Here is a 59508-nt window from a genome sequence, read left to right as displayed (position 1 = left end):
TAAAAATACTTAATTAAGTCATACTTCATAATCTGGATTTTTGCTAGCCATTGAATAGTTTGACACTCTGTGTGGCACGTTGCATGAACAATGAACCTTATTATCGCACGGTCAACAAAATTGCTTTCAGACAATTAATATTTTAAGAACTGCTTGATCATCATACTAGAGGGAAGAAATTGAAGTCGACAAGACAATTGCTGAGAATTACATACTGTACATAATTAAATTTAAAAATTGACGTAGAGTACATTATCCTTGGCTCGATCATAACCCAATCAACATGGTTAGATTATTTAGGATTAGGCCTTCACCTAACGCTAATAATTACATATTTCTATTATTGATATATATGTCATAGCATATTTTTTCAATTGCTTATCTAATTTATTTGTGTCCTATTAACTTTTTACTGTTTTAAAATATTTTATTTCAAAATTTGAAAGTATAGATTAATATTAATTCTCTAGCTACACCACTAGGTACGTACAATAATATATATTCAGTTATTTATTTCTCATAACAACGGCTGATACAACGTTTATACATGCTTATACAATACGTTAAAATACTATTATAGTATCACAATATTGTAATTTTATTTTTAATGGAGGTTTAAAAGTAAAAATTATCATGTTATTAAAGTGTATTGGCTTTGGGGAAAAGAGTTTAAAGCTCGCCTTTTGAGCAAATAAAGTAAAAAAGATTTACTTGCAAACGAAAGAAAAACTTAACCATATCATGTTTGCTACAGAAGGCGGTGAAGTTAAATTGTCAAATTGTCTGCCTAGTCAGTAGTTTCGGTTCTCAAACAAAACAACTTAGCAGTGAAAATGTTCGTTAGGATTGTAGTGATTCATGCAATTATAACTATTGTTGAAATTTACTTAAAACTTAATTCTTAATTAGATTGAAAATGATGTTTCTTCATGATGTTTAATATCATCAGTAACGAATTACCATTACGCCATAAATATTTTCTGTGTGAAGTGAGAGATAGAATAGAACCACTCCTTAAAGGCTGACCGGCATAGTTTATTACAGCCCATTATCAATAATAACAGTAGTTACTGATTTAAATATTAATTATATAACAAATAAAAAATGGAGTTCCTTTTATGTTTGGAGTTTTTGGTTGCATTTCTTATAAGACTTTGGCTTAGTTTATCAGACTACAAACAGGTTATATCTGATAGAGTGGAAATTTCCACACCTCTCAATTCGTGGAAAAGAGGTAAGTAATATGATTGTTTATGTGCATCTTTCAAAATTTCAAAGTCTGCATTAGACCTACATGTGGTTTTGATTACAGAAACATATCTTCATAATTAATTCTTAGACAAATTCCATTTCCAAACTATGGAAACAGATAGGGAGGGGCAAAGTTGAATAAGTTTATCCATTTTCGAAACAGCTGCAAAAAACTGATTTTATATCAATGAATAGAATGATGAACAGATAAGAACTTTCTTGAGCCCACCAATAGCATGTGTGAAAATTAGTTAGCCTACTGTAACTGACAACACGAGTCGCCTATAGATGAATTGTTACAAACTAGGCCCTGGGACTGGTGCTCATTGTGGAAGAGGAAAAGGCCGGATAATGTTTGCTTAAACCACATTATCTAAAACAACTTTTAATGATTTCTTAAAATAGTATAGGCCTACGTTCAATTCCAGACATTTTTAAGGTGGTCGAATAACATGTTTTAATATTAGGTTACATCCCAATTAGAGTAGGGTACGATAAGTGGACCTGGTTTTTTATATCAGTATTGGCAAACAATATTACTCATTTATTATTTATAAGATTATCTCTAAGAGCATTATATTAATTATTTTAATTTAAAATATGATTGTTATTATGACTATAAATATGTTGATATGATTTATAAACGGGTATTCGATCAATGAATATTAAATATTGATGATTGTACTAATCAATATAAAAACCGGGTCCGCTTATCGTACTCTACACTCCAATTAGTCCACCAGTTTAGGAGATTGAGAGAAATCAGGATTTCTGTGTGGAGGAGGATAACAAACTATTAAGGGTTAAGCATAAAAAGAGGGGATAATAGGGTATCAGGTCAATCAATGTAAGGCAGAATCATCAGTCTTTTCTTGACAGTATGCATATGCACATGTAGCTGCAGTATAATAAGCGGCCACTAACACAATCAAATCATCGATGTCTGTGCTATCTATATTTATAAAATTTTATAAACAAAACAATAACATTTACATATCTTTTACTATTTTCAAGGATAAACTTGTTTACTCCTTGTGAAACAAAGACATGTACATTCTACTTTAAATACTACGATTTTACTCTAAATTAATTTTGGAGCAATAATGTCAAACTGAATTACATATTAGGCTTTTAAAAACGTATTAGTTAAGCTATACTTTTAGGTACTTTGGGATTATACGACCACCACCCGTGTGAAGAAACACAAAAATATAAATTTTATAGAAACAAACATGATAGAACGAAAAAACACCTCTTTAATTACAAAATTACAAGCATTTCCAGGCATTGTGATCAGTATTGTTGTCGCTGTTATCTTATCTTTCTCGAGAATCCCGATTACGGCAGGCCGCGGCGGCATCATGATTATTTAAGCTTTTGCACGGTACATAATTGCCTTTCCATTACAATTTAATTTATATTTCTGATCAGCCCTTCTAGAATTTGATATTTTACTGATAGGTACTATCTCGAGGGATGTTTTTCTTTTATCGACATCAGCGTGGGGCAGCACCAAGCCGAAGCCTGCACTGATGGCCGGAGGCACTCGCATTTTGGGTGGTGGAGTGTGATCAAGAACGAAAAACAAGCTTGTATTAATGACAGAGTTAGTCATTCCCATCTTCTGGCCAAATTGGAAGCTTACGGTGTTGTCGGGTACCTTCTTGAATGGATTGGCAGTTATCTGTCTAATCGAAGACTTGTGGTAAAATCTTTTGGATCCCTTTCTTCTGAGTTCGTCGTTACATCAGGAGTACCTCAAGGCTCGCATTTGGGACCCCTTTTATTTAACATCTTCATCAATGACATTGTTGACATCATTAAGGTGGACTCTCTTCTTTTCGCCGACGACATTTAAACTATACAGTTCCGTAGAAAGTGAAGTCGATTGCTTGAATCTTCAGTGTGGCCTGGATGCAGTCAAGAGTTGTGTCGTCAAAAATGATATGACGCTTAATATAAATAAAAGCTCTTGTATCACATTTCATCGAACCAAGTCTCCCATATATTTCAATTTACGCTTGACGGTGCCCTATTATCAAGAAGCAACATTGTCGAGATCTTGGCATAGTTCTGAGTGAAGACTAAACCCCCCACGAACATATTAACAACATTTGTGCCAGAGCTGCTAAGGCTCTTGGTTTCATAACTCGCTCTTCCAGAGACTTTCATGATCCTACTGTACTCGGGACGCTATACTGCACACTAGTTCGACCTCTGCTTGAGTATAGTTGTGTCATGTGGTCTCCTCATCAAGTAACTTTGGTGCGCCAGATTCAATCTATACAAGACAAATTCATTCGTCTATTTGGTTGTAGGCTGGGATTCGCCTACAGAGACGTACCGCTGCGGCTTATCGAGGAAGGAATTGGGACTTTGTTCCCTGGAAACCACAGAAGGAGTATCCAGGGGGTTATGTTTCTGCACAAACTTATCACTGGCGGCATTGTTTGTCCAGAGATCTTGAGAGGAGTTTTCTTTCGCTGTCCAATGGGTACGAGATCTTCAGAACTATTCGGCAGACGTCACGTTGGTTCGAACTATGAAGCCAATAGTACCCTCATACGTATCCAACGTCTTGGAAACATAGTATCTCCTCACGTGGACTTCTTCGCTGATAGTGTCACTGTGGTCAGGAAGAAAAACTGTAAATGCCTTGGTATTATAGAAATTGCAAGCGTCATTTATGGTTATTGATTTTTGTTGAATTATATATTATTAGCGACATTTGTTATAGATATTATTATTGTTATTATTATTTATTATATATCTATGTTTTTTTTTTTTTTTTTTTTTAGGGGTTGTGAAAAAAATGCATTTCCGCATGCCAGGCTTAGGTGTTTTGCCTGGGTATGCCGGACTCGAACATTGACTGGTGACTGTAGGCCAATGCTAATACCGACTAAAAAACTTCCCCTATACTCCAGTCTCTGAATCCCTGTGGAAACCGCCGTTAGGCATTACATCGCAGGGAGAGAATCTAGCATTTCTGCTCTTTCATCAGGTGGTTGAAGTCATTTCTTCTCGTCTAGTTATTGCGGAGTTTGTACCTCTGCCTTTCAATAGACCTTAGTTCTTTCAGCACCTCCATGGCGAATGTGCTGGTGGCGTCCCATGTAGCTTTCGATGACAGCATAGCTTCTACTAGTGTTTCTGGATGCAGTGTCCGGTTAAGAATAGTTTCCAGGTTGTCACGCTGCAAACTGAATCTAGGGCACATAAAGAATACGTGTTTCTGCATCTTCGGAGGACTCCAGGACAGGACGGACGCTACAGCGAATTATCGTGCTTAAAGCGATCGAGATATGCTCGGAAGCAAACCGTGTCCTGATAGTATTTGTGTCATATAGTAATTGACCTCTCCGTGACTTCTATTTCAGCCAGGCATCCAGTTGTCGTATTAGGCGGTACGTCCACCTACCTTTCTCCGCGGCATCCCACTGCGCTTGCCAACGGCGTATACTTATACTGCCGTTCTTCTGTCCTAAGTTCATCAAGGACTCGACGCAGATGATTTTCGTCGTTGATAGAGGGCTCGCCTTCTTCGGCTAGCACTCGGACAGGCAGCATTCCGGCAATAACGCACGCCGCTTCTTCTGATACTGTGCGGAAGGCACTGGACACTCTCAAGGCGCTTAGTCGATAGATGGATGCGACTTTTCTTCTTGTCTCTTGGACTTCAAGGGCATCCGCCCAGATGGAGATTCCATAAGTCAGCACCGAGGTGACAACTGACGAAAGTAAGCTCCTTCTGCACTGCTTTGGGCCTCCAACGTTAGGCATGAGCCGTGATAGGCTTGCTCTTACTACTGATGCTTTGGCACTCGCGTGGTCTACTTGCCGCTTAAGTTTAGTCGGGCATCAAGCATCACTCCCAGATATCGAATAAATGGTTGTGATGTGATTTCTTGTACGCCGGACATTCAGCTTGACAGTTTCCATTACTTTTCTGCCGGTAATAAGCACTGCTTCGGTTCTTATGCTTGGCTAGCTCCAAGTACATCATATCCATCCATAGGTTAATACGTCTAAATATGATGTCGAAGATTAGTTTTAATCTGTTCAAGATGCTTCGCGACAATCACTACGGGTGCATCACCTGCAAATGCTGCAAGTTTTTGCTTCAGTTGGTAGTGGTATTCTTAGGAGGCCAATCATACATAATATTCCACAACAAAGGACCAAGAACTGAGCCCTGTGGAACACCTCCAGTAACTTCATATTCTGTTGGGCCATTCTTTGAGTCATATTTCAGGATTCTATCCGTGAAGTAGCTAGCCACTATCCTGCAATAGGTATTCTGGCACGTCCTTCTCTTGTAGGGCTTGCATGATCCGATCCCAGTTTGCGGAGTTGAATGCATTCCTGATGTCTAAAGCGGCCACTAGACAGTATTTCTTCGTAACCACGCTTCCACCTAGTTCCTGCGATTGCATCCTTGGCCGTGTTTACAACCAGGTTGATCGCATCCAGGGTTGATCGTCCTTTTCGAAAACCGTATTGATTGTCTGCCAGGAGTGGATCGACTATCGCCTCAATCCTCTGGTGGATGATTCGTTCAAGTATCTTACCCGTTAGTGTGTGTGTGTGTGTGTGTGTGTGTGTGTATATGTAGATGCGCTGCTGTGATTCTTTGGAAATGTATTTATTATTCTTTTCTATAACTTCAGATTTTTATATAAATTGTTATCTTTTCATAGATATTAATTCTGTTATCTTTTTTTTTTCTTTCTAAATATTTATTTTTTCATTTGTTGTTGACTGGTAACTTACGGATGTTTGTTTTGATATAAATTAATTATGTGCTTGTTTGTAAGTAATACGTAGCTCCTAGTCATTCATTAGTTTATGCATGTTAGCCACCACTTGTAAATTTTTCATTGTATATTTTCTGATGTATTGGGTTTTTCTTCCATTGAAATAAATAAATAAAACCTTTGAGTGTTTTTTTTTTTTTTCAATAAAGAGTTTAGTTTTGTTTGGTAATGTTTGTTTTTGTTGATTTTTTGTATTTGGAGAAATGTACGGGTAAAACATGGGAAGTACAAAGCGACGCACCAGCTGAACAGGCGGCGAGATTCTGCAATCACGTTATCTTCTAGACCGCTCGACTTTGGACCTCTGTCTGAGGATGGGGAGGGGTTTTGCGATAAGACAATTCCCTGTTTTATATTGACGAAATATTGTTTCTACGCTAATCTAGTAATCAGTAGAAGCAAAATGTCAAATAACGATTCATGTCTGGGTGTGGTCGGTATAATCCCAAAGTACCTACTTTTATATGTGAAAGAAATGAATATGTTTCAGATTATATAAAATAACTAAACTTAATTTAAACTATGTTTGAGCAGTGTAGTGCGTACAATTACTTTAGCCAATCTGAAATAGTATTTCTGCAGGTACTGATGCTGTCTAAACTACATTCATTAAATTAAAAGTCAAGTTTGTTTGATTTAAAACTAAAATAGTACGAAAATTTACAGTATATATTCATAATACCAAATTTGAATGTTAAAAAGGTCTTATCAAGTGCATTTTTTGATACGTTGTGTTTGTTCTGACTTTTCTTGGAGCGAAACACTATTTGATTTTCACCTTTCATTCTGGTTTTTCATCTTCTCTCTACAAACAACGCTTCAGATTTAAAGGAGCCAGGTCATTGTCTTGTAACTATTTAAAACATTCATTGTTCACTGTCACTGCCTACTCACTACATAAATGAACTAAAAAACAGCTGGTGATGACATCACTAGTCTACTTGCTACGTAAATCAAATAAAAACAGTTGGCAATGATTAAATATGAATATCTATAGGTCTGATATGTATTCTAAGATATGTATAGTCGATAATCATGATTCGATTGTGTTGGTGGCCGCTTATACTGCAGCAGATTTGAGCAGGAAGATTAGTGTAACAACTGCATTTGAACATAATTTAAGTGGTTTTCAATATTTTTGTTGTTGTTTTTATAATTTTGGTCACAGTTTCTATCTCCATGGTGAAGATTATTTGTAGTTTTTCCTTTGTTATTTTGGTACTGGTTGTCATGCCACTTCTTTGAGCTTTTTGACAAATCATTTGAACTAGAGATTGATGACACAGTTGGGAAAAAATCATTACTCCCACCAGAAGCCATTAAAGCATTATTTCTAGAATTAATGAGAAAGAAATATGAAAACTATCTAAGAATTTACACTGATGGCTCACGAAGCAAGGATGGCGCAGGCTCTACCGTGTATATACAGGACTTAAAAATAGAATGCAAATATAAACTTCCAAACCAGGCATCCAGCTATTCAGCAGAACTGTATGCCATAAAGAAAGCTGTTGAAATAGCAAACGAACAAAATTATGATAACATTGTAGTATGTTCTGACTCAAAAGCTGCTATACTAGCCATAAAGGCAGCAAGTTCAGCAGATTATGAAGAAAATCTGGCATCAGCCATTACAATCTGCATGATGAGAGGTAATATGTACTTCACTTTTCAATGGGTACCAAGTCATGTGGGGATAGGTCCCAATGAACATGTAGATAGGCTGGCAAAAGAGGCAACCCAAGCAGGTGAAGAACCAACAGATTTTAAAGTGTCATTGGAAGATTTTGTTGGCGCAATTAAACAATCACTACTTGCCCCTGATAGCCCCTCCCCATGGTATAATAATTACAAACTGAGTAGAAATAAAATAGTAACGATAAATAGACTAAGAATTGGACATGCTTGGGTTAATGAAACCCTATTTAAGATAAATTGTTATTTCACTCCGTTATGCCTCAAATGCAATGCAGGTTCCATAGAAAGTCTTCAACATTTAATCTTTGATTGTGTGCAATATAACGACTTCAGACATGAATTGCTCACTAAACTGAAAGCGAAGAAAATAGATCCACCTTATATATTGAAAGATCTTTTAACGAGTTTTGATATGGAAATAATACTGGAAATTGTAAGTTTTCTTAAATCTATAAATAAGGTAATATATAAAAAAAAAAAAAAAACTGGTCATACATACAAGAATGTTTATCGAGGTTCCATGCTCAAAGTAAGCAGAACCTGCTGAAATTCAGCAAACAAGAAGAAAGAAAGAAAGAAAGACATTCATTTGTAAACAGAAATAGTAAAATGTTTATGTCTTTTTTAATGCCAGTGAGTGTTGTTATTCTGTATATTCAATGTAAAAGTTTGTGCCGTGAGTGCATTTTAATGTGTACTATCAGTTATTGTGTCACAATGGACAGAAAAGACGTATTGTTTTCATTTATTTCTTAATGTGAATTTAAATTGTGTGTGTACTACTATAGTACTGGCCATGTTCGTCATTGCCCTACTACATAGAATAGAGGTTAGTGATCAGCTTTTTGGGATTTTATACTTTACTGATCGATACTAGATAGTATCGAGATCAAGAGACTTCGTTTGTCACTATCAACACGGGGGGCCGTAACCCGCACTGATGGCCAGAGCAATTACTGTTAGGCCTAGCCCATTGAATTACTAGTGCTTTTTAAAAATTCAGTTTTTTCATAGTTTGTTGTTTTGTTTAAAATTTTATTTGTAAACATTTTTCTTTTAAAAAAACCAAGAAATATTGTCAAGTGATTAAATTAAACATTTACCGAGAGGCCAATAGTCTCATTTTGTAATTAAATCAACTCTTTAGCTACTAGGTAAATTTTATTTGACATTGACATGGGGTAGGGTAATATAAGCGGACCCGGTTTTTTATATCGAAATTGGCAAACGATATTACTTAATCATAACCATTGATATAATTAATCGATACTGATTAATTATTTTTAACAATGAACTTAAGTAATCTATATCAACCACTGTAAACACTTTCAAATAATATACGGAAGGTAATATTTATATTTTACATAAGTAACATTTGATTATTAAAAATGGCAGTCAATTTTAGAAAACTGCAAGACATTGCTTTGAAAGATGATAAGACATGTTTTACATGGCTTCAACATGTTGGACTCGTACCGAAAAACCCGTTATGTGAAATTTGTGGGAAAGAAACAACTGTAACTGTGAGAGGAGCAAATATGGTCGCCTTCAGTTTTCCTAATTTTGGTTGTAATAATTTGTTTCATCAGCGTAAATATTAAGTTCATATTTTAATTTAAAACATACGATTGTTATTTAGGACTATAGATACTTTTATATAGATTAATAGTCTAGGATTTGAAATGCGAATATTAGGTATCGGTAATTACATTCTTTGATATAAAAAAACCGGAACCGCTTATCGTACCCTACCCTTGACATGGTTTTTAAATATAGTAAAAACTAATTAACTTTCTAAAAAGATAGGAAAACTCATACTCTCATTTAAACATATTATATAAAAAGCTGTGGTAAAAGCGGCCACCACAACAATCGAATCAGCAAACCAAATATCAACTAGAAATTCCTAAACTATTGAATTTAACATGTATACATGTGGCCACACCAGATCTAGGGTTACAGTTTGGTTATACTGTACTTTAAATGAAAAGATGTCTTGAGAAAACTCTAATGCGAGTGTGTATGATTTAGTAACAGAAGGAGTGATGCTGTACAATGAGGGGACGGATCCGTACATCGGAGACATGTTTCATGAAACTCCACTGGGACTGGTTATCTTTCACTGGATGATTGTAAATATTCCTCGATGGCTGCATTTGGTGTTCATATGTTGTGACTTGATTACCGGCTATTTACTGTATAAGGCAGCTAAGAAGTGCATGGCTGACTTGGTAAGTAACTGCAACGTTTTAGCTCTTGTGCAATCAAGAGGCTAATTAAAGAGACCCGATCATTTAGTCTAGATTTGTCTTTTCTTTACTTAAAAATTTTACGCCACAGTCCTATTTATCCTTGTTTCTTTTCAGATTGCTGCAATCTATTGACATAAAACTGAACTATATTGAGACAATCAGGAACTTCTCTTTATTCCATCAGATTGTTTTTTTTTTTCTTTTTTACTATTGTCCATGTGGTATGTCTCTTTAGAATGCCTTATATTTTATTTGCTCAGGAGCATACTGTGTCAGTAGTATATTTCATTACTATCAAGAAGATTTCAATCAAAAGGTGTTAAATAAAACATTTTTAGGCCTACCTCAGTCCTTTTTTTCCGAAATAATTACTTTTGTTTTATTTTCAAAATAACAATCAATTTTTGGTGACTTCAAACAAATGCAAATTTAAATAGGCTCTTAGTGTGACCAGCTTGAGTGTGGTTGACTGGTGATACCATACAGAATACTTGCTGGCAGTGTAATCTTTAGTTACAAATACATGTGCAATTTATGTATTGTGCTATGTATTTATTTATTGTCATGTAGCAAGGGGCTATAGAACAACTTTATGGTATCGTATACATAGTTTTTTTTTTAATATGGAAATATAAATTTATCGTATTTATGAAACATGTAGTATATATTCTTTTAAAGAAGTTGATTAGAAATTAGTATAATGTTATCTTATAGCTGAACGTTATTCTTTTGTTTTGTATACAACACTTTTTGATTTTCATTTCTACCAATATGAAATTTGAAATAATGTATTAACATGCCAGTTGGCACTAAGTATACATTATCTTGTATGCTTTATTATAATTGACCAATAACATTTCTTAAAGTCATAGATACCTGTTTCTTATAGTGTGATATAAGGTAAAAAAACCCAGGCACTTCAAACTAGATTCTATATTTCTTGGTGAAATTAATTGTAAGTTTCTTTCCAAGTTTTAAAATGCCCTTAGTTTTAAAAAAAAAATAAATACAGTCGACTCTCGATAATTCGAAATTGGCGGGACATGCAAACAAATTCGAATTAGTGAGAGTTTTGAATTACCGAGAGTTTCGATTTATTGAGAGGAAAAGAAAACTATTCGAATTACCAAGAGTTTTTTTATTAAACACACAATGTCACACGGCAAACTAACAAAACTTAAAGAACATTAATTTCTAATGATTCAATCGGAACACACACTGTCGCTAACGCTAGCGCTTTCCCCACAAACCTTTTAAAAAAATATACCATTACGTTTTTTTGAAATTAGTCAACCAGCCTTCGCTTGCTGCAAAGCTGGGGATGCCAAGCTCTTTAGCATATGCCTTGCCTTTTCTTTTAAAAGCGAACCTCCAACAGGAACATTTTTACCTCTACACTGTCTAAGCCATGTGACTAAACACTCTTCTAATCTAGGATATTCACCTTTTGTCGTTCTTTTTCTTCCTGCTACGGAACTCACTTCAACTATTTTTTGTTTATTTTTTAGAATGGTAGACAAGGTACTCGCAGGGATTTGAAATGTTTTTGCAACTTCCGACTTCGCTTTACCACTTTCTACCGCCGTGATCACTTCTTTCTTTTCCGAAAGAGAAAGATATTTATATTTTTGCTTAGTAGCCATCACGACAAACACTTCTTACACACAACAAACACACTTCCACACAACACGGCGCAAACATAACCAACACTGCAAAGAGTATGCTCTGGGACACAGGATGCAAAGTTTCTTGTTATGACAGGAATAAGTTGAAATGCGTGTTTCCCACCGGCCGACTCTCAATTCGAATTACAAAGAGTTCTGTCGAGTGAACTTTGAATTACTGCGTGTTCTGTATCGGCCTAACCTCAATTCGTTTACGTCATTTCGAATTATAGAGAGTTCCGCCGACAAGACTTCGAATTACTGCGTGTTCAAAATTAGTCTGTCCTCTGCGGTAAGTTCGAAATACCGAGTGTATCAAAATGCATTGACAAATTTCGAAATAGCAAGAGTTTTTCAAGGGACCGGCCTTTTCGTTCGAATTACCAAGAGTTTTGAATTATCGAATGTTTGAATTATCGAGAGTCGGCTGTATATGAAGTTGCCATAGTCTAAGAACGTGAAGTTGGTGGTATTCTTTAAAGTTATTGTCAAAGTTTATCTTATATTGTTGTTCCTGAGCTTGTGTTTGTATAAGTTACACTTAAATTAGAAAAATGTTATTTAGAAATAAACTTAAGTACAATGGAAAATCATTAACAAAACTTATATGTAAATATAATTTAATTTAAAAAATAATAAATATAATTATTTACTTACATATCTTTTCAGCTTCTCATGAGAGATGGCACTTTGAAAAAATTATTCCACTAAAAAAATAATATCAATTGAAAAATAAAATTAAACTAAATACTAACATAAAAAGTTTTGATAAATATTTTTACAACTGGAAAAGTTTTATTTGTTTTAAAAATCTACATGTTAATTTTTTGTGTTGTTTTAAATACATTTTGATTAAATAATAATAAATACCTTGTAATTAACCTTACAAAATTGCTACCTTTTTTTTCTTGTAATTTGTTTTATTCTGATTGTTTATGTACCGGAACAAATTCATAATACATAAAAACATTGCTGCAGTAGAACTTTTACTGCAAACGTCCGTATTTATATGGATAAACACATTTTTCTGCAGTTTATAATCTGTTTTATTATTATGCAGTTCTGCTGAATACAGTATACGGGCTTTGACACTAAAAGGCTTAATTATGTCAAACTGAAAAAAATCAATAATCTGTTGGTCCAGAATCTCTTAGTGCAAACAAACAACACTTTATATATCAAGATATAGAAGCCAATCATTTTTTTTACAGCAATTGATCAAACTTTTAAGACCAAAGAATTATTTTGTAAGAAATTTCACTTATGACGACTTTGTGATTGATTGTCTATTTAAATAGTTTCTGTGTTATATGTAAAAATAATGTGTATTAATCTACCATGGGATGTACAGCTGGTGCGCCAAAGCAAAGACCAGCACAAGTATGCTCCTGGTGTGGAGAAGCTGTTGTTAGTTGAGGAAGAGTTACGTATGGCTCCTATATACGTTGTGTCTGCATATCTCTTCAACCCCTACACAATACTGAGCTGTGCTGCCCAGACAACCACTGTCTTTGCGAACCTCTGTCTTGGAATCTTTTACTACACAATGTTGCACGGTATGTTTATAAACATTATTTTTTTGTACCTGCAGATAATACAAATTTACCATTTTGAGAATTATTAGCCTACTCATACCATTCTCTTCCTTCTACTGTGTAAAATATAGTTTTGGCTTTTACACCATACAATTAACAAACTTGCTACTAAAGGTTCGCTATTGTGTGGTTTTTTATTCAAATATTAGTCACTTCGAACTTGGTAACCAAAGTGTTAACATTGTAAAAATAGCTATAGTAATGTCCACATGTAACACATTTACTACCAAAGGTTCGCTATTGTGTGGTTTTTTATTCAAATATTAGTCACTTCGAACTTGGTAACCAAAGTGTTAACATTGTAAAAATAGCTATAGTAATGTCCACATGTAACACATTTACTACCAAAGGTTCGCTATTGTGTGGTTTTTTATTCAAATATTAGTCACTTCGAACTTGGTAACCAAAGTGTTAACATTGTAAAAATAGCTATAGTAATGTCCACATGTAACACATTTACTACCAAAGGTTACAGTATTATTGTGTGGTATTTGTTCCAACATTAGACAATGCGCCACTTTTTTGCCAAAGTATAACATTGCATACTATAGCTACAGTACTATTCACATGTAGCACTTTCGCTACCAAAGGTTACAGTAGTATTGTATAATTTTTGTTCAGACGTTTTAGACAATACGCCACTTGGTAGCCAAAGTATAACATTGTATACTATAGCTACAGGAATATTCACATGTAGCACTTCGCTACCAAAGGTTACAGTACATAGTTCTTTTCATTGGTACATTACACACGGCGCGCTCTAACCAAATAGCTAACTGTGAGAATAAAGAAACACTTCTTTATTGAGGTGAAATTAGGACCATATGGTCCTTTCTTACATTTAACCTCTTAAAAAATATGTCTTAATAATGCAAATTAAGGCTAATTAACTATAACTTACACAAACAATAACAAACATTATGGTGCATCTAAAAAGTTAGAAAACCGTTGTATATAGTTTTCCTCCAGGATAACTCAAAATTAACTTAATGACAGCACATGCCGATGAATAGTTAAAAATATTGGTAAAATACTGAAAAATAACGTAGCTATGGTGAAAAGCTATGATTCAATGTGAATGATTAGTTTATCTACATTTGCTTTCCTTTTGGCATTGTCTCTAAGACATTGTAGTGCACTCAATTGTGCACATGATGAGATAATGAGAACTCCTCTTCATCTAGATTGCACTTGTAGTCGAGACAAAGTGTCTCTGATGTCGAAACAACGCAGAGTGTGTTTTCAGTTTCTTGATTGCTGATTCCATGCAAAGGTATTTAAAGAAAGATAAAATAATATTATGTCATGTACACCATTGTTTAAAGTAGAAACTAGAGAATGTTTTTGTGATAAAATTAATTGTTTATGTACAACTATATTTGTTTACAAGGTTGTTGGAAAAAACAAATTTTTAAAGGGAAAGAGGACTATGCTTTGAAAATGAATTAATTTGGGACAGAAATAAGTTGAACTTAACGTCCGTTGAAATCATGGCATAAACAAATAAAGAACAAAAACAAATAAAGAAGAAAAATTATAGCTTGTATTCCATAATTTTTAATAGTTCTTCAGTCATATTGATGTTTTTATATTTGAAATATAACAAATATAAGAGTAAGCACCTGTTCATGAAGCAATTAGCTGTGGATTCCCAAATGGAGGCAGTCTTCACTAGGCGCATAACCATCTAACACCAGATTGAAGGAGGGTTAATAACATTAACGAACTATAGCACAAAAAAGATTTAGTTTTCATATTAACCGTAGAGGTGGCATTGTAAATTCTCTGTAGTGGCATGGTGTTTTAGGCCAACTGTTCGTGTATTTTTCTAATATATATTACTACCTCAATTAATGCACCAAACTTAAAATATTATACATCATTTTTTTATAAAAGAACACAGAGAAACATGTTCTACAGAAAAACAAATATTTTTCTTGTCATAAATTTTTAATGCGGCAAAAAGATTTAAAAAAGTAAAAAAATTAAATTTTATCCTCAGATTCCGTTTTGTACTTGACTTCAAGCGTATAAAAAAACAATTTATTCTAATATATACATTTTATCTAGAATTTATTGGTGATATCAGAAATATATATTTTATATGACTTTTAAAATCCATATTTACACTTTTTGTGTTTTTTACGGAAATTGGCCAAAGCACTTATTTTTTATGCACAGGGGTAAGACATAAAGCCGATATCTACATATTGACATATAAGGTATTCAATACCCTAAAACCATTTTTATGAATCATTTTGGTTATAAATCAACTAAAAAAATAAATATAAAATGTATTGATGTTACATACCTATATTTACAATATATACAAGTGTAGAATTCAGCTCCTCAAGCAGTTTGAATAGCAGTTCTCTCAAGTCACTTGATCTATCTCTTAAGATTTCACTCATTTTATCACAGATTATTTACAAAAATATGTGTAATATACTATTATTTAGCTCATAAGTAATAACTACCTGAAATAAACTCCAAACTATGGACTTGGAACAACAATAGAAAGTAAACATATGTTGTACGGGCGGGCCAGATGTCTGCTGCACAACTGTTTATATATATCCATAGAGGATATCTATAAATAGTATAAAACCTAATAAAATATGTTATCATTGTAAAGTATGATTCTTCATCTTTCCAAATATATGATTTTTATCACAATCAGATTATATTTACTCTTTCAAAAATAACATAATGTGACGCAACGTAATCGGGCCGGAATTCCGGTGCTGCCACTTATACGACGGCCGACCACGCCGTATATCTGGCGCCTGCCACTTCTAGGGTTAAAAATAGCTCCAAGTAAGGTAAAACAGCTACAGCGATATAGAACTTTTAAACTGGGAGACAAGATATTAAAAATGATATGTTTACTTTTTAATGTATAGTTTATGAACCCCACATTACAACTATGTACAGACAATTAATGTGATGTCTCTGTACAGGCAACCCAATTGTTTGTGGGCTATCCCTGGCCCTGTCAACACTACAGTCACTGTACCCAGTCACGCTGTTGGTGCCTGCTTGTATCTTGACAGCACAATCCCACCCATCAAACATGTCAGGACATGTCCTGCTGCTAGTTGCGTTGTTTCTAGCACCTCTGCTGGGATTGCTGTATCTCTGCCACTGCATCAACGACAGCTGGGCATTCCTCTATGCCACATATGGGTTTATGTTAGTATAGATTTTGTTATAAATTTTGTGAAACTTCCGTAAATATTCTAATTACAGCTTAGATACCCATCCCATTTTAGGGAGTTGAAATTCAGATTTTTGTCCAATAGTTCACCACACATCTAGATTTGATTTACAATTGCATGAATAATTTAATTAAAAAATATTATAATATACAATAATAAACCTTTCAACACTTTTTATGTATTTTTTATTGTACAATGTACATTTTAAATTCAATTAATTCATCTTAAGGTACTTGTAGGTTAAGGTAAATGCTGATCATTTAAATAACACCAACATGGAAAACAATCTTGAAATTTTACACACATGCAAAAAAAGTCATCTATTGTCAACTTTAGAACATTTAGAAATTTTACAAAAGTGCCAAAATTAATCCTAATATACTATTAACCCTAGAATGGTAACGCGTAGTCTCTCAGACGACGCAAGCTAGAAAAACCGGTCCAGGTGGCAGGTGCATCACGTGACCGACCCCCCACCACCAATACCTTCCCCCTGCCAGCCAAGGTCAATGCTGAATAGGGTTCCATTTTGTTTCATTCACTCAGTTCATTTCAGTGAGCCCATAGTCGTCTGGTAGACTACGCGTTACCGTTTACGTTACTTTTTTGTTCCTGAGTAAATATATGAAAAGTTGTTTTGTGCGTTTGCAGTGTTAGTTTTTGTGGTAATTTTTACTGTGGATGGTCAAGTAACCATGGCTGATCCATTGAACACTAGTTTTGAAATAAGAGAAATACTATTTGAACTTGAACGAAGTGATTGTGATGAACAAGAAAGTGATCATGATGAAACGTTTTCTGTCGGAGAGCAAGTGGATGAGGTTTCTGAACATGATACTCTTAGTGAGGTTGATAACACCGACGACGACCCAGACTATAATCCCTCCGATGAAGAAGGAGCAAACGAGCAAGGTAGGCCTAGGCTAATGCCGGAAGAATCCCTCAATTGTCAAACCCCTGATACTGACAGTGATACTAGTACCGGTAATGACATTCAGCTTCCAGGCCCTGAAAGGTCCTCTCATCCCAATATTGTGCGACTGCCTAGAACTAATTTGAGAGGTAGAAATCGCCATAAATGGTCAGCCCAACCTTCAGGCCCTTCAAGAACACGGACACCTGCTCGGAATGTGATTCATTTCACACAAAAACCTAAAAATGAGGCAAATCAAATAACAAGTCCGATTGAAGCATTTACCTTGTTTTTAAATGATAACATTCTAAAAAAAATATTAAAACATACAAACCAGGAAATCAGTTCACAACAGTCTTATTATAAAAACCAAAATTCTACTGTCAAAGAAATGGACTTAGTTGAATTGAAAGCACTTATTGGTTTGCTTGTTTTGTCAGCAGCACAAAAGGACAATCATCTGAGTTCTGAGGAGCTTTTCAATCCATATTTTAGTGGGTCACGATACATATCAGTTATGAGTAATAAAAGATTTGATTTCTTAATAAATTGCTTAAGGTTTGATGACAGACGTACAAGAGATGATCGTTGTGCTTCTGATCCCTTTGCCCCTATCAGAGAGATTTTTCAAGAATTTATTAATTTGTGCCAAAGATATTACACTCCAGGATCATTTCTTACGATTGACGAGCAACTGTTGGCATTTAGGGGCCGCTGCGGATTTAGAATGTACATGCCTAACAAGCCAGCGAAATATGGTATAAAGATATTTATGATGTGTGATGTAAAAACTAAATATCTTGTAAATGCCATTCCATATACTGGTAAAAATATGGATACAGAAAGACTGCCTTCTGCTATGTACTTTGTAAAAGAGCTTTCAAAACCTGTTCATAACACAAACAGAAACTTAACTTTTGATAACTGGTTTACTTCAGTTCCTCTATCAACCATGATGCTTGACACCTACAAATTAACAACAGTAGGCACAATGAGACGGGATAAACCTGAGATTCCAGCTGTCATGCTCATGAAAGAGAAACCCGGTTGCTCAAAATTCTGTTTCGATGGGCCAAAAGTAATGGTTACCTACCAGGCAAAAAAATCTAAACAAGTAATTCTTCTTTCCACAACACATGAACAGGCAAAAATTAATGAAAGTGGAAAGCCAGACATTGTTGAGTTTTATAACTCTACCAAAGGTGCAGTGGATACATTTGATGAAATGTCTTGTTCAATCTCGTGTTCACGAAAAACCCGAAGATGGCCCCTTTGTATCTTCTATGGGATGTTAAACAGCATTTTGATCAACTCATTTGTTATTTATGTCCACCAGACATTGTCAAAAAAAATTAAACCAATGACAAGAAGGGCATTTGCTAAAGAAATATGTGTTGAACTAACAACTCCGCACATTCAGGGAAGACAAAAACTGCCAAATTTATCAAGGAATCTCAAACGCAACATTGAAGATGTCGTTGGCCCATCAACATCTGAGGCTCAAAATGTTATTGAAGAAGCAGGAACAAGGAAGATTTGTGCAGTTTGCCCAGCGAAAAAAAGGAGAATGACTCGATTCCAGTGCACAAAATGTTATAAGCATATTTGCTTGGAACACCGAGGAATGCTGTGTGTAAAGTGTTCCAATAAAGACTGAAATCTACAAAAATCAGGAAACATGACCACTAAGATGTAAATAATGTCATTTGTAAATAAATTTAATTTTAATTTAATTTTTATAAATTTTTATTCACTTTTTCCCTAAAGTAGTCTGAGAGACTACGCGTTACCATTTATGTGTGGCAAATAGGCGTTACCATTCTAGGGTTAAATGATAAAGATTTTCTAACAGGTAATGTATCATCCAAAAGACTTTTTAAAGATGTAAATTGATCACATATAAATTAAATACACAAATTTAGCCACCAAGGTAAACATATGACAATTTTAAATATTTAATTTAAATGATTTATTTACTTCATTTACCTTAACCTACAAGTACGTGAAGATGAATTTATTGAATTCAAAATGTATATTGTACAATAAAAAATATATAAAAAGTGTTGAAAGGTTTATTATTGTATAAGATATCAAACACTTTTCAAGGCTACATTTCTAATAAAAAAATTATATTTTTTTAAGCAACATAACTTAAGTATTTAATAGACATGAGTAGGTTAAATAGAAACAGTGGTAGGAGTGTTGCTGTTAATTTTAGTATGACATTGTAGGATAGTAGTTGGATGTGATTCTCATTATATCTCTTATTGCACATTATTAATCAGGTTATTATGGACTAATCTATGGAAATTGTTCTTAGGCTTGCTGGTATAAAGGGTGAAAATAATTTTCTGAATTAATGCTTTAACTGCCATGCTTTTATTCTGCTTGTCCTCATGGGTTGATAGCCTGAGTGAGTGGGTATCTTATCAAACAAAACAAGAAGGAGGGTTGTTACAGTACAAGGTCGACAGTAATAATAAAAAGTGCAACAGTCATAGGCAGGATGAAACCTGTGCTATTTCTAACTCAAGACAAAATGTACGAGGGGTATTAGAAAAATAAGGTTCCCACGATTTTTAAAAATAGACAGATCTATATTTCTAATTAGTGTTATACATCAATTTAAAACTTAAAATTTAAGCTATTTTTCCACATAATCAACGTTTCTATCCAAACACTTTTGTAGACGATGCTCCAACTTTTCTATCCCCATGTTGTAGAATTCTGTCACCAATCCTTTGAGGAATCGAGTAACCTCTTCCTTGACTTCATCATCGGTACTGAAGCGTTGGCTACCCAAGTGTTTCTTTAATTTTGGGAATAAGTGATAATCACTTTGGGCTAGGTCTGTGCTGTAGGGGGGGGTGGGGCACAATAGTCTAGCCAAAATTTGTCAGCAGTTCTTGAGTTTGACGTGAGACATGAGGTCGAGCATTGTCATGGAGAAGCCTCACACCACTGGACAATCTTCCTCTCTGGCGGTTCTGGATCGCGCGTCTCAGTTTGAAATCTCAGGAATAAGCAAAGCAAATTCGTGAATGGTGATTCTCCGATCTTCAAGCAATATTGTCTCAACTTTTTCAACAATTCCATCTGAAACTGAAGGCCGTCCACTTTGGTTTTCATCGTGAATTTCCATGCAGCCTTCACTGAATTCTCTACACCAATTCCGAACGTATTGAACAGATATGCAGTTTTTCCCATAAATTTCGATTAACTGACGATGAATTTCAATAGGTGAAATCTTTTTTGCATTTAAAAAACGTATCACAGCACGAATTTCGCATCTGGCGGTAACAACGATAAGAAGCTCCCTCTTCGAAGGCAGCTAGGCCGGCACTGTTGGACGTAGGGAGGCGCGAGTGGTATGGATACAGAGAGGGACAGCTGATGAATAAGACAGTGTTGACAGATTTCTCCCAACATATCGCATTCTGTCTCGGCGTCATAGGGAACCTTATTTTTCTAATACCCCTCGTACAACGTCTTAAATGGCTCAGACACCCGCTCTCTCCTAGTTAACTTCTGTCTGCTTACATAATGCTTAACGACTCTATATTGATAAATTAGAAACCCCAGCATTGTTTGCTTGAACTAAAAGAATTTAACAGTAGGATTGTTTGATTGCTGTTGCAGTCTTTTTGGTTGTCTTTGATACTGTTGTCAAACAAAATTATTAAGAATGTTCATATTTTGCAATCACACACACAGAATGTTGTTGAGCAAGAGTTTATGAGTTTCTATCATGGTTTTTTCATTCTTTCTTCAGTGTTTTGGTTGCCATGTCAGAGACGAGTAGAATAATGATGGAAAATATATTATTAATATTATATTTATCCAGTTCTGAGTTAGGCTTAGATCATTGCGACGTGACTTGACAATCCCAACATTGTCATTCCAATAAGGAATCAGTTTTTATCATGTTCTCAAATAGTAAACCCATAGATGTATATATTTCTATTTTATTATAATTGTTAAACTTAAGTTATTACCATTAACACAAATGGCAACAATTTATTTACAGAGAGGTGTTACAGCATGGTCAAAAATGCTTGATCTTGGATCTTGAAAGTAACACTGATTGTTTTTATGGAAGATGCCAAGCTTGTTTGGTTTTAGTTTAGTAATTTATTTGAACATCTACAGGTTTTCACTGTTTAAAATAATAAGCGTTTATAACAAAAGGCTAAGTGAGTGTTATATGATTGTCAAAATACTTTTTTTTAAATAAATAACAGAGTTGAGAATCAAACAAAAATTAGGGACGGTCATATTGGAACAAAATGTACTAATCTAGCCAAAGAACTTAGCTGAGATATTTATAAGATCAAGTTAAGTACCAAGTTTCAACGTATTTGAGAATTTTGTAGGACACATCGTTCCACAAGCTGCATTATATAGCACTCTATATATATAAACTTTGGAACTGGTGGTGGTTTTGGGCTCTGGTGGTCATGATCAGTGAAGTTATTAGAAATTTTCTGTTAGTGCTACCACAAGGACAGTTGTAATATCGATTTTGTTTATAAAATCTACCTAAAAATTAACAATTTTCCAAAGCAAATACAAATTAAACTTTTCTGGCAAACTCAACGACCTATATTTCTAGTTTAGTATTGTCTTGTATTAAGTTATAACTTTTCATAAAAAAATGTTTTCCAGAAATAACTCTCTTTATAATTAAGGAATGATAGTTCTTCATCATAGCATAAACTAAAGAATATAGATTACTTTCAAATATTCAAGAACAGCTCCCAAATTCCAACCAGTTGTGACAAATTTTTATTTATTTTTATTTTATTAATATTAAAGAATTGCTGCATGTTCTATTTACAATTCCCAATAATATTTATTCAATTATAATGTATAAAACAAGTACTATATTCCATCTAGTTGTAACTAAAAATTACATTTGGTGCATATTTACTACCACTAACACAGTTTGTACCTCGTGAGGAGTTCTGTCCATCGGTGGTAATTGATAATCTACATTTTTCTCTCACAACTGTCAATTATACCTTTCTCCAAATATCTAGTTACTGAATATATTTTAAAACACTGCCAAAGACACATTCTGAAATTTAATCTAGATTAGTTTTGAAAGAATAAGGATTATGGGGTTGTCATGCCAATTGTAAAACTTCAAAGTTGAATTATTTAATTTATTTACATCAAGTTTACTTCCACAGCCTGAACATCCCAGACTTGCGTCCCAACGTCGGGCTCTTCTGGTACTTCTTCACAGAGATGTTTGAACACTTCCGGGCACTGTTCATCTGCGCATTCCAGTTAAATGCGGGTCTGCTGTATGTGGCACCGCTGTCACTGCGGATGTACCGAGAACCTGTACTTCTGGCTGCCAGCCTCACGGCACTAACTGCAGTGTTCCGGTCGTACCCCAGCGTCGGAGATGTAGGCTTCTACCTTGCCCTGCTGCCGATGTGGAAACATCTCTTCCATTGTGAGTAACTTGGCTATCAGAATACGGAGAGGAAAACGCAAGATTGATGATTCAAATCTTGGTCAGAAGTCACTAATGGAACTAAAATAGTGTCAGATTCTTAGAATTTGTACAATATTTAAATATGGAAAAATTAAAGTTTATAGAATTAAGTTAATGTTTTAATCATGATGTGCCAACTAGAACAGTAAGATCTTCACTCAGTTGGTTGGCTGTATTTGGATAATGTAATTTATTCAAGTTCATAAAATGAAGAAAATTTTCAAAATTTTGGTTGATTCGAAAATTTATTGCTCCAAAAGTCAAATTTTGGTTGAACACTGATGGTTTTCTTGAAAAATTAGAATTTGAAAAGTTGAAAGTCTGCGTGTGAAATTCTGATGAAGTAGTAAAGGTAGAGTTTTACCTAAATGTATTCTCTTCACCACAGAGTTTATCAAAAGGGCTTTAAAAAAGGAAAGCATTGACTCTGAGGCTTGCAGCCTAATAAAAGTTGTACTGTTGGTGTCCAAGCACTAGTTTTAAGGGGGATTAAACAAATTTTGGGCCGGTGCCCAATTTTAAATCTAGTCTAGTGTAGTCAAATGGAGAAGGATAAGGGGGTAGGAAACACAAGTGGTAGTTCTCAACCATCTTACTAGTAATATTTTTGTTAACACATCACTCCATTGATTGAAAATAATTTTGATAGTGTAATATTGAAAAGGAATTGTTAATTTTTATGATTGTAGGAAAGGAAAATAGATTTAGGTTTAAATAATTATTAAAATATCAAATTGAGTGTATGGGATTGTGATGTGTTACCTTAAAATTGTGATTAGTTGTAGAACAGCTCAGGACAGCAAAATCGATAACTGGATATACAATATTTTTTAGTTGTTTGATGGCAATTATTTAAAAATGTATAACAATAATCTCATAATAGAAATACTATACATTTGTGTAGGTTTTGTTATGGTTATTTTAGTGAAAAATCTTGAAGATTTTATCAAAATCAACACTGAGCTCTATTGTGGCTTTACTAAACCTTTGTTTTTTAACTAGCTTTAAAAAAGACCTGCCGAAGGGGTCATGGTGTACACTAATACAAGGTTGAAAATCAAGCAACCTTTAAAATATTGTGAAACCACAATATAAGATGCTCTTACCAACAGATATGCAGCAAGGGTTCGTGGTCGGCTGTTTCTTCCTGGTGACGTCTGTCCTAGCGCCTGTTCTCTGGCATCTATGGATCTATAGTCGCTCTGCAAATGCTAACTTCTACTTTGGTGTCACTCTGGCGTTTGCCACTGCTCAGGTACGTATGTAGTATTTTTATGTCTTCCTTTCCCCCCTTCACCTTTCACCTTATTCCAGTTACATTGGCAATGTATAACAATATCATATGGAATACCTCACATTTTTCAAGTCCAGCTGTATTGGCTGCGTTACTAGTATGAAATGTATATTTTTATTTGATTATTATTTTTGTAAAGGTTAACAATTTGTAATAAAGGAGTGACAGGGTGCACAGGCCTCAGCCCATGTGACACTATATTCAAATAAATAAAAGGAAATTATAATTATTGAATTATATTTAAAATAATGAGTAATTTGATTCGATTTGTTAGTAGACAATAGACAATATACTTTATTCATTATCATTGAACAAGAATGGTGTCATTAAGCAAAATACAATTTTTTTTAAGTTGAGGGATAAATCACAGTGGTTCGAGGAGATGTGGTCAGGCAGTTAGTCCTCCAGTTTCAGGAATTCCTCTATTGTATAAAAAGGCCGGTCAAGAAGCCAGGTCGATCAGTTTTTTTTCGTCGGAGTTGTTGCTGTTCCGTGGTGTTCTTGAACTCTTGTGGCAGGATGTTAAGAAATTTTTGCACCAGCATAGGTGGGTTGTTTTTCGTAGAGAGTCAGACGATGGGTGGGAAGTATGTAGTCGTGTGCGGATCTTGTGTTGAGGGTGTGGACGTCATTTCCTTGTCACAACTTGTCAGATGTTGTTGACTTGCATATGCAACTACTTCTAAAGATGTACAGGGCTACTGAGGTTAGTATTCTTAGCTGTTTTTAAAAAAAACACCTCTACACCGATTCTAGAGGTCCTGGTTCCCATTAGTATACGGATTGCTTTTTCTGAAGCACTAGTACCCTTGAGTTGTTAAATTTAGAGGAGTTACCCCAGACAGTTATTGCGTACCTCAGGTGACTCTCGAAAAGAGCATAGTATGCACATTTTACTATTTCTGGGCTAGCAACTTGTTTTAACGCCTTAGGACATATAAAATTGTGCTAAGTTTCCCACATAAGTTTGGTTTGATATGGTCACTCCAAGAAAGAGATTCGTCAATTAATATTCCAAGGTACTTTATGTTGTCCATGTCTTTCAGCGTCCGGTAATTCCAGCACTTCTTCTTTTCTTCCTTCCCATTATTAGTTGCTGAGTCTTTGTTTGATTCAATACCAGGTCGGACAGTACAATTTTCTCTATGATTTTTTAAATTGAAGGAAGTAGAGAGATTGGCAGTAGTTAGTAACCTGGGTTGGGTCTCCTTTTTTTAGTTTCGGATAGACTTTTGCCAGTTTTAGTTTTGATGGAAAAATCCATTTCTGCAAATGAGTTGGTTGATTATAGTAGTTAGGGGGTTTTAATAGGGGCTCACCTGCAAGTTTTTTAATAATCTTGTGGAAATGTTATCAAAGCCAGCTTAGTTTTTCGTTTTCAATATTCTTATAGTCAACTTCACTTCCTTTTTGAGATGTTGGCCAAAGAATAAGAGAGTCATTTACTTGAAGTCTGTAATCTGGAGTAACAGGATTTCCCATCGTAGACAGCTTTGTGCTAGTGTTTCGTTTGGTAATGTTTACAAAGTATTCATTTAGGTGTGTTGCTAACATTCAGGGGAGCCGATATTAGTGTGTCATTAGATTTTAAGATGTATTGTTTCATTGGTGTTGTTGTTTTTTTACATTGTTCTTTGTTAATAACACTCCATATTGCTTTACTTTTATTTTCAGACTTATTTATGAACTCAGATGTCATAAGTTTTCTGTGGGCCCTTGAGGTGAAGAGGTCATAGATTTTCTTCTTCTCTGTTGCTCTAACTTTGTTTTCTTCTGTTCCTAGTCAGTAGATATTCCTCTTGAGCCGCTAGAAAATTGGTTGCGCTCTTTTCTATCGTTTCTTGGTCATTCTTAATAGGTTGTCTTTTTTTTGGACTTTTTGTGAGTACGGATGCATAAGGGCATGCTATATCCATATGGTCTGTCAAAGTATTCAGAAAACTTGTTATAGGATTCCTCCGTATGATCTGGGGTTAGGCACGTCACACCATGTTTCTTGTTTCAGTAGATTATTAAGAAGTGAGAGTTCTTGTCGCTGAAATGTTCTGTTGAATGTTATTTGGTCAGTGTTTTAGTTTTGAGGTTCTGTAAATGTAGCTATTTGCCCTGTAGGTCAGAGATGAATGTGTTTAGGATAGTGACTACTTGTATCCGTAGGAAGTTTGTTAGAACAGACTATGTCAATAGAAGTGGAACTATATGGGGTGATACGTGTAGGTGGTAGCTGAAGTCTTGAAGGTGTTATAAGACTAAGGTTTCTTTAAGTTTTGTGTTTTGTCTTATTGTTTCCAGACAGTTAACATTGATGTCACCTATAAATCACTATGGGGCTGTTCCAGGTAGGGATGGGTTTCTAGAGTCTGCGATATTATGTCTATGGCTGCATCAAAGTTGATGTTGGGTCTGTAGATTCCAATGATGTAAATGGCTTGTTTTTTCCTATTGTTAATTTAGCTGTAAGACACCCTCGCAGATCAGCTCCTGACTCAGCCTGTTTCCACCGAGTCCAACCACATAAGTTTTTATTTTCATCCTTCACCCTAATTGCAAACCCCCCCCCCTTTTTGATGTTTTTCTCGAGAGAAGCTCTCGATAATGGTATAACCTTCCAAGTGGGTGTTCTCTAACTTTTGTTTTGGAAGACCATGATTTGTTATAATTACTATATCTGGGTTTGAATGTTGGTGAGGAGGTCATTCATGATGTCTATTTTATTGGAGAGAGGCGGTCAGCATTTTGATGAAAGATGGTTAATTCTGAGGAATGATAATTTTGCTTGAATGTTAAATGTAGTATTCAGTCAAATAGTATATCTTCAAATTGAATTATTGAGTTGGAATAGTTTAATAATTAATCATAAAGTAAGCTATAATTTTAAATTTATTATCAAATAGTTGAACAAATTCCAAATTAACAAATATTCTGGAATAAGCCAAGTGACTACGAATATAACTTACTTTCATTGTAAATTAATTAAGTAATAGGTGAGTGAATATCTCAGCCTGTCACCCCAGAGACCCAGGTTCGAGACCCTTTTTGGGTATGGGTGAGATTAACGCATACTAACAATCGCCTGATGCTAGCCTCAAGTAACATGGTGAGCAGTTCCCGATTAGATCTGTAAATAACTACAAAAAAAGGAAATATCAGATAAATTTTGTAGTGTCAATATTGATAATAGAGTAATAATTATGTAATAATTCTTTAAAAATTCAGTGACTTCAACTATGTCTGATTAATTTTTTAGAAACAAATTAAAGATACTGATTTAATTTTTAATATGTGTACATGTTTTAATTTCTAATACAATTAGATTTTTAACTTTTAAAAAACTATAAGACTGTATTAGAAAATACTGTTGAAATAGAATTAAAAATACATTAAGAATATTTCATTAGTACACTTGGGGCATAATAATTATTCAGGATGTGCCTTTTTGATGTTTCAGATTATCTGAATTACATTATAGAAATTAAAGTTTTTTCCCATTTTTTAATATATATTATCAAGTAAATATGTTTCATTTCACCAGGCGAAGTTAGGGATAAGAAGCCCTATCTAATATTATCTCCCGTTCTTGGTGCATAACAATTATAATTGGTGTAAGCAGGAAATATCTTATATTTTTAGGTATACACATTTTTGAAATTAACCCTTTTAACCCCGACGTCCGTACTATACGGACGTCGTAAAAATGGCGTCAACTCCCGACGTCCGTATAGTACGGACGTGCACTTTTTATTACTTTACTGGCCACCTATTTCACCAAATGCTTTGAAATTCCACAGACTTGTGCACAAAGATATTTTGCATCGAAATATATTAGTTTGTAATGGTTTGACTTCGTATTTTGTCAGTCTGTGACTGAGCAATTGCAGTTCGTCTCGACTGACTGCTCACGCTTGTTGCAGACAGCTGTATATCACGTGGTTGTGAATATTCAGTTTTCTTCACAGTTTTAGGTTAAAGCAGTGTAAAGTACGGCAGTTAAAGTTTAGTTTATTATTTGTTTGATTTCAAAATGAGTAAAAGACATCGTTCAAAGTCTCCCGTAAGTGAAAATACACTAATTAGTAACCTAGTTGCAAATGGTGTGGATGTGATTAGTGACGACGATTTGAGTGATGAATATCTTGAAAATTTACATTTTGTAGTGATGTAAATACTGTTTTAAAACTTTTTTTAAATTTATATTATGAACAGTTTTAGTTATTCTGTCAGAAATAACTTTGGTTTTATATTTATTTTAATTACTGTGAATTTCAAAGGTCTTGTTACATTGCCTTGCCCAGAAATGGCAAAAAGAAAAATTTACACGGCTTTACAAAAATTGATGTTACTCCACTTGTAAATAAGGTAGGCCTATAATTTTTGTTTCCTTTTATTAAGGATTAAATATATCATAAAGTAAATGGGTATTTTTGTGCCAAATATTTTTTTATCTATATGGTTTCCATGATCAAACTTGAAATTTTTTCATTTTTATTTATTTTTTATATATGTATATGTATGTAAAAAAAATTGCTTTCAAAATAATAATTTTATTTGTATATTTCTGTAAGCTACATGTATAAAGAAGTAAAACAAAAAAAGAATTACCTAAATATCTTAAAAAATAACTGAGTTATGAATTTTTTACAAAACCCTTACATTTTGTCTGAAAACGGCTTGGGATTTCTGGCATATCACTTGATTTAATGGCCGGGGTTAAAAGGGTTAAATCTATCAGTAAGAAAGTTATCGGAAGTGGTGTTTTGACATTGTGACATTGCTAAGAGTTGATTCTCTGGTTGTGAAATTGACACATCCCTATATATTCATTTATTGTTTTGAACCAGTAAATAAGTTATAATTGTATTCTAAGTGCAAAAAATTGAAGGACATAGTCTTCACAACTCCACTAAGATTGTTATTTTATTTCTAGATATTCTTAATAACGGACATCCTGTTTGCCTACATCAAGCGAGAGTTTGCTCTGAGGAACGGGCTGAAGAGAGTTATCGACGGGGAGGAGGCTAAGCTTGTCCTCGAGTGAACCACCAACTGACTACAAGGCTGAGATGATCGCCAGACCAAAGTGTTCAGTGCCGAGGCACACTAGTTTACGTTTTATAAGTGTAAGAACATGCTTCATTGATGTGAAACAATGACTTTTGCATTTTATGAACTGTGAAACAAAACATTTGTATCTGAATAAGAAATATAATTAACTCTCAAAACTGATCTAATAAGTTCTTAGAGCAGATTTCTGAGTCAGATTTAATGAACTCTAGAACTAAAAGTAGATAAACGAAGAATTAAATAATGTTGGGATTAAAATCGAGTTTCTGTTTAGCTCCATAATGTAACTCCATAACCTGAGGATTAGTCTTTACCTAAGTTTTGTTTCACACATAAAAATCGCTACCTTGGGCTTAATTCAATGTGAGGTATGAAACCACAGATTTTCAGTTTTGTTGGTTGGCAACAATCCTAGATGCAGATTCCATGGCAGGCTTTACAACTGAACTGTTATTTACCTGATTCGACCTTGTACTGACTTGCCTACCTACCCCAATGGTAGCAGTCAGTTTGTAGTGTCGTGAGAATTGTACTGGTCAACCTCCATATTACCTAATTGTTCATAGTCTGCAACAATACAAGTATTTTAATTCTTCCACTGCCATTCCTTCTAATATGGTGAGCATACTCACAAAAGTAAGTATATCAACCGATCCAAGAAAAAATATTGTCTGAAAACAAAATGTAATTCTCAGTATTAATCAGACTAGCAGTAACCTCTTCACACACAATTTCATTTTGACAAACGGACACCATGAGCATATTATTTTTAAATGGCATTTCAAACAATCCTGATATAAGTAGTAGTCATTGAAAGATATTCCAATCTATCAATCCATTTTAGATTAAAGTTTAAATATGAAACTCTGGTCGGATAGTGAATCTGCTTTTATAAGTACCTCTGAAATTTCTCTCCAATATTTAATAATATTGAATGGCTTTCAGTAACAATTGAAGTATTAAAGGCCAGTGTAGAGAAAACCTAAATTTAAAGGGAGACCAAAATCAAAGTCCTTAGCTTTCCATTTAACACTCTTATGGTATAATAAATTATGGCATTTTACTGTAGTTGATTAAAATCCCAATAAAACAAACCCAGACAAACAAAAGCTTCTACACGTAACATGACATTTGTAAAGTGTAACTGACTTTAACAGATGAATAAAAAAAGCATTTACTATCACGTGTTTAAATATGGATAATTATTGGTAAATTTTTATTGTAGGCACTTTACAATATTTGTTATTTTTTCAAAAGGAAATGCTTAAAATTATATTAAGAATAAGATAACAATTAAATTTTAGAAAGGTCGAAATTTTTTAAATTTCATAAAAGGCACTAGTAGTTGAATGGGCTAACAGCAATGCCTCCAGCTATAAACAAGGGCTATTGTAAGAAATTGTTAAAATTAGTTGTAGATTGTTTTAAGAAATGTGGCTAAAGTAAAAATAATCCAAATTATTTAACTTTTATTCTTGCTTTTGACACGTAACTAAAAACACATTTACTAATCCAGATTACAATAAAACAATACAATTTTAACTTGCAAAACTTGGAAATGTGGAAATTAATAGGTTATTTACAATGTTTACAGCAGTAAACATGACAGAACCAACAAATTGGGATTGTACGATTACAGTATCTGCATAGTTTGTTATATTGTAATCCCAGTAATGTTTTATCTTACCTAATATATCATGTGCATATGGTAACAACAGCTGTTATTTGGCATTTTTACTAGATTCATTCAAAATATTACGTGGTTACTAATTTAATGTTTATTTTCATAGTTCTAATGCACTACAAAAATTACTTACTATAATTAAAACATGATCAAAGGTGGCCTGAATTGTCTCATTGTAATCTTTAGGTTAAGATATTTTTGACTTTTAATTCAGCAAGATTAAATTTTAATCTCAGTTTTGCGAATCTCTGGCTCAGCAATCTGTCCTGGGAAAACTCAGGACCAACTTTTGCCAGTTAGAAGTTTCATTGATTCTTGACTATTAATAATAAACTATTGAGATCAGAAAACCATTGTCCCAGTTCTACTTTAGAAATGTTTCAAGTTTAGATTAAGCGTGTCCATGTTTCAAAACCTGCTCATATTCTGAAAACCACTAACTGAGAAATAAATACCATTACAGCTGTGTATTTACTTTTTAGGTAGTTGTAAATTGTGTTTGTTACACACGTTTTATAGACATAAGATTGTGTAAATATAAGAATTTGTAGGTAAATAAACTTTTTGTTACAAATGAGCAACTATTCATTTGATCTGAATTTCCCTGAATAGTATTTTTAATGGAAACGTCTGATGATGAGTAATATCTAGACATTAAGACTAATATAATTACGTACAGGGTAACAGTATCTTTCAAACAAAATTACTAGTAATACATAGTTTAATTGCCTAGTTATTATATGATTTATTTTTATTTTCTCCCTCAAATATAGTATAGGAAGGAGTAGTGATTGCTCAAAAATTGGATTTTGGCTTCCAGAGAAAATATCAGTTTTTGGGACACTCGCTGTCCATTCGAGTAAAAAAATTCTTTTTGAAAATGTTCATATGTAAAATTGCCAGTAGCTAAAAAACAGAAAAATTTTTAACCAAGTTTAGCATTCAAGGATAGTAGTTGTAGTTGATTCATCTATTAACCCTTAAAGCGCTAATATAAATTACTGTCAAACGCTAAGACATAAATTTTTTTTTTTTAATTTTCCAATGCTAATTTTTGTTTTATATTCCTTGGTATTACCTTTATAAGACAAAATAATAAACATGTAATATTACATATTTTTGAGAATTTTATACGCACGAAAACATTTGAAATTTTGAATAAACTGCATTGCAGGATAATGTACATAGGAACACTATTTGACAGATTAAATTACATTTATACAGGTTATTTATAATAAGTAAATTGTAACTGAAGTTACTGTATAATTAGTACATAAAAATAAATAAGTTCATTATAAGATTTTGAAATGTAATAATATGAAATTCAACACAAACTTATTTATACGATATAGCCTACAAGGGAAATGAAACAAATATTGTACTTATAAACCTTATTTATTTAGAATAAATAAACTGGACTTGTATGGTGAAACTGGTATAAAATACAAAACAAATAATTGAAAAAATAATCACACATAATATACCAAAAATATGTTGATAATATTACTAACAAATTCGTCAAAACTTGGATCATCTGGATTAGCCATTATAACAAAAAATTATACTAAATGTTAGTAAAAACAAACTAAAACACTATTAGAGTAACAACGGACTGATTCAAAACACTTTGTTTAACAATATAACCAACATACGACCAACACACACGTAGAACAGCTGAATGAAACGAACGCATCTGTAGGCGTATGCCGCGTCACAGGCCATACAAAAAATGGCGGCGATTGCTTTCAACCCGAGTAGATACAGGTACAACGTCCACCAACGGTGACAAAGCGTTTTGTCTAGTCCCGACAGTCGAAAGGAACATCGACCTGCTCTCTTACGGAAGTTTTAACAACTAATTCTTCGCCATTTCAAAAATAAGCTTTTGCGTTTGTAGACGTTATCCGCGTCTAAAGCATCGGCAGTTCCGCGTCTACAGGCGTTGGCCGCGTTGGAAGGGTTAAGTAAGAACCCAACAGTTCCTCAAAATCATGTTTTTAATTTCCTTCTGAGTGATAGATAACTCTTGATAGAAACCCCCTCATGGCAGGAAACTTGATAGATTCCTATTGGTCCAAGGAAGAACCCTATTAACCGAGGGGTCAAAACTTTAAATATTAAAATCCTTACATTGGTCATATGGGTAATCATGATGGCAACAATAAAATCATAAAATTAACAATGTTTTAAACATACTGAGTGCTATCATATAACATTTTATCATATGATACATAGGTATCATAAAGTTTCTTTGTTGGATTGGTTTTGAAGACTTTCAGTCCACTATGTTGGGTGCTTTAATACTCTATTGTATTGGTTTTTTGAAGTCACATTTATTACAGATTTTTATTATCAAAAACGTTTTTATTAGAAAAGTCTGAATCTTCTCAAATAAAAATTAACTACTTTTATTAAAATGTTATTATTTACAACCCATAGATTTTATGAAAATAGTACAAACTGTACTATTTCATGTGTAAGTCTATCTTTAACATGAAGTTATCAGTTTTAAAAATCTTAATTGTTGACACTGTAACGAAGCTCGATGATTCACATGCTATTGAACTTCAATATTGTAATGAACCATGTTCAGAGAAAAAAAATCAAGGAATATTTCAACTTGGCTTGAACCAAAAATGATAGGTTAACACACCACTAGTAAATTACAATTTCTTATTAAGTGTAGACATCAGATGTCTCAGTCCAATCTGCCAACAAAGCCTAATACATTAACGAGTTAGGCTATTGGCCCAAATCTGTCATAATCTTGTTAGATAGCATTGCTGATAAAGCCAACATATTTGTAAGGCGGCTAGTGAAATTAGTACTGCAGAGTAAAACATGTAGCAAAGTCTGTTTATCTGCAGTAATAAATTGATACTAGTGATTAAACTGCTGAGCTGGCAAATGTTAGTTTTGTAAATAAAAAAAAAAAAACCTGCCATACATTTGCATTATTATTTCGTGTTAATGTATAAAATGGGGAAGTTGTGCCTGTTGAGTGGTACTATTGTCAGATAGCTTGCTCTAATAATATAAAAATGTAATATAAATTGTTATTGAGTATTTTTAGCGTTACCAACAAAATATAAAGTGCTGTTATTATTCGTGCCATTTACAGTACAGTATAAATAAAACTGAAATCTGGATTCACTGTTAATTGTTTTTTGTTAAAAAACCTTCTTCGTCTGTGACAGGTTATTTGTACATTGATGATAAAGGCTTTTTATTCAATTTTCGATCAAGTTACTGTATAATAACAATAGTTTTTATACTATTAAACTCTCATTTTCACTAGAAAGCTTAAATGAAATACTGAATGTATGGTACCAACATTTACAATACTTATTGCTCCAATACAATAGGTTTTTATCAATGCAACAACTTAACCCATGCACTGCTCCCAACACTACTAATTTAGCTTACAATCAACACATAATATTATCTAGATGAAATGTTTATTTTAAAAGTACACAATGAATGATTTTAAACTTTCTGGTGTAATTTAAAATCAGTTGTCCAAAATGTTTTAAGGTCATTAATTTTTGACTTCACACCCTTTGTTTGAAGTTTATTTTTGATGATGGAAGGATTGTGAAGGAAACAGGATTTTTCCGGACTTTTGCCATCGTTCAGTGAAACAAAAAATCAGTAAGATTTCCTTGTTGTAATAATATACAGCTTGTTAAATATCCAAATGATGAAAACGCAAACATTCCTTTAATCCTCAATTAGATTGTTATTTCACTTATAATTAGCAAGCCATTTCAGAGCATTGTAAAAGTGAAAAATTATATATAAAGTAGTATACTTTTTTCTATCTTTGTTATTTAGAGAAACGGAACATCTGTTTCACAAAATAAATATGAAAAAACTTATACTACCAGGTGTTTTAAAATGAGTTTCAGGATTTTAAAGCTTTGTGGATTTTAATACTCTGCTATTAATGATTTTATTATTTATTGTATTATCTGCTTACTATTACTACTCATTGCTATTTTTAATATTCTTATTTAACTGGACCAAAGTAATGTTATTCTTTGATTATATTCACAGTGTATATTTTGTTTAATTCTGTTGCTTGGAATAGAATTTTTGGAAAAATATTCTTATAGTTAAGAATATATTCTTATAATTTAATAATAGTTTTTTATGCTGTGCACATAAAATAAATTTTCATAATTCTAATGAACATTGTAGTCTGTATATGTAATTTCTCTTCTGATCTACCGATATAAAACAACATTAGAATCTTACTTTGTCAAATTTTATCTTTCTTTTAAAGCTAATTTTATTTTACTAATTGTATTGTTTCAATGCTGATTAAGTATTGTAACAGAATTGTTAGCAAATGACAAATAAAGAATCTTTGAAGTAATCAAGCATAAAAATTAAAAAGCTCAAAAATGTTTGTTTTTTTGAGTTGAGAAGTTAATTCTCTACAAATTTGTATATATATATATATATATATATATATATATATGTGTGTGTGTGTTGTGTGTGTGTGTGTGTGTGTGTGCGCTAATCCGTAAAAAATATTACATTACCCGAAATTTATTGGGCAACAATGATGTATCGTTGTGAAACCGTTTTCGGCAAAAACAGAAACAGGTAACTGACAAACAGCATCAAGATACAAGGAAAGAGGCCACCACCCTGGTTGTCCTTGCATTGATTAAGAGGGGAGGTTCTAACCACTCTTACTGTGTGCAATGCAAAGTCTTAGTCTATCCACAGATTTTACCTTTGATGCCATGTTCCATACCTGCATCAACAATCAGTCCATTTTGTCAAAAACCCCTTCAGTGTCCAAGAAGACACTCAAAGTCGCTTTATTAGCCACTAATACTTCCTCTATTCTGCACACCAATCAGTACAAGGCAGAGTCACAAGATTTCCCTGTATTATATGATTGCTTATTCGCTTACAGTGAGTGCACCGAGAGAAGAACCCCTCCTATACCAATATTGCAACTAAGTTTTTCAGCCCAGATCATATCTTGCTTTGGTATGAGAGCTACCTTCAACAATCTCCTGAATACCCGAATACACATTTTCAGTGTCAGTGCACAATTTCTTCCAGGATAGTCTTATATGCCTCACGAATCATAGGTCTTGGTACTCCTAAATAAAGCTTTAGTTCACATCAGTGAAGATCTTCTCCTGTTGGAAAAAGAGCAGTTCTTTCTAAAATAGTTAAAGTTACTTTGGCAGCAGATTAATAAAAATAATCTGTATTGTTAATACTGCCCTAATTATTACAGGATTCAATTCTAGCCTTCAGATTCTCCTCACCCAACATCCAATTTGTGTTTGTATATTGCCGTGATCAATTGGAAGATGAACAAGACAACTTCATTTAGCAGCAATAGGGATAAGTAAAAACGTAAAAGGGAATACAAATTTAAAAAATAACAGTTCTTGTAAAAATATTTTATTTCTATAAAACAGTGGTAGCACTTTTTCCTCATTGTGTTATAGCATACAATTGGATAAACATTTTTCACAAATAAACTAAACAAAATAATTCATAGTTATTTTCTGCATGAGACACTTGTACAACTCTTGTAACTTTTGTAGGATCTACTACAAAATTTATAAAATGTACTGAAATGTAACATTATTAATTTTTTAAGTCTATATCATATTAAGAGCATTTGACCGCAAGACAAATTGTAAATCAGTAAAATCTAATTTTTTTGCTTACTTTTGAGAATTTAGTTTTTTAAATTAAGGATTGTCTAAAAAATAAAAAATCTAATGTATACTCCTATGAGTGGAGACTGAATATGATTAACTAACAGTTGTAACATGGACATGTTTCAATCTGCCAGGTGAAGTAACCAGAGAACCTTTTTTAGTAAAAGGTAATTTAAACAGTAATTTAACGGGAATTTTCATTTTAAATATAAACGTTCATGGTCTTATAAGTTTCTTTCAACTACAGCTGTTGTTAAGTATATTAATCTAATTATGCTGTGTATTTTATGTAAATGCAATATCATTATAGCACATTAATATTGCAGATCTGTTGTTACTCATTTCATTTGAGATCTACCAATTCTAAAAATTGGTAACACATAATATGAAAATGTGTAATGATCCTGTTATTCTTACTAATAAAAAACTTAAAAAAACAATGTAACAAATTAAAATATTTAATACATTTTTATACTAATAAAAACAGTTAGTAAAGAAAATGTGCCCATTCCTGAGTTTAGAATTACTATTCCCTTAAAAACAATAGATTTTTATAGTAATAAAACACCTGCTCTATACTTGTTTGATATCATTAGTTCCATTTTTTCATGCAGCTGATTTTTGTCTTCGCAACCTCTTCTTTCTCCTCTTAACTGAAGTCAATTTGAAATTAGATGGCTGCTGCAGTATGTTCTAAAACCAACAAAAGAATCCATTTTCAAGATTTGTTTGTACAAAAACAGCTATGGGGAAAAATTAAATGTATTACAAACGGTGTAATTATTATGTAGTGCAGCAAATACAAAACATGTTGGATGCAGAAAAACATAATATGCCTACTAAAACTGTAACAGATATTACAAAAATCAATGTACAATAGAATCCATATTTTTTGTAAATAATATTTTAACTCATACCTACCTGTAGAGTATTGCTACCATTGGCTAATTACAGTTAGACACCATACTGAGGTATCGGATGTAGTACAAACCAGTGGGATAATATGGGTTAATATTGTTCAGTTTTTAAAATTTGTATGTACACAAAAAAATTGTCTTATTTTTTTAATAATTTCTCTAGCAGCCCGCACCAATACAGTCTGACAGTGGAATGGTGCATCTCAATTCCCCCTCTACACTCGCACCCAACGCTGTTGCCAGTTTTTATGTGTATGAAAAATTACTAATTAGTCTCATCATCTGTTACAATAAACAGACACCACCAGTTGTTACCATAAACAAATTTACATATGTTTGTTTTCACTCATGTTTTGCAGACAACATATAAAGCAAACAGGGAGTAGTGACTAGCCACGTCACAGTAGGTCAGCAGTATTTAGCAACATAACCCCAATTGTCATTGGACTATTTTGGTACAGGCTGCTCTAGTGTAACAATAATTATGAAAATAAACTTTAAAGTTCCAGCTGCTACATTACATAAAGACTTTTTTCATCAGATTGCAATATACAAATATAACCGTACAGCACATCTACATTCAAAGCATGTAGACCACTAGAGCTTTAAAAATATATTTTTTTTATTAATTATTCTTTCAAGAAACAGAATTTTTTTTGCATAAATGAATTTTAAAAACTCCAAATACACACTAATTGAATCTAAGCTAAATTTTCAGTGCTTTAAGGGTTAATAAAGATTCTATGATTTTTGTTACCTTTACATATTTTTTGGGAGGATTTTTGGTCTTCAGATTTTCAATTTGAGACTGTATGTTTTGGAGCTCTTTTATTTTTAACATTAGCTGTTGTTGTAATATTTTCTTTCTTTCTTTTTCGTCTGTCACAGGTTCCTGAAAAAAAAGAATTGTTAATTATTATAAATGACTAAACTTAATATTATAAGTTCACACTGAATAAAAACATTCCTACTACAATTACAACCATGAGATATTTCTGCCTCACTGTAGAGAGGCAATTTAACCCTTTTAGTGCTAAGGGGTCTGGCGCATTGCCATACCCAAGAGTGCTAAGCATTTTAGGGCATAAATGCAGAGTTTTAGTAAATTCCTTACTATTTCCTTAATTAAGGTCATATCTTGTTACTTTTTTTTGTATTGAAGATAAATAACCAATAAACAGAAATAAATACAAAAAAGTACATTTGTACATATTTGGATTGTTATAAAAAATTTTTCTTAATAAAGTAAATTTTTTTTTATAATTTTTTTCCACTTTGGCATACATTTTAGTATGTAAACAATTTTATATTATTTTTCTGATGCTACCATCGGAAAGAGCAACTAAAACTAAACAAATTCCATATATTTTATTTTTACACAACAAATAAGAAGTGTGGATGAAAAATATAATATGTTGTCTGCGCCAAATTTTGCCCTACATGTAATGTTTGAAACGCTCAAGAGAAATGTAGTACACTTACTATTATTAGCATAAATACTTTATTAACTTTAGTATTATTTATAAAAGAAGAAATTCAAGCACAGTTAACACTTTTTTATACCTAAATAATTGCTTTATTCAGTAATAAAACTATAAAAAAGGTGAAGTAACTCGTCATAACCCGCAACGTTCTTATTAGACATAGTTTGTAACTTAGTAAAATATAATACACATGGAAAACACAAATGAAAAATAAGTAATGCAAAGATTTGGAATACTAATGAAGTAGTATTTCACAATTATAACACAATTTAATGGATAAAATAAGATAAAACCAAGTAAACAAAGCACAGAGTCAGTTCGCTCGCAACGTAAACATCCGAACTGACCTTCCTTTATTTCACGTCGAAGACGTATAATCAGCTGGTCGTCGGCAATCAAATATACAAATATTGTTACTCTATGGCTTTTGGATGAACTGTCATCGTTTGCAGCCAGTAACTTGAATAAACTGAACCAATACATATAAAAATACGCTGCGTCTACGACGTAGACGCTAGCACTTTTAGACATAAACGCAGCGTCTACAACGTAGACGCTGTAGCACTAAAAGGGTTAAATCAAAAGATATAAACTGAAACTGTAATGGTTCAAAGTGGTTCTCCATGGCTAGGCTGAAATATCTCAAGATAGCTACTTGATCTTAACTCTAGATCTGGCAGTTGAAATTCATATAATGGCATGCACTATTTTGCTAGTTGTGCACACCTTCAAAACTATGTAGAATGTTTATTATTGAATTAAAGTATACACTATTATTTATTTTATTTTTGAGAAACGAAACAAGGAGCATTTATTTGCAGTTGGATTAATTTTTTTTATTTAAATTTAGGTTTTTGTTTGTCATTATAAGTGAAAAAACAAAAAGTAAAACAGAAATATCCAAAAGTAAAGCCTTATAAAAGATATAAATAATTTTTTAATTACTTTTCGATATATACAAAATGTCTTAAAAAAGGTTTGTTATGCAAAATATTAAAAATTCCACTTTTCCTACACCTTTAGGAATCTCATGAGTTTAGATTAGGCCTACGAGTAAAAGTGAAAATGTAGGTTTACACTAAAATTACCGCTGTCTTTACAGTTTCAGTTGTTGCATATTGTAGTATCAGTTGTTTTGGGAAAGTTTTTTTCAAGTGCAATTTTGCATATGAAACTGAAAAAAAAATGTTTGGTAAGTACCATTTGTGTGATTTTTTATATACGATAAATTAGCAGTGTATGCAAATTTTGTGTTTTAATTAAACAAATTATCTGTAAAAAATTTAAGAGCCGATGATCTAAAACGGTTTTGATTTAATGAATGTTTTAGTAAAATATTACAAAATCACTGAAATAGGCATGGTATTTTTCAACAGTACCTTGAGAGAAATCTGACATTTTTCGGACAGACATTTTTCGGACCAACATTTTTATTATACTCCAGCACTAAAAGGGATAAAGGAACTGAATAGTTGGACAACAAAATAAGAAGAACATTATTGTCAACAAAGTGCCGTTAAAATCAGACAGAAATCCCTTGGATAAAAAGTATATGCAGTACAACCAATATTTGGGTAAAAACAAAATGCTACTGTTCCATAGGAGTTAACACTAGCAGTAGAGCTTAATTGAACAAAGACTAGTTCAGTTGACCTTATATCGTGTTTGACTCAAATAAAGCAAGAAGAGATGCTATAGACACTGAGAAGATGCAACACATTGATTGAGTCTGCAGTTAAAGCATTAACAAGAGATCTCTTCGCTTAAGGTATGAAAAAAGTAAAACGTATGAGATTTCTTTAGAGAAAAAATTGTTGCAAACCATGAACAGGTTTATATCTAGCATTAAAATCCTACAATTGAATAACAATTAAAGCAAAGCAGGATCGTGTTATTAGGAAGAGCATAGGAGTTATCTAGTTACCTATTGGTAAGTGAGTTGTAAAGATTGTGTTTAGTAGATAAAATGTTTTTTTTTCTGTAATAAAGCTCAAATGTAAAACAATATTGCAATGAAAATATTATAGCTTACTTTACCTCTAAAACGTCACTTTTGGAGTCTTTAGCCTTCATTTTTACTGTTTCAGTCTGTTGCTTTTGAAGCTCTAATAATTTTAATAGTTGTTTATGTCTTAATTTTCTTATTTTACTTCCTTTCTTTACCTCTAATATTCCAGGTTCCTGAAAATAAACCACCATGATTTATGAAAGGTGGTTTCACTGGTTATTAACTCCTTAACCAACAGAATAGTGAAATGAAAAATGTATTAAGGATAACAACTATCTCTTTCACTGTTGGAATATTAGATTCCAGCTTAAAATTAACATATAGTATGTAATTAATGTTTATGTGGCACAGTAGCACCTTGATTATCCGATATAGGATCATCCGACCCCCCGCATCATCTGATTATGTCTATTTGTGCTTCTAGGTGAGCGGTGTGCCAGCTACCTGTAGTTAGTTTGTTGAGTCTGAACTTCAACGTGGTGAGATTTAAGCTATGCTTTTAGCTCCCCATTACTCCATTGATACAAACAATTGACTGGGTTGTTATTATTAAGTGTTTCAAAGTAATATAATGAACGAAATATGTCAGTACATTATTAGAGAAAACAGAAGAGGGTTGTGATCTTTTTGAAGCAAAGAAAAGTAAAAAAATTAAGGATACAATTTATTCAGCAGCTCAAGCTTGGGACAACGTTAATACAACCCCTCTACAAAAATCATGGAACAATTTTTGTCCAAGCCTAATCCAGACACCAGCCTGCAGACACTCCTGAGTCACACACTGCACAATAAGTTAGCGATCTGCAATCTATTGAAAGTGATATCCAGTCTTCTGACGTTGAAGAATGGATGTAACCAGTGTTACAAATGAAGATCTCGCAAATGAGCAGATCAATGACATCGTGCAACAAGCTAGTGCTGAAGAATAAGAGTCAGGTGAAGAAGAAAAAGGATGCCTTCGAGACTGCCCTAAAGTACTTGGAACAACAATCAGCAGAACAACCATCAGCATTATGTGGGAAAAGAAGTGGTGTGCAGCAGCCAAGTTTAAGATTTAAAAAATTGAAACGGAAACATTTCTCATTGATGATCGAAGAGCTACTGTATTGTATTATGCATTGAAAATATCTGAGAGCAAAAACATTTCTTTAGCTACATACAGTTACTATAAATAAAGATAATAATAAACGCAAAGCATGATGATTCAAAATAAACTAATAAAGAAAAGTAAGTAAACAAAAAGCGAGATATACCTAATTGAGACAATGTGTAATGGTTGTAAGTCAAACATAATATGTAACTAAAATAAATTTATATATTGAATATAAATGATGACAGAATCTTAAATAACAGTTTTAAACTTTACCTAGATGTTATAAGCTGGGTGAGCCAGAGATACACAGCCAGCAGCTAATTAGTGTGTTCTCTTAATGGTTGTGGCTAAAGTAAAGCTAACACAGCATTTTGAATAAAGTTGGTGATATAGTCCCATTTGACTCATAAGATACAAAAGCATAACTTTATAAAAATTCAATAAAATATATTTGTTTTATGCTTTTATGTTTTATACATTCTGTAGATACAATGTAAAAAAAGCTAGAAAACAGTTTTTTTTTTCCTGTAGTAACTCTTCATTCCTGGACAAATTACAAAATTTAGATTTCACAGCGTATAAAAATTGCTTTAATTAACAGCCAGACAGAATGCTCTGTAAATTTAGAATGTGTCATAGATGTACTACAGTAACAGTTAAGAAAATGTAATAAACTTCAATTACCTCAGCAAGTATCTTTTTTATATTTTTCAACTTTTTACTTCGTCTCCTATTTCGGTGTGTCAATTTTTCCTTTACATTTTGTTCCAATGAACTAGACGAAAGTTGTTCCTGAAAAAAGACCATTATTACAAAATAAATGTTTAAATATGGCACAAACCTTTTAACATGTTGTATACTAGCCACTGTATTAAACAATCTCACACCGGCAGACTAAACTACATGAGGCCTGAGTCAATGTCAAAATGCCAGAGGCTCTGAGCCTACAGGAAGGCTTGATTTCTCTTTGTTTATCATAACAGTCCATAAATAGTCTCTTCATATTCATGAATATAATTTTTCTTTTCATCAAGACAGTAATAACCTACACACTATTTATTTTCCCAAAGGTTATATGTATGCTTCAAACCATTTTTCAATAAGTTGTGTGTACGAGTCTACAGAAACATTTCTTGTTATTAAACAATAAGACCGACCACCGAATAATTCATACTGAAGTCATAACATTCAGTGGATCAATTGCAATACTTGGTCAAAAATGATGTACTTAGGGATTTTTTTTTGGTTCTTCAACACATTTTGTACTTAGTTTTGCGACATGTTTTTATTTTATTTTCGTACACTCTTTATATTTCATCTAGTAACATTGAATTACATAGTTTTAGAACCTCCTGAATAGTGATGGGCAAATCCAAAATTTCCAAATCCCGAATCCAATTTTGAATCTTAAAAAATTGATTAATGATCATAAAAAGTTTATTAATCAATCATCACCAATCTAATTTTGCCCATTCTTAAACCTTTGGAGACTGTCTGATAATATTAAACAGCAATAGAAGAATACCACTATATTTTAAATGGATCCACAGGGTTTAAGAGAAATAGCTCTATTTTAAGAAGTCATACCCCCTACTCTCTACTTTAATTTAATATATTATAATATATGCCTTTGATCTCCAAAAATTTGAAAGTATATGTTTGGTATTACTTACAAAAGGCATTTAAAGTTGTTAAATATTTAAGAATTTTCAAACCACTCTTCTTAAAAAATACAAATATATTAACTTAACATATTTTATAGAGGGCATAATTTATACAACTAAAAATTGTATAGTAAATAAAAATTTGAGATCATTTATTTGTTTCCAGCGAATAGGTGACATCCATGCATAGCTGTAGCAGATCCGTGGCATTGCACACAAAAAAAATACAAACTGCAAGCAAAATATTTTCAAAGTATGATAATTTGTTAATTATTTTATCTATCTACCATGTTTTTTCATGTATCTAAAATACAATAAAAACAATTTCAGGGATCAGTAATTTGTGTACTGTTGATCAGTGGTTGTCCGCAAGTACACATAGCAAACTTGCAGCGCTGTGCTAACATGAATAAAGAAAACACTAACTGCAATCACAATATTATTTGCAAAAAATGATAATCTGTCAATTAGGTTATCTATTTATGGTTTTAAAAACACTAAATATGGTAAAACACGTTTTAGCCATCGGTTATTTGTGTACTGCCGATAATTAGGATACGCCAGGGCTTAGTTTGAATAAGCTTATTTTTCTTTCTCTCATTAACTAACATGATTATAAGTTATGCTTATGAACATGGGAAGAGTATGAAGTATATTCATTCCTGTTCAAAAATAAGTTAAGACTCTCCTATATAATAACAACAATTTTTCATTCAATGGACCAGATTGTACACATCCTTCAGACATTAAGAGACAAGAAAACCATAACAAAAGTCTGCTACATTGATATAAAAAGTCAGACATGGATGGTGTAAAACTGGCATTCTTGTACCAGATGTTTTAAAACTACAACAAGCATAGTACAAACAAAAACACATGTTTTATGAAAGGATACTAGGATTTTGGACATTTGCTATTATTGTAATTTATAAAAAAACTGCTTCACCTTCATTAGTTCGGATGTAACGCATTGTGATCTTAACTCCTGTGCAGTGACCTCACTTGGTTCATTTTATCCAGTCTGGACCTTATGCAATTTGTCAGGTACCACACTTAATAATTTTTATAACTTTGAACCGCAGTCCACTGCCACATTTTTTTGTTTTTTTAATGTCTTAGGACATTTTTTACACCTGACGAAGAGGGTAGATTTCAATCCTTGAAACGTAAGTGTTATACTGTTTTGTAACAAATCTCCAAAATCCTACTATTCTTTCAAATCATCGATCATTAATAACAAAATTTAAATATGTTTATGTGCTATGATGTGTGCCAACTTTGTTTTTGCATTTGCATAAACAATTCAGACTGATTTCAAATTACCATCGTATCCAATATAAATTGCTACATTGTATGCCAATTATTAAAGTAGTTAATTAAAGGGGCGTCAGAATACTCGCAGGACTCCAGCATGTGACCTACACCTGGCCATATGGCAGACTTCCATCAACCAGTATATTTTACATCCCAATTTGATCCTTCATTGGGGCAAAGTAACTGTCTGCCACACAACATTTAAGAAGATACATACAAACTTCAAGCTAAAGTTCAAGACATGAACTGTGCCTAATCTTTTCAACTCTCCAAGTAATGTAAGATTTATACAGACACAATCATTTCTGATTAACAAGAGCTTTAAACATGAAATTCAAAATATGCAAACCATTTTAACTAAATCTATGTACAGTAGTGTTAACCAATTCAAAATTTTTTTCTCAACTCACCTTGACAGATGGGTTTTCTTTGTTATTAGACAAACTGACTTCATTGTTTTCATCAGTTTTCTCAGGTTTTTGCGGAGTATCTGTACCTAATGAGTTTCTCTTTCTAGGTCTTGATCTTCGTTTGCGCTTGACCTGCTTTTCTTCTTTCTGTGGTGTAGGTTTTTCATTTTCTTCTTTCTGATCTAATTTTTTTTTCTTAGGAGACTGTTCATTTAAATCTTCCTTGAATATTTTTTTGCCCTTAGGAGACTTACGATTTTCCTTGTTGATAACCTCCTTAACCTTCTTCAATGAATCTACATCAGCAGGATCTTCCAATTCTGTACTGTCTTCCAATATTTTCCGTTTCTTAGGACTGACTTTCTTATTACTAACTACTTTGGTCAGTTTATTATTTATTTCTATTTCATCAACTTCCACTGGTTCTCTATCACCTACATTTTCTTTCAATTTCTTCATCTTTTTTGGTGTCTTAACTGTTTGCGAGTTATTCAAACTAGAATCATTACCATCTGTGTCATTATCCCTCTTCCCTGTAGCCTTTTTCATAGTGTTTGGGTATTTTTGCAACTAAAAAAAAGACAAATGAATAATATAAATTAATTTAGAACATATATGGAACATAAACTTATTTTACTGTCTGAGGGTTTTATTTTCTGAGGATTCAATAAACTTACAATTAACTAGTTTCTTAGCTTTATTACAAACTGATCTACATATTTTTCTTTAGTTCTTAAAGTATTGTAGAAATAATGGATTAGAAGTTTGTTTTCAAATTTTATTAAGTTGTCCTTTCTTGCGCTAGAAATTTTAAAGCATAAAAGTATCCTTGTTTTTCCGGTTCTGTTGTTAATCTTTTTAGAATGTGTATTTAAAGGAAAAGAAATTTCAAAGATCAACATAAATAGTAAAAAAACTATTAAAACCATCTTGAGGGTGCATGTACTCATGAACATTCCAATGGACCTCACTAAGAGCATTTAAAATTGTTTTTGTATTTTGTTTTGAAAAAATTAACAGTATGGGCTTGATTCACTTTCTCATTTTTACAACATTTGTTGGTCTCCATCATTGCAAGAAAGAGAGCCTGATGATCTGATGGCCCTAGGTCATAAATTAAGTTTTTTGTAGTCGGTTGATGAGGATGTTATCAATACCTGTTTTAGAAAAAGAAGTTACTCTAGTGGACTCTAGAAAACATTCAACATACCCATGTAACCTAATGAAATTTTTAAAAATGTCCTTGAGTTTAGGCACTCTACTACTTTCAAGTTAATCTATAGTTACATACATTGTAATGTAAATTAGCCTAGGCCCACTTAAAAATTTATATTCCTTAATTATTTACATTTAAATTTCCATTAGAGTCCCTGGAACTCCACACTAGTATGAGTCTTATGCCTCTTATTTTATATAGGCTAATTTATTGATTTATGTTTGAAAAATATAGCTGTTATTACTGGAACTAAGTAGGCTACAATTTGATTTTGTTCTTGATATTTTTACCATTAAATTTATGAATATCAAAATACTAGTATGTCAGTAGGCTATCAACTGATACATACCATAATTTCTGATTTATAAATTTATTTCTTCAATGAATATTAAATATAAAATTGGTATCTTTCATTTTCAAAAGAAATATTCTAATAAATAGTTACATTTGATTGCTTATTTATAAAGTCTACATTATTTTTCTAATATGTATTGAATTATCCAGCATATTTAATAATTCAGCACGTCTCAAATCCTGACTGTGCCGGATTAATGGAAGTTTACTGTACTTGAATTTAAATTAATATATTCTGAAGATCTGGCAAACATGTCATATCTGAAATTTTCAAGATACAGAAGAACACTATTTGTATTAGAGAAGTAGCCTTGAAAAGTCTTTCACATAAGTATACAATAATACACCTTTTAACACTTTTTGATTGATTTTATTTTTGTACAATGTACATTTCGAATTCAATGAATTCATCATCAGGTACTTGTAGGTTCAAGTATCTGATGATGAATTCATTGAACTCGAAATGTACATTGTACAAAAATAAAATCCATCAAAAGTGTTAAAAGATGTATTATTGTATATTTTTAACACTATTTGAGTTGATTTATATACAATTTTAAAGATATTCTTTTAACTCTCTCTCTCTCTCTGAGATTCGCCTCCAATTGCCTCAATGTGGAGCCTGGCGCTTAAGACGGATCGCCAACAACTGGTTTATCATTGATCTCTGCTTTGTACCTACTGCCTTCATACGGCTACTTTTGGAACTGCTAATGAAAATATCTATTGACAGTACTGTTATCCTTGTTTATTGCATATTTTTACATCTAGTGATATTGTCTAATCGTAATATATTAAACATTTTATCAATCACTTCATTGACAGTGATTTAGTTATTTTTTATAAAAATTCTTTCCAACATCTTTTGCTACCTTTTAGTATTATTTTACCTATTTACAACTTCCTCCAGCTACTGTGTTTTAATGACATATTGTTTTTTTTTTTTTTATATATATAGTTCTTCGTGTAAGACATGTACAAAAGTATATTTCTTGTGCAAATGAGATTTTGTTTAACCTTACAGACTTAATAATTTCTTAACCCTTTGAGTGCCACAGCGTCGCTAATTTTGACGGTACGAAAAGTGCATAAAGTGCCAGCGTCGCCAATTTTGACGTTTCGTATTTCGATAATATTTTATATAGTACAAGATTATTTTTGCCAAATAATCAGACGGCTGTATTCATTAGGTTCCAAACTATCAATAAATACGAGTTTTATGTTCTTTCTCTACTATTTTATCTGCGAAACTTACGTTCTTTGAGTACTTATCAAGAAGCCACTATTTTTGGACGAGTTTTCCTTATCGGGGACAAAATAAATTACAGTATTAAAAACAACTGACTTTATTTAACCTATTTTCGAATTTACAAGTTATTACGATAATCAATTAAATTAAAACTATAAGAACAACATTTCATTATTCGAAAATGTCAGGTCATTCGTGTGTCTATTTGGAGACGATTTGGAGATAGGAAGTATGACTCATCGAGTATTTGTCGATTCATTATGGAAGAAGGAACTATAATGAAGTTTATTTTTATCTCTGATAGGGAAAACTCGTCCAAAAATAGTGGACTGTGATAAGTACCTGTACGATGATTCTGTCTTCCAGTCACGCGACGTAGCGGACGAGTACCGTGTTGCGTAACGGCCTTTCTTGTTGTTTATGTGCCGATAACCAAGCATTTGAGTAAATACAAAATAAAATAGTAACTTATACAGTATTTTACTGTATTTCTTTACAAAAGTAATGTATGATTTGATTTGTGTTCAAGCGAAAAACGTGAATTTTCAGTGTAAATATTATTAGGGTTATTATTTAGTAAATGTAAACTTTTATGTAAATATGTTAGCAAGTATTTGTTTCTAAATCTACTAATCATATTTATTTGTGTTGTATTAATGTTTTATTAGATTTATTGGGAAAACTACATCATTACTAAGTAATTTCTAAACTCTGAAAAATGAAGTACAGTTTATAAAATGTCGGTACCGGGTAGCATTTTGTTAATACATATAATGCCATGTTTTTAAAATTCTAGAATAAGATATTACACATGGATTTTATTTAGAATCATATGGCCTTTATCATGGTATAAAGATAAAAAATCTTAAAAATACCGTATACACACAAATTAGGTCAAAACTTAACTTTTTATACAAAAGTAAAAAACTTTTTTTATAAATACTAAAATTTTTATATTTTTATAAACCAAATTTTATTTGTAACGATATGTATCATATTCTGCATTTAATAAGAAAAAAAAACAACAACAAAATGATGGAAATCTGTTTGGTAGTTATTTTACAACAGCCTTTTTCCCAAAAGCTTACAAATATGTGAAAAACAGCGTGGCACTTTATGCATATGCCTTCAGAAAATACCTGTGGCACTCAAAGGGTTAAATACCACTAAATTATAGAGAATTTAATAATATTTACAACAATGTATAATATGTAAGTTTCTTCAAATAACAAAGAAAAATATCCGACAGCGGAGTGGCCCAATCAGATGCCAGCTGTGAAATAACAAGTTTTTTCTTTAAATTAGTATTTTTGTACTTTGATTTGATTTTGGGATATGAAATAATTTTTAATTTTAAACATTTGTAACAAAATCTTTTGGAATGTTCAGTTTTTATATGATTAATAAAAATATTATAATATGTAGCATAAATTAATTAATATACATAATTAATAACTATAAATTATTTATTAATATAAATTGAATAAATATCATTAAATTTTATATTATTTATATCAAATGAATTGTAATTATTATTTAAATTAAATTAGTTTCTGAAAGTAAAAACTTAACAATGATCTTTTAGGTTAAATTATTGTCATGTCCTACATTACTGATAATGGATACATTGGATACATAAATAGCTAAAACTTTCTATTTTAATATTTCTTGTGAATTATTTATTTATTACAATTATTTAGATATCAAATCTACTATCTATAATATTTATACCGTACTTATACAATTTATAAAAACTTACAAATTCTTCCTCTGGGTTTTCAAACCGGCAATTGTAACTATGTTCAAACTTAACTTGTTCCTCAATCTCTTTCTCTTCTTCTTCTAGCTTCTCTATTTCTTTTTCAACATTAAAATCATCATCTGGATCCAAGAACCTAGAAAATAATTAAATTATATAAATTTAACCTTGTTGCTGGCTAAAACAACTTAACTACAATTACATTTTAACAATATTAATAACAGAACAACCTTTGGCACCAAACATAGTCATAACCATTTCCTCAAAATTCTAAAAAAATGTTACTTTGGGAAAATTTGAAATAAAAAAAAATATATAACCAGTAGGATTAGATCTCAATGAAAAATGTACTTTTAATTTGATTTAAAGCAGGTTAAAACACACAGTTACCAACTTTGTTGGTTATTAAGTCCCAATGGGACTAATATAATGGTTAGTTACTTAAAAGAAAATTATTATAATTTAATACTCAACTAATACACATTTAGAGTATACCTTACTGCAGAACCTTCAAACTGCAACATGTTTCAATTTATCATATTTATCTGTTTCATTTAGAAATGTATAAAAAAGAGCATTTTAAGTTGCGTCAGATTTATTCATATGATTGATACAAATTTAAACTATAAAGACTCCTATAAGATTCTAATAAAAAAACGATCCTATATTGTTACTTCATCTCAATTAATTGATTGATTGATTGAAGTAACTGATTGTTACTTGATTGATTGTTATGGAAATGATTGGTTCTCTTGTTTCAGACCTCCATTCGCTACCTATAAGCTTTTATACTGCCAATATCCAACTTTCAGAACACAAAAAACTGCAAATAAACTGCTAGCATTTTTGAAAATTATAACAACCTCTGACTGATGATGACCGACGGCACAGACGGTCATCAATACCGCTTGTGAACTGATAAAGACACCAAAGCCATTGGTCAGCAATCTGCTATTATTACGCAAAAGCATTTAAGATATGAAGACATAACTTGTACTTGTCGAATCCTCTACTCATAAATACAAATTCATTTTACATTTGTAATATTACTCGTTTTCAGCCGATATCAATCCAAATGCCGTACGGCATACAGCTGACAGACTATGCAGCTGGTGGCGCGCTGCACAGCATAGCCGTTCTTTGTTGCTACTGTTGCTAGGTTATTATGTAGGCTAGTTGTTTATAAATGATTGTTATGTTGTGAAATGGGCGATCATCTATTTTCAAATGATATACGTAAACTATTGGATGATGAAAATATTAGTTCTGATGATGAAAGTGACATATCGGCAAATGAAGTACCTGATGATATTTTTTTCATATACATATTTCAGATTTGTTGTCAGGTAGTCTGGATGATTATGAACAGGAGGAATGTGAGTTGGGTTGTGAACAAATCAATAGTGACAGTGACTATCAGTTCATCATTATTTGATATTCCTCTTGCCCAAAGAATTCATCAAACACTAATATAGATATGCGTACTGCCAAAAAAGTAATACATACTTTACATTTTGATCAAAAAACTTTTTTGTTGTTAATAAGTGCATATATGTTATAATTTTTTTCACTACAAAACTGTGTATATTTTGTACAGTTACAGTAACTTACTATTTTAAATCATGTGAAAGCTATATGGAGTAGAACTTAGGAAACAAAAAATTTATAATACACATTTTTTAAGTTATGTACAAATAAAAAACCAATACTCTAGTAAGTTCATATTTTTATTATTTTAAAATTTTCTCTGGTTTCTAACCAAAAATTTATATTTAACATTTATTACTTAACATTTTAGCAGATATTTTTAAAAATTTCTGAAAAATATGCTGTGCTAAGACAAAAACCAGTATATCATCCTGAGTTTTCTTATTATCAGTCGGAGGGTTAAGAGCTTTAAATTTATAAATTTTAAGTGAACCATACGTTTGAGTGTTCTGTTCTGTTTAAGTTTGACAATTGTATAAGCACATTTTAAATAAATAAATACCTAAGAAATATATTACTAATTACAAATATATTAATGAAAAATTATTTGTATAAAAAATTACTAACTCTTGAAAAATATATTCTAGAAAATGACATAAATCAGGCTTTACTTTTTTAGCGTTCTGTTCACATTTAATAATAATAATACAAGACCTTTAAACATTTATAAATGCCTAAGAAATTATGCCTTTGTGAAAAATGATTTATTATAAGTAATGTAATATGTAATGTGATGTGTAATGTCCATATTTATATTCATACACTTCTGTGTAAACTACATAATGATACATGTCAAACCCTGTTACTCTTGTTCTACAATCTTTGATAGTTAGTCAATATTTAACTATGAACTTACTTTTTATTAAGAATATAGTCACGCAAGAATTGTTCTCCCTTGTTTAGTGATGGGTTGCTCCAAAAGTCATGTAGCGCTTCTAAATCACTTTTTTACTCCATCATCTTCTACTTGATCTTTTAATCCTTTTAGCCACTCTTTATATTCGCTATATTTCTAAAAAAGAACATAATAAACATAGTACGTTATTATAACTAGAATAAATTCAAATTACTGTAATAAATAAATAATAAAATCACTGATTTATAACTATAAAAATGCAGGTTTGAACATTCTTACAAAATTCCAATTTTAAAATCTGACTTGTTAGAAAAAGAATAACAAAGATAATTTTACCTAATTTAAAAACAAACACTCCAAAAATAATTGAATTTTATTTCTGTGAGGCCTATCCTTTCCATAGACCTACATAACTGAAATAAAAGTGGTTAAAGATAATTTTAAATCAATATTGTTAATATATATATATATATATATATATATATATATATATATATATATATATATATCCTCTGGAATTTAATAATATACTGTGCAAATAAAGATTTAGGCTACACTGGAATGTACATATATTTGTATTTAAAAAATCTAATAAAAAAGAAAAAAAGCTGATGTGCATGTAATGCAGCTAGTACTAGTAAGGATCCAAAAAGAAGTTCACCTTAGTATGTACTAAATGTAAAAAAAGGTTTGCATCCAACATGCTATCTGTTACACAAATAATATTGAGTGGGACGTATTTTGTAAATGATTTTTTTATATTCTTGGTATAGTATTAAATTTTTCTCAAAGTGGATTGCAACCAATTGTTTAAAGAGGAAAAGAGATTAAAATTTTGAAATTATAATATATACATAATTGTGAATAACATGTACAAATGAGTAATTAAGAACTATTTAAATTATTATCTAAACATTTCTATTATACACTGTTTTATTTGTTTGAAATTGTCCCTTAACAGCATTACAGAAGAGGTCATAATATTAGGTTTACAATAATAGTGGTGACAAAATATCCTTACTATATGGAAGTAAAGAAAAGTTAAATTCTTTTCTAATCTATATTTTTTACAATTTTAGGATTGAATTTTAGCACCATTTTGTGTAATAGATGGGACATTATATCATAGTATAAGGCTTTGGTGTGATGTACAAATATGAACAACAATTTGGTTGCAATGGCCTTAAAAAATATATATAATTTAAATTATTTTCAGATTGCACATTGTTTAATGTTGGCCACTATCATTTTAATAAACTCAGTTATATTTTTAAATTATAGTTCGTAGGCACGATTCTGAGGTAGGTTACACAAACTATGTAAAGAGAACCAATAGGTTTTTAATTCTTAATTATTCCTCCAATTTGAATGTTGTTTTCTATTTTAATTTTGAGCTGATATTACATTGTATGCTTTTAGGTTATGGCACGAAACGTACCAACGAAAATCAGACAGCCAAATCTGTGAAAAAAAGGCAGAAGAAAGACTTGTTAACCAATATTGTTTAATAAGGCAAACCGATTAAAGGATCAACTCCGAAAGAGAGCAACAGAGAGAAAAATCAGTCTAAACTTGAAGGGGCACCACTATTGAAAATTTGACACATTTACCACCAACAATAATTACAATAGCTATGAGTCAAGAAGTGAAAATAGTTTAAGAATAAAACAGCTCCATTTCAGTACATTTACAGACAAATGCTACACGCATGTGAACCTACAAAACTGTACAATACTCTTCCACAAGAATACAAAATATAGTTTTACATAGTTTAAAATCTAAAATAATTAATACTCCACTGAATAAATAAATTGGAAAGACATACATTGTTTTCTTTTAGCTTGTCTTTAGGACGTATATAAAGTAAATTTCTGAAACTAATAATTCAAAATATTAGATGATAGTAACAAATTTATCAGTTATACAGTGTTTACATCTTTCCGACTTGTTAAAATTAAAAACTGTACAGCCGTTGCATTTTTTTTTTTTTTTTTTTTTTTTTTTTTTTTTTTTTTTTTTTAAAGTTATGACTATATTTACTTAAATTTGTTCTTACATGTAAAATATTGAGTTTCTGCTAATGGTCAAAAATGTGTGTAATACTTGAAATGTATTGTGATCGAATTATTATGATATTTTGTACTTCCCAGAAGTATACATTTAAGTCAATGTTAATTATTCAAATTTTGATCTTAATTGCATGTTTTTGTATTATAGTATGTATATGACAATGTTAATGTTGTCTTTGTATAAAAAGAGATTTCACCTTTCCTCCTTTGTTCTTCAACTCACTAAGATTCTCAGACAATTGAGCAGGGAAATACTTTATATTCTCGTCATATAGCTTTGGATCCTTCTTCTTCAATCTACTGAGAACTTTATAGAACCCTTCTTCCAATTCTTCAGTCAGCAGCTGAAACATAAACAATACTTAGAAAAAGTAATGACAATAATGTTATTTTTTTGTATCAGTCTTAATATTATAATATTAACACAGGAACTTGTCAACATTATTAGATACAATAATATATGTTTAAGACACACAGTATTACATTTAAAAACAAATACAGTAGAGTCCCGTTAATCCGACCTAATTGGGACCGAGCCCTATTCGGATTATGTGATTGTTCGGATTAGCCAGAATTACAGAAAAATACGGTTTTAAACTTGAGAATTGGTCTATTTTGTTATAGAGTTATCAACATTGTTTATTAAAACATGTTTTCTCACTGTTGCATTGTATTTCTTGACAAATAAACGTGTTTGCGAATACTAAGCACATTTGCCGTATTTAGTGTGAGAGTTCTATTGTTAAGCAATGTGAGCTTACTGGATATTGTACGGGTCCACGCGTTCAATAGTTGTACGAAACTACGCGTCATCCAATAGACTCTCTTTAATGCGACAGAAGACAATAACTGAATTTATGTCTTTTAACAATTAATATTGTACTCAATAATAATATCAGTACTGTACGTCTAATTTTTGTTTGATTTCACTTCTTAATACAGTAATTTAACTGATACTTAACCTATAAGTTTCAATTTGGTACTGTATTTAACTTCATTATTTATGTACTGTACCATACACAATTTGTCTTAATAAAATACTGTATGTCTATTTAATTAAAGTTTTCTTTGTTTATGTACGAAATGATGCACCAATTTTCATTTTTTATGTAATTAGTTCCTATAACTGTTCATTATCGTTATAAATAATTCCTCCTGGACCTGTTCGGATTAACCGACGTTCGGATTACACGTGTTCGGATTAGGGGGACTCCACTGTAATTCATTTAATATAACTAGTTCATGAATTTCTTTACTCAAGGTGTAATGTCCAAATCTTTCTAGATTTGGTTGAAATCAAGGTTGAAAGATTTTTCACTCATTTCTAACACTTAAAGATGGTAAAATATTAACAGTCAAATACATAGTTCATAAATCCTAATAATACATTATAAATGCTAAAGCGCCTTTATTTGTTAGTTTTGTGTCCATGTGTAAGCTATTCTACCATTTGTACTAAAATTTTACATGGACATTCTTATGTTCTCTGGTATGAATATAGGCCAGTTCTTATTTCGAAAATCCCTTTGGACTAAGCCCCACTGGTCTTTAAAGTAACAAAAAATCCCATCTTGGTCTCGAAAGTTGAGAAATATTTAATGAAAGAGCCTATAAAATGTAATTTCTCTTCTGTGTAAACATCGTTTTATGACAGTAGAACCATATGTTTAATAATTCTAACCACTATTTACAATTATTGTTTACATTTACAGTGTGTAAATTTTCTAAGGAGTAACCATTAGTTTTCACACCCTATTTAGATATCAGTGGTTAGGTAAGTACTCATCAACCTTAAAATATTTAGTAAAATGTAAGATTGCAGAATTTGGCATAAGACTCCCTTTAAAGTAGTCTGCAAGGAGTATGATAGATGAAAGTTTACAGGACTAAGCTTTTGAACTAATGAACTAATTCCAACTCCAAATCTTCAAAATTATTTCTAAAATTGTTCAGTTTATAAAGAAACAAACACGAACATATTGTTATTGTTAATGTACTTTTAACTGTACATTTTTAGCAAATATTAAGTATTAGATATAAAAGATAACAATTTTTTCCAACTCTTATTTAAAAACCATTATAAAATCTATTTTAGTTGTCTTTTGACAGAAGTAGCCTTTTCTGATCTGTGATATATATTTTCTAAATCGGAAAACAAGGCAAAATCAACTATGGAACAAAATACTAAGAATGAAGTAAATTACAAAGGCCATAAAATACACGCAACTCAACAATCACAAAGGAAATATAATTTACTCAAACAAGCAGTGGTCATACACGTGCACCGCTTACTAATTTTCATGCTAAGCAGCGGGTAACTTCAAACAGTGCAGATATAAAAGATAAAGTAGTCCAACTTTTACTATACATTTAAAGACTGTTATAAAGCCTATCTTAATTGTATTTTGACAGAAGTAAGCTTCTCAGAGCTGTGTATGTATATATATATATATTTTCTTGATCACGAAAAAGGCAAAATCAACTATGAAACAAAAATACTAAGACCAGAGTTAATTAAAATGGCCATAATAGGCTATACTTGTAAACATCTTTTCTTGGTCGTGGGAAGATGGTTAACTCAACATCAGCATCAGAAATATAATTCACTTGAACCAGAAGTGCTCAAACAGGTGCAAAACCGATCGCATGCAAATAAGCTGGTAACTAATAATAACAATATATATATATATATATATACTAGCTGTTTCCCGTGGCTTCGCACGCGTCTCTTAAGCTTTGCCCGTATATTTCTTTGCCTTCAAATAGTGTTTGGCTATTTAATATACGTAACTGTGTCGTAATTGCAGTTTACAATGTGCAGGCGCTTTGATAACTTTTATATCTTGCAGTACAGCCTGGTGGTGAGTTACATCAATGGGCATTGCATATAAACCTTCTACATAGAAAAATACAAATAAATACAAATTTTCGTAGTGATCGGTCCAATAGTTTCTGAGTCTATAAAGGACAAATACACAAACATTCATTTTTATATATTATTATTGATCATTGGTGCAATCTGAATTTAAAATTAGGCAATGACGTCTTTTATGCAACCTGCATTACACTACTGATCAAGCACTTTACAATAAAAATTTTCTGAATTTTAAATGTAAACAAATGTTTCTGCCTCTTTGATGAACTTCAGCTGAAAGTATTAACAGCTGTTAAGTATCAGTTCGCTTTGTATTATGTGTCGTAGCGCAGTCTGTCGGATCCAATATAAAACACTCTAACATCAACAACGACTTATAATTAAAAAATTAATTAAATAAACTATTTAAATTGGACCAAATTTACTCTAGTATGTATGCCTATGTTACTTCCAGGAACGTGTAGAATCACTGTACAAAATTTCACGATGTTTCGTGCATTGGTTCCAGAGTTATAACGGAACATACAAACAAACATTTGCATTTATATATATATTTAATAACTAAGTGATAAAATACTAACTACTGAGAAGTACAATTTCACAATTTAAATTAATTACTGTATCAAATTAACCTTACTTCGCCATCTTCATCGTCTATTGAACTATCAGACGAATTATCTTCACTTAATTCAGCTTTTAGCAGTTTCTTCTCTGAAAAAAAAAAAAAAATCAAATTAAGAATCATAAATAGCAATTTTCACAACTCACATTTCAATTTAACAATTTCAAATCAGTACTGTAAACTAGCAAAGAAAATGTTATTTTTACTAGGTTATTTAGTACAATCAGAAAACATTATGTTTTAATCAAAATGAGTTATTTTTATCATTTTATTTTATTTTAATACATAAAATATATACAACCATTTTTAATACTTGTATACACAATAAGTTAACAGTTTAGAACTTTAAAAACTTAATTATACTCCATAAAAATGAATAAGTATGAAGAAGTAAACGAAAGCCAAAGATTAAAACTCTGAAATCTTTTTCATGTATTAAGTAAGAGAAATAGCAGACATCCCAAATGGAAAAATGTGATTCTAGTAACCAGTACACACAGGAACAGACATATGGACAAAAAATCATTCCCCAGTTTATTAAATTTGCCAATATACAAAAACTATCTGTCTGAATACATGTTTTGGTACTGATCTGGAGCAATGTTTACAATGTCTACAAACAGATGTTTTGTGTTGTGAATGTTTTAAATTTCTTTTCCAGTTAGATTTAATTGGTCAATAAATTTACTAAAATTTTAATTAATGAGTTATCTAGTAAGCTTATTTTGGTTTATACTTCCAACTTTATTCACACCCTGTGTAATCTCAGTGTATGGGCTTTATTATTGTGCATAATTTAAAGCCATTTAAATGCATATTAATTTAATCTTTTTTTGGAAGCATGCTCAAAATTATGCTAAATATACTAGATTTTTGTACTATGTGCAGAGATATAGAACATTGTGCCACAAAGTCCACATGGCTCTGGTTAGCTAGTGCAATAAGAGTACAGGGTAGAACAAGTCTATTGGCTGCATCTACATAATTAGTTATGTTGATTTACAACCCAATGAGGACAACAAAGAGTGGCTTAATGACGACCAATATTACCAGATAACAGACAAGGATATTGCCGATATGGTTCACATATCGTCCAACGTGATCTGACGTATGAAAAGTTATGACAATCTGGCACATGATCTGAGGTTGGGAAAGTACTGATCGAAAATGTTCCTGGCCATTAGTGCGAGCTTGAGTGGCGCCACACCGCACTTCTGGTGGAAATAGAAAATCATCCTTGCAGCAGCTTGTCTGCTTGGCCATTGGTGGTGGTTTAGTAGTCACCTTTAAGCCGTTGGTTCCCAGGTTAAATGTTAGAGAGGGCTCCTCAACCCTAACTTCGCCTGGTAAAATAAGATAACTTTACTTCACTTTCCTTTTATCCTTCGACATAGTAACCAAATTCAACCTCAGATCATGCAAGCGCTTGCAAATGTTATCTTCAACCATGGTACTACTAGTAACATAATGACAACTTT

At 32.0% G+C, this 59508-nt stretch overlaps 2 protein-coding genes across 2 annotated transcripts; one reads left to right on the top strand and one right to left on the bottom strand.

Moving 5' to 3' along the window:
- The first annotated feature begins 759 nt into the window (after positions 1 to 759).
- On the top strand, positions 760 to 31530 carry LOC124355200 (phosphatidylinositol glycan anchor biosynthesis class U protein-like). Its single transcript, XM_046806208.1, has 7 exons — positions 760 to 1234; positions 9798 to 9997; positions 13034 to 13238; positions 16238 to 16469; positions 22601 to 22872; positions 24027 to 24169; positions 29133 to 31530. Exons 1-7 carry the CDS (start codon positions 1105 to 1107, stop codon positions 29241 to 29243), a joined length of 1293 nt encoding a protein of 430 aa, XP_046662164.1. The 5' UTR covers positions 760 to 1104; the 3' UTR covers positions 29244 to 31530.
- A 4840-nt stretch (positions 31531 to 36370) lies between these two features.
- Positions 36371 to 52469, bottom strand: LOC124355199 (nucleolar protein 58-like). The gene is made up of 7 exons (XM_046806207.1): positions 52465 to 52469; positions 50121 to 50256; positions 45543 to 46112; positions 42839 to 42946; positions 41091 to 41234; positions 38327 to 38461; positions 36371 to 37345 (listed from the first exon to the last, which is right to left on the bottom strand). The coding sequence occupies exons 3-7, from the start codon at positions 46089 to 46091 to the stop codon at positions 37259 to 37261; spliced, it is 1023 nt and encodes a 340-aa protein (XP_046662163.1). The 5' UTR covers positions 46092 to 46112; positions 50121 to 50256; positions 52465 to 52469; the 3' UTR covers positions 36371 to 37258.
- Positions 52470 to 59508: the final 7039 nt, after the last annotated feature.

This window comes from Homalodisca vitripennis, chromosome 2, assembly GCF_021130785.1.
Source record: "Homalodisca vitripennis isolate AUS2020 chromosome 2, UT_GWSS_2.1, whole genome shotgun sequence".
Classification (NCBI taxonomy): Eukaryota; Metazoa; Arthropoda; class Insecta; order Hemiptera; family Cicadellidae; genus Homalodisca; species Homalodisca vitripennis.
The sequence above is the reverse complement of the archived record's forward strand: the minus strand, read 5'-3'. Positions and strand labels throughout refer to the sequence as shown.

Coding starts and splice junctions, on each gene's coding strand:
- LOC124355200 (XM_046806208.1), top strand. CDS start 1,105: ATGGAGTTCCTTTTATGTTTGGAGTTTTTGGTTGCATTTCTTATAAGA. Junction 22,873..24,026: donor GTGGAAACATCTCTTCCATT/GTGAGTAACTTG, acceptor TCTTACCAACAG/ATATGCAGCAAGGGTTCGTG. Junction 24,170..29,132: donor TGGCGTTTGCCACTGCTCAG/GTACGTATGTAG, acceptor TTTTATTTCTAG/ATATTCTTAATAACGGACAT.
- LOC124355199 (XM_046806207.1), bottom strand. CDS start 46,091: ATGAAAAAGGCTACAGGGAAGAGGGATAATGACACAGATGGTAATGAT. Junction 41,235..42,838: donor TAAAAAAGATACTTGCTGAG/GTAATTGAAGTT, acceptor GTTTATTTTCAG/GAACCTGGAATATTAGAGGT. Junction 38,462..41,090: donor CCAAAAGTGACGTTTTAGAG/GTAAAGTAAGCT, acceptor CTTTTTTTTCAG/GAACCTGTGACAGACGAAAA.